At 45.9% G+C, this 71,739-nt stretch overlaps 3 protein-coding genes across 5 annotated transcripts; 1 reads left to right on the forward strand and 2 right to left on the reverse strand.

Annotated features, from left to right (window-relative positions):
- Positions 1-2,002: 2,002 nt before the first annotated feature.
- LOC102946766 (olfactory receptor 1019) lies at positions 2,003-48,721 on the forward strand. 3 transcript variants are annotated; one of them, XM_037898951.1, is made up of 3 exons: positions 2,003-2,593; positions 31,615-31,623; positions 47,792-48,721. In XM_037898951.1, the coding sequence occupies exons 1-3, from the start codon at positions 2,003-2,005 to the stop codon at positions 48,719-48,721; spliced, it is 1,530 nt and encodes a 509-aa protein (XP_037754879.1). The 3 variants fall into 3 exon arrangements, with proteins under 3 accessions (XP_037754879.1, XP_037754880.1, XP_037754881.1); XM_037898952.1 differs by lacking the exons at positions 2,003-2,593; positions 31,615-31,623 and adding an exon at positions 45,325-45,335 and having other exon boundaries at positions 47,794-48,721; XM_037898953.1 differs by lacking the exons at positions 2,003-2,593; positions 31,615-31,623 and adding an exon at positions 46,206-46,216 and having other exon boundaries at positions 47,794-48,721.
- Positions 41,481-42,539, reverse strand: LOC102936644 (olfactory receptor 1052). Its single transcript, XM_027820380.3, has one exon. The coding sequence runs from the start codon at positions 42,426-42,428 to the stop codon at positions 41,481-41,483; it is 948 nt and encodes a 315-aa protein (XP_027676181.2). The 5' UTR covers positions 42,429-42,539.
- Positions 48,722-57,803: 9,082 nt separating the features above from the next.
- Positions 57,804-58,742, reverse strand: LOC119566326 (olfactory receptor 1020-like). The gene has a single exon (XM_037898954.2). The coding sequence runs from the start codon at positions 58,740-58,742 to the stop codon at positions 57,804-57,806; it is 939 nt and encodes a 312-aa protein (XP_037754882.1).
- Between the last annotated feature and the right edge of the window lie 12,997 nt (positions 58,743-71,739).

Raw genomic sequence — 71,739 nt, forward strand, 5'->3', positions numbered from 1 at the left:
GAAATAATCTCCTTTTTGCAGCCTACCCTGACCTTGGCATTTTCAGTTAGGACTGCCCCAAGCAGCTGCGGGTCACAGGAGGCACAGAAGCCAGGAGAAGGAGTTATGAGCATGACTCTTAGAGGAAGTAGGAGCATAGTGTTTCCTGGGCACAGACCGGGTGTGACAGACTTTGGATACACAGATTGCTGGTTGTTTGTTGTTTCTAGTGGTGTTCAGGGAAGCAGGACTTTGTGTACATTCTCTGTAACCCCTCGCCCACAGATTATACCAAAGAATATAGCTGACTTGGATCATCAATTTTTCTTCCTAATACAATCGACCCTGCGATGCCTCGCAGGTTGGCACCACTTAGTAAAAGGGGGCACCGATATGCCATGGAGCACTGATAATACCAGCCAAGCCTGAAGACAAGGAAGGGATAATTTCTGCTACCATAGTGAAGAAGAGAAGAGTCATTACTGGGCCTGCCTTGGATCTCCTTGTGGAGAGGTGATGACCACAATGTCCTTGTGCATCTGCAGCCATGGATCATTGCATGGGCCCATCCCTTGGGGGACCTATACTTTCATGTCAATTGAACACTGCTGTCAGTCAGCACCGCACCTTTGGTGTGACTGGGATATTTTCTAGGTTGGTGGCTGTGACACACCAGGGTCTAACCCAGACTAATCAGAATCTGTGTCACACCTGCCTGCAACATTGCAATGCCTTGCTGAAGTGGCTTCCACCTGGGCCACTCACAAACAACCATCAAGCATGGAAATCGCACCCGAGGCTTGTGTGTGTAACTGCAGCCTGGCCAGGAATAGTTGGGTTACACTCAGGCTCTCACCACCCTTGCTTATACTGCAAGGTGACCCCAACGCATTCCCCACTCTTCGATTTCCCTCCCGAAATGTACATCCTGTCCTGCCCAGTCCTCTCCTGGACAATACAAGCAACGCTATCCATTATTTCTTTAATAGCACTAACATGCCTGCCACTTAGCTTCTCAAACACTTCTATTTAAGCACACTGTATTAGATAAAACAATAAAAATCAAAGTTTACTGACTACAACGATAACAAATAACACAGTAAGTACAAGTAGGTCAAATTAATCCCCAGGGCACCAATTAAGCGAGGGTAGCTTTGGTTTACATACTGCATTAATTAGGTGTTGTGTCTCTCTGAGCTCAGGTATTCTCAGTTGCTTCAGGAATCAGTCCCATAGATCACATATCTCAGTATAAAACTGCCCGAATGCTCCTAATTGGCAGTTTCTTTTGATGAGGAAACACCACAGCATCTCTCTCTCTCTTTTCAGCAGGTACTTGCTATTGTCCTGAATTACAGTCACACACACACACGCATACACGCAGACACCATTGGGATCAGCAGGTATTGAATTTCAGACCTCCAGAACCAAAAGCCTCAGCCCCAACTCCGACCCCTTCAGCGAAAGGAGCGACCTCCTGGGTTGGAAAAAATAGGCAATTACCGAGTCACTGAAGCCAGGGCTTCCCATTCTGTCTCTGGGTTTTCATACAGGCTCCAGTAAAAGCCAAACAGCTTAATTAGCACAGTGAGCAACTTTATCCCGAAAATGACATGTCAAGCCACAGAGCTCCCCTTTCCCAAAGAGGGTGGAAAGATTGACACTCCTTCACTCTCACCCCTTCTTTAGATAAGGAATAATCCCTTCAGACTGTTTCTCTCACAGCAGAGTCACAAGTCATTGTTTTCTGTTTGGAGTAGTGAACAGGAGTGTTTGTGTGGGGGGCATGATTAACCTGCATGTCATTATATTTGCACAGTGTCTGCATTTTATGGAACACCTGGAATGACCAGCTGTGAACATCTGGCTCTGTGAACTAAGCCTTTCCCTGAGCGGGTACTGATGCCCATTAAGAAACTGATCTCCATTTATCTTCACTTACTTCATTACAGAGAAGGGACAGGTTTTCCGCACCATTCACCTGCCTGCATCTCTGTAGCTGCCTGATCTCTGTTCAGAGGAGATGGAAAAGGGAAATCACTCAGAGGCAACTGAGTTCATTCTCTCAGGACTGACAGATCGTCCGGAGCTGCAGGTCCCCCTCTTTGTGGTGTTCCTATTGATTAATGGTATCACCCTGGTGGGGAACGGGGGGATGATCTTGTTAATCTGGATTGATCCCCGACTGCACACCCCCATGTACTTTTTCCTCAGTCATTTGTCTTTCTGTGACCTCTGTGTTTCCTTGATAATTTCCCCTAAGATGCTGCTGAATTTCTTAGCTGAGAGGAAAAACATTTCTTACACTGCCTGCGCTGTGCAAATGTTTCTCGCTATCATTTTTGGAGATCTTGAGGGCCTCTTGCTGGCTGTGATGGCATATGACCGTTATGTGGCCATCTGTAACCCATTGCTCTATACAGTGAGCATGTCCAGGCAGCTTTGTATACTGCTGGTGGCTGGGGTGTACGCTGTGGGGGTGCTGGATTCAGTGTTAAACACGTGTTTTACATTTCGGCTGTCATTCTGCAGCTCCAACATCATCAATCATTTCTTCTGTGACGTCCCCCCACTGTTGGCGCTCTCCTGTTCTGACACCCACATCAATGAGATTGTGATCTTTGCTTTCATCAGCTGCATTCAAGTGATCAGCTTTGTGACTATCCTCCTCTCCTATGTCTGTATCACCTCCACCATCCTGCAGATGCGCTCCGCCGATGGCTGGAGCAAAGCCTTCTCCACCTGCACCTTCCACTTGACCGCTGTGGTCCTGTTTTATGGCCCCCAACTCTTCATGTATTTACGTCCCACCTCCAGCTATTCCATGGATACAGACAAAGTTACCACCGTGTTTTACACGCTGGTAATCCCCATGTTGAACCCCCTCATCTACAGCCTGAGGAACACAGAGGTGAAGGACGCTCTGAGGATAGCAATGAATAAACTCCAAAGCAATCCTTGAATCTGTTTAATTCAGTACTGGTTTAGCTGTGGGGAGTGGAAACAGGTGAATTCAATTCCCAGCCCATTTCAAAATAATTTCAGAGAGCGTGTGGTAATTTTTTTCATTATTATGTAGTTATTATTATTAATTTGTTTGTATTCCAACAGTGTCTGCAGGCCACAATGGAGATCACCGGACAAAACTCGGGAAGCATCACAGGAAATGCAGGAAACCCAAGTCCATAGTGTGCCGGGTTCGTTCACAGAGACCCTCATTGGAAATGTCACCTCATGTGCTGAAATGACCTCTGAGTACATTTTCCCTTCAAGCCTTGGTCTCTAGAACCCTGCCTTGTTGAGCCAGACACACTCGCCAACTGCAACACAGACCTAGGATCTGGGTGATGCCCCCAAAGCTGCAGATCTAGACTGAAACCAGCTCAGCAGGACACCTGTCTCCAGAACACAGATACCCAGCTCCCAATGGGATCTAAACTCCAATAAATCCGTTTTACTCTCTATAAAGCTTGTACAGGATAAAATGATAAATGCTTGCCCTCTATATCAGTGCAAGAGAGATTTGCACAGCTGTCCCCCCACCCCCCCCCCCGGCCCAGGTAACAAGTACTTCCACTGAGTTTATAAATAAACAGAAGTGATTTTATTAAGTATAAAAAGTAGGATTTAAGTGTTTTTAAGTAGTAAGAGACAGAACAAAGCAAAATAAAACAAAACACTAAGCTTAATACACTCAGAAATCAGTTACAAATGTTCCAGTTTTTCTCAGGATAGAGGACTGTTGCCTGCATGCAGTGAGAGGTTTGAATAAGCCAGATGAACACCATTTCCTCCCTCTCATCCTTCTTTATTAATTTATTCCAATCCACCACAAATGGTATATATCACCACACATTTATTTACTGCCATAACTCGTTTCATTTCCTTCTTTCAGCCCTTCCAGGAGCAACAATAACATTTTATAATAAAGTTACAGGTAAATAAACACTCGTCTTTCTCATGTTCTGTCCCACTTTCTGGAAGAATGAAAAAGCTGTGGAAAGAGGTGCAGCCACTCAAAATGGATCTCAGCATCAGCTCTCCTGCTGAGATAATGTTATTGGCTTTCCCTGTGGTGCCGTTTCTGTACACGGAATGTTGGTTCCATTCACTGAACAGGGTGTGGAAAAAAATGATCTGTGAACTAAAGCTGAAAACAATCTGTCATAAATATAAAGGGAAGGTAAACACCTTTAAAATCCCTCCTGGCCAGAGGAAAAATCTTTTCACCTGTAAAGGGTTAAGAAGCCAGGACAACCTCGCTGGCACCTGACCAAAATGAGCAATGAGGAGACAAAATACTTTCAAAAGCTCACAGGAGGGAGAAAAACAAAGGGTCTGTGTCTGTCTGGGTGATGTTTTTGCTGGGGACAGAACAGGAATGGAGTCTTAGAACTGAGAAAGTAATCTATCTAGATATGTGTTAGATTATGATTTTTTTAAATGGCTGAGAAAGTAAGCTGTGCTGAATGCAATGGATATTCCTGTCTGTGTGTCTTTTTGTAACATAAGGTTTTGCCTAGAGGGATTCTCTATGTTTTGAATCTAATTAGCCTCTAAGGTATTTACCATCCTGATTTTACAGAGATGATTTTTTTTTACTTCTATTAAAAGTCTTCTTGTAAGGAAACTGAATGTTTTTTCATTGTTCTAAGATCCAAGGGTTTGGGTCTGTGGTCACCTATGCAAATTGGTGAGGATTTTTACCAAACCTTCCCCAGGAAGTGGGGTGCAAGGGTTGGGAGGATTTTGGGGGGAAAGACTTTTCCAAACTACGCTTTCCTAATAAAATAAGCCCGGATAAACATTTGGTGGTGGCAGTGGAAGTCCAAGGGCAAAGGGTAAAATAGTTTCTACCTTGGGGAAGTTTTAACCTAAGCTGGTAAACGTAAGCTGAGGAGGTTTTCATGCAGGTCCCCACATCTGTACCTTAGAGTTCAGAGTGCGGAAGGAACCTTGACACAATCGTATCCCATTTCAAGACCCATCATCTTTTTGGGCTCACAGATCTTGACCTCCTCCCTGGATTGGAACTGGTGATGCAAAGGGGAAAGGCACCTTGTCTCAGCCTCAAAACCTTCAGCCATTCCCTTTCCCCAAAACTGTCTTTCCTAAAATCCTTACTCTTTAACCCCGCCCTCTTTGCTCAGCTATTATTTCACTGCTTCAATTCTGCACAACAGATCACCGCACATCAGAGTGAGGAGAGAGACTTTTTTTTAACTTGATATCACTGTAAAGGCGGTACTGATCTATGGGGCATTTTAACTGATTTGTCCACTTTGTGGCAGAGAAGAAGATGAACCCATGTCTGTTGAGTCCGAGTCCAGCAGACCATCTGCCCTCCGTGGATCAGGGAGAGATGGATGAAATGATTCCTTTCCTACCCAAAAGAATCTGCTATCCTGTGATGCTAAATCTTTAAATAAATACACATTGGGTCAAATTTAATACCCTAAACCAAAACTCATGCATGTCCCATTATAAGAACATAAGAAGATTAAGAATGGCCATACTGAGTCACACCAAAGGTCCATCCAGCCCAGTATCCTGTCTACCAACAGTGGCCAATGCCAGGTGCCCCAGAGGGAGTCAACCTAACAGGTAATGATCAAGTGATCACTCTCCTGCCATCCATCTCCACCCTCTGACAAACAGATGCTAGGGACACCATTCCTTACCCATCCTGGCTAATAGCCATTAATGGACTTAACCTCCATGAGTTTATTCAGTACTCCTTTAAAACCTGTTTTAGTCCTGGACTTCACAACCTCCTCAGGCAAGGAGTTCCACAGGTTGACTGTGCGCTGTGTGAAGAAGAACTTCCTTTTATTTGTTTTAAACCTGCTGCCCATTAATTTCATTTGGTGGCCCCTAGTTCTTATATTATGGGAACAAGTAAATAATTTTCCCTTATTCACTTTCTCCACACCACTCATGATTGTGTTTACCTCTATCCTATCCCCGCTTAATCTCCTCTTTTCCAAGCTGAAAAGTCCAAGACTCTTTAATCTCTAGTCATATGGGACCCGTTCCAAACACCTTATCATTTTACTTGCTCTTCTCTGAACCTTTTCTCATGCCAGTATATGTTTTTTGAGATGAGAAAACCACATCTGTACACAGTATTCAAGATGTGGGCGTACCATGGACTTATATAAGGGCAATAAGATATTCTCGATCTTATTCTCTATCCCTTTTTTAATGATTCCTAACATCCTGTTTGCTTTTTTGACTGCCGCTGCACACTGTGTGGACGTCTTCAGAGAACTATCTGCAATGACTCTGAGATCTTTTTGCTGATTAGCTGTAGCGAAATTAGCCCCCATCATATTGTGTGTATAGTTGGGGTTATTTTTTCCAATGTGCATTACTTTACATTTCTCCACATTACATTTCATTTGCCAATTTGTTGCCCAAGTTTTGTGAGATCTTTCTGAAGTTCTTCACAGTCTGCTTTGGTCTTATCTATCTTGAGCAGTTTAATATCATCTGCAAAATTTGCCACCTCACTGTTTACCCATTTCTCCAGATCATTTATGTATAAGTTGAATAGGATTGGTCCTCGGAAGGACCCTGGGGGAACACCATCAGTTACCCCTCTCCATTCTGAAAATTTACCATTTATTCCTACCCTTTGTTCCCTGTCTTTTAACCAGTTCTCAATCCAAGAAAGGATCTTCCCTCTTATCCCATGACAACTTAATTATCCCTTCCATCTGTTATGTACCCATGTCTGTTGCTATAGGACATTATAATTCATTGGCTTAGCCAGTCCCCTTGTTGTTCTGCAGTTCCTCACTGGTGATTCTTTACCACGTTAATCAAGAGATTCACAGAGCAAGAACCTCAGGACAGAGATGACGATGAAAATGTAGATGAGGATAATGAGGACGGAGATGATTTCCACGGAGCTGCCATAGTTATAGAGAAGGAGTTGATTTAGGGAAGTGTCAGAGCTCAAGAACTTGAGGAGCTGTCAGGGTTCCCTCCCCACTCTGAACTCTAGGGTACAGATGTGGGGACCTGCATGAAAGACCCCCAAAGCTTATTTTTACCAGCTTAGGTTAAAACTTCCCCAAGGCACAAATTCTCCCTCGTACCTTCGATTAGGTAAATGCTGCCACCACCAAGGGATTCAACAAACATTTAGGGAGGGCCACTTGGAGCCCTCTCTTCCTCCTAATATACCTCCAAGCCCTACACCCCCTTTCCTGGGGTGGCTTGAGAATAAACAGGATGACCACAGACCAACCTTGGGTTTTTTAGGACAGAGAACTTTATTAGAAAGAAAAAAGGTAAAAGAAGCACCTCCGTAAAATTAGAATGGAAGATAATCTCACAGGGCAATCAGATTCAAAACACAGAGGATTTTCCTCTAGGCAAAACCTTAAAGTTACAAAAAGAAAAAAAAACATAACCAGGAATACACCTTCCTCTCAACACAGAGAAAATCACAAGCCAAAACAAAAGATAATCTAATTCATCCCCTTGCTAGTGCTTACTAATTCTATAGGAGTTGAATTGCTTGCTTTCTTGATCTGACTCGGGCAAGAGGCACACGGAACTGACAGAACAAATCCGCACCCCCCCACACACCAGATTTGAAAGTATCTTGTCCCCTTATTGGTCATCATGGGCAGGTTCCAGAAACATTACTTGAGCTTCTTCACCCTTTTACCAGTAAGAGGATTTTGTGCCTCTGACCAAGAGGGATTTTATAGTACTGTATACAGAAAGGTGGTTACCCTTCTGTCATAAATATAAAGGGAAGGGTAAACCCCTTTAAAATCCCTCCTGGCCAGAGGAAAAATCCTCTCACCTGTAAAGGGTTAAGAAGCTAGGATAACCTTGCTGGCACCTGACCAAAATGACCAACGAGAAGACAAGATGCTTTCAGAAGCTGGGGGGAGGGAAAAACAAAGGGCCTGTCTGAGTGATGCTTTTGCCAGTGACAGAACAGGAATGGAGTCTTAGAACTTAGTAAGTAATCTAGCTAGATATGCATTAGATTAGGATTTCTTTAAATGGCTGAGAAATTAAGTTCATAGAATCATAGAATATCAGGGTTGGAAGGGACCTCAGGAGGTCATCTAGTCCAACCCCCTGCTCAGAGCAGGACTGATCCCCAATTAAATCATCTCAGCCAGGGCTCTGTCAAGCCTGACCTTAAAAACTTCTAAGGAAGGAGATTCCACCACCTCCCTAGGTAACACATTCCAGTGTTTCACCACCCTCCAAGTGAAAAAGCCTTTCCTAATATCCAAGCTAAATCTCCCCCACTGCAACTTGAGACCATTACTCCTTGTTCTGTCATCTGCTACCACTGAGAACAGTCTAGAGCTATCCTATTTGGAACTCCCTTTCAGGTAGTTGAAAGCAGCTATCAAATCCCCCCTCATTCTTCTCTTCCATAGACTAAACATCCCCAGTTCCCTCAGCCTCTCCTCATAAGTCATGTGTTCCAGTCCCCTAATCATTTTTGGTGCCTTCTGCTGGACTCTTTCCAATTTTTCCATATCCTTCTTGTAGTGTGGGGCCCAAAACTGGACACAGTACTCCAGAGGAGGCCTTATCAGTGTTGAAGAGAGGAGAATGATCACGTCCCTCAATCTGCTGGCAATGCCCCTACGTATACATCCCAAAATGCCATTGGCCTTCTTTGCAACAAGGGTACACTGTTGACTGAATGGAATGTTCAGTTGTGCTGAATGGAATGGATATTCCTGTCTGTGTGTCTTTTTGTAACTTAAGATTTTGCCGAGGGGGATTCTCTATGTTTTGAATCTAATTATCCTGAAAGGTATTTCCCATCCTGATTTTACAGAGGTGATTCTTTTTATTGTTACTTCTATTAACATTCTCCTTTTCAAGAAGTGAATGCTTTTTTGTATTGTTCTTAAGATCCAAGGGTTTGGGTCTGTGGTCACCTATGCAAATTGGTGAGGATTTTTACCAAACCTTCCCCAGGAAGTGGGGTGCAAGGGTTGGGAGGATTATGGGGGGAAAGACGTTTCCAAACAACGCTTTCCTAATAAAATAAACCCGGATAAACTTTTGGTGGTGGCAGTGGAAGTCCAAGGGCAAAGGGTAAAATAGTTTGTACTTGGGGAAGTTTTCACTAAGCTGGTAAAAGTAAGCTTAGGAGGTTTTCATGCAGGTCCCCACATCTGTACCCTCCAGTTCAGAGTGCGGAAGGAACCTTGACACCTTCCGTTTATATTTATGACAGGAGCTGAGGTGGGTCTTCCCACCCCCTTTCCTCCCTGTGACTGGGGGGTGTTAACAGACCACTTGCACCTTGAATTGTCCCTTGAAATACGTGTGAACTACTTACACTAAACAATCTGTTCCACCTTGTATTTACCTGTGATATTCTGAATTAGTTTCCCAGACCTGAAGAAGAGCTCTGTATCAGCTCAAAACCTTGTCTCTGTCACCAACAAAAGTTGGTCCAAGAAAAGCTATTACCTCCTCCATCTTATCTCTGTACAGTTCTGGTCAATTATTATACCAGTATCCCTTTGCTCTCAATGGCTAAGGTCATGTCTACACTAGAGAGCTTACAGCACCACAGATGTACTAATGCAGCTGCGACACTGTATGATCGCTCATGTAGCTGCTCTGTGCTGATGTGAGAAAGCTCTCCTGTTGGCCTAATAAAACCATCTCCATAAGTGACAGTGGTTATGTCGGTGGGAGAGCTTCTGATACCAACACAGAATCATGAAGATCAGGTTGAAGACTTAGGTCATCTAGTCCAACCCCCTACTCAAAGCAGGACCAATCCCCAATTTTTGCCCCAGATCCCTAAAGGGCCCCCTCAAGGGTTGAACTCACAACCCTGGGTTTAGCAGGCCAATGCTCAAACTACTGAGCTATCCCTCCCCCCATTAAATAAATAAATGAATAAATAAATTTTAAAAAGTGATGTTAGCTCAAAGACTTTCAGATATAAGGCCTCCAATGCCATTTCTGTGTGGGGTGATGCTAGCTTAAGTAGTGTCACTTTTATATGTGTATAATACAGTTATGATGTGGTGCTGGATTCATAGCTGAAGGATGAAATCTGTTCTGTTGTTTTCCTAAAGGTTATTAGGCCAGGGTGCCTGCAGGACAGTACCAGTGTGGCATTGCTGACCCAAAGAGTATCAGGCCTTTTCATTGTTAATAACTATTAGTATTATCTGCAGTGTTGTTGTGCCCATGTTGGTCCCAGGATATGCCCACGTCATTCTGAATAGTTTCTTGCAAGAAGTGTAATGAGCCATGAGGGCATCTTGATTATCCACAAAGACTGACTATGAGGTCTTCGGCACAGTAAAACAGGTCAACATAAGAATGGCCAGACTGGGTCAAACCAAAGGTCCATCTAGCCCAGTCTCCTGTCTTCCAACAGTGGCCAATGCCAGGTGCCCCAGACGAAATGAACAGAACAGGTCATCTCAAGTGATCCATCTCCTGTCACCCATTCCCAGCTTCTGGCAAACAGAAGGTTAGGGACGCCATTCCTACCCATCCTGGCGTCATTTCTGCCCATCCTCAGGACCATACTATCTGAGCAGAATGAGATTCCCTTTAACTTTAATCCATGGCTTGACTGCTACAGCTCCCCAAGCCTGCTGCTGGAAGGTCGTACATTCGTGCATGTGTGTGCATGCACGCACACACACACGAAGCCAGTGTAATACATAGGCATAAGGCCTAGTAATTGTTCAGTTACTAACACCACGTAATTACTGTGTCTCTTATTCACTGAGAGCATTTTGAGAGTCGGCACCTCTGTGAGGTACGTGCACCTAAGGTTAGTAAAGCTTCAATCCTGTAGGGGAGTACCTGTGTGGTATTGCTCACCTAAAAATGATTAGGCCTCAGGATACACAAAAGAAATGGCACGAGTGAAGGAACCAGCAGAGGCTGTCCAGAAGGCTTTAGAGCTGATGGTCTCCAGGCTAGCAACAGTATGGATTCTCCTATACGTTTAAGACCTAGTTTTTTGACGAGTACATGTCGCAAGCACAAAGAACCCTGAAAGCACAATGATCTTTGGCTCAGAAGCATCACACAGGTACAGCCATGTAGGCCTCATTCCTAATATTTCTGGGGCTAGCAACCCCACACAGAACCTGCTGGCCAGACAGACAACCTAACAATTACTGGGCTCGAGACACCTCACAAACCCTGCCCTGCAGTCATTAGCCTTCATCACCTTGGAGTTATTAATACCACAAAGACACCGATGGGCAGGTGTAATGAGGCTTTCCTGTGAAAGAAGGACTCACACGTTCAACAAAGATCAAACCGAAGACATCCAAAGATGCTTTTAGCTAAATGAAAGTAATATGCTTTTATAGTAGTTGGGAACTGTCCCTATCAGATGCACTAATTCAGTGTATTTCACAAGCATCTGTTTTAATCTTCAAGCTACGAACTTCACACAAAGACACTGCCCGGGAAGGAAAAGGTTTAATAATCTTTGAAATAGTGGCACAACAGAGCAAACATCGGGCTTTATAACCTTAAAGTTAGCAACACACCACAAGATGGCCCTGTATACAAAATTCTTATGTCTTTAGGCGAGAAACACCACAAAGGCCTAGTTTCAGAGTAGCAGCCCTGTTAGTCTGTATCTGCAAAAAGAAAAGGAGGACTTGTGGCACCTATGAGACTAACAAATTTATTTGAGCAGAAGCTTTCGTTAGCTACAGCTCACTTCATCTGATGCAAAGGCCTAGTAGGTGTTTGGTTAGTCTCATGACCCAACATATCTTTCCGTGCATAAATTCCTAGAGAGGCTTGAGGCTAACTATGTTGCACAGGCATAAAGTCAAATAATCTTTAGGATTAAATAATAAGGATCGTCGCATGTGATCATCTGCCGTAATAATAATAGGGGCAAGATCGGTGAGATAATATCTTTTCTTGGACCAACTTCTGTTGGTGAAAGAGACAAAGCTCCCAGAGAACTCTGCTTCAGGTCTGGGAAAGGTACACAGAATGTCACAGCTAAATGGAAGGTGGAACAGATTATTAAATATAAAGAATGAACACTTGTTAAGAACTCATTAAGAAACAATTGAAATGAAGTGTTTTGGTGGCATTGGACTTGGAACGTTTGGATTTTCTGTTCCAACATGACTTTTCATTTCCCCCTTAGGACACTAGTCTATGTGTTACCTATGTGGTATGGCTCTCCTAAATATTGTGAGGCCTTGAGCCTAGGTGGGAGTAGCTGTGTGGTATTTCTCCCCTAAATATTACTAGGCCTTAAGTCTAGATGGGAGTATCTCTGTGGTATTGGCAAAAAGAAAAGGAGTACTTGTGGCACCTTAGAGACTAACCAATTTATTTGAGCATAAGCTTTTGTGAGCTACAGCTCACTTCATCGGATGCACACTGTGGAAAGTGTAGAAGATCTTTTCCACAGTATGCATCTGATGAAGTGAGCTGTAGCTCACAAAAGCTTATGCTCAAATAAATTGGTTAGTCTCTAAGGTGCCACAAGTACTCCTTTCTTTTTGCGAATACAGACTAACACGGCTGTTACTCTGAATCCTGTGTGGTATTGCTCTCCTAAATATTATGAGGCCTTTAGCCTAGATGGAAGCACCTGTGAGGTATAACTGACCTAAAGATTACTAGGCCACAAACCTCTATGTCAATTCTTGTATAGCATTCCTCACTTAAAAATGATTAGGCCCCTCATAACTGCCAGGCAGGGCCTGTGACATTTTGCTCTCCTAAAGTGTATGAACTCAGCAGCCTGAAAAGCCGCACCTGTGTGGTATTGCTCACCCAAGTATTATTAGGCTATATGCCTGCATGGCATTATGCGTCTAGATATAATTAGGCTTCAAGTAGTCCTTGTGTGGTTGTGACAGATGTTTTCCAAGGATATTGAATTAAGTTGAAATATCTTTGGAGTCAATTGTATTAACTTCAAAGCTCATGCATTAATGTGGGCCTGGATGATCAAAGCGCCATATTGAATAAGGTGGCAGACAAGAGAGGTCTTTTAGGACAATACATGTGAAGTGGATTTCATGGCAAATATCTAAGGAGAGGTGAAGACAAATTTCTCACCTCCAGTTCTGCAAAAACCCAGCTTACTGAAGCTATGGCCTGAACAGTGGGCCTTTTTCTGCTGACTACCTGTTCCCAGAGGCACAAGATCAGTGGCCCAAGCTGTACAAAGGATAGACTGACCTATTCACAGGGGCTGGAGTTCTCAGCTGAGGCTCTTATGAACTTGTAGTCACAGGGAAAACCCCGAAGTGTGGTTTGAAAGACTGACTCCTACCAGAGCCCCTGCTGGATTTGGGAGGTGATTTGGGGTAAGCTTATTAGCAGGTGTGTAGGTTCTCTTCTTGTTTTTAATATGTTTTCTCTGTAATAATTTCACCTTTAGAATACATGTGCCAGCTTATCAAGGTCTGTGTAGTAATTTATAACTGCTGGCAATTACACTGTTCATAATCCTTCTGATGAGAAAGCAAAGCACAGAAGCTGGCCTGTTTAGGCAGTCTGATTTGCAGGGGATATCACAGTGTAGGCAGGGGACTGGAAAATCCCCAGTTAGGCGGGGGAGAGATACAGATCTCTGTCTAAGAGAGGTGTTGGCTGTGGAGCTGGGGGCCTAGAATGGATGGCCTTGGTGGACCACTAGGGTAATCAGATGTCCCGATTTTATAGGGACAGTCCCGATTTTGGGGTCCTTTTCTTATAGAGGCTCCTATTACCCCCACAGCCCCTGTCCCGGCTTCAAAAACAGACTCCAATGAGAAACTGCAGAACTGGAATTAATTTGCAAACTTGACACCATCAAATTTGGCCTGAATAAAGACCGGGAGTGGATGGGTCACTATAAAAACTAATTTCCCCCTACTGTTACTCACACCTTCTTGTCAATAGTTTGAAATGGACCACTCTGTCTCCATTGGCCCCATTACCACTTCAAAAGTGATTTGTCCTCCCTTGGTATTCTACTGTTGAGATTAGCCCAATTCCACTTCAACTGAATTGTCTCGTTAGCACTGACCCTCCACTTGGTAAGGCAACTCCCATCTATATCCATCTATACCAGCTTACTCTTTTTTTCCACTCTATGCATCTAATGAAATGGGTTTTAGCCCATGAAAGCTTATGCCCAGAGAAATGTGTTCGTCGCTAAGGTGCCACAAGTACTCCTCGCTATTTTTGTATAAATCCTGCTTCTCTTTCGACGGGACTCTTTTGGGTGAAGAAGCCTTTCAGAGTTCCCAGAGTTAGGACAGCAATCATCAAGCTTGTTCATTTGTCTCTGGGAGCTGCTAATTTCAATGAATGTTTGCAATGTCTTTGAAACACATTCCGATTTTAATGATGCACAGTGGACCCACTTTAACCACATTTCCAAACTTGCTTGCCAAGTTAGGCAAACTCAGTTTGGCAGGCACAAACTTTCTCCTCATGCCCACTGACAGCTTATTAAAATGGTCAGAAGCTAATACCGTTTCTGGAGAGATGGGTCAATGGCACTAAATTGACCCATCTCTCCAGCTCTGGCTTGTAGGAATGAAATCAGGAGGGCCAAATCGCACCTGGAGCTGCAGCTAGCAAGAGATGTCAAGAGTAACAAGAAGGGTTTCTTCAGGTATGTTGGCAACAAGAAGACAGCCAAGGAAAGTGTGGGCCCCTTAATGAATGAGGGAGGCAACCTAGTGACAGAGGATGTGGAAAAAGCTAATGTGCTCAACGCTTTTTTTGCCTCTGTCTTCACTAACAAGGACAGCTCCCCGACTGCTGCGCTGGGCATCACAACATGGGGAGTAGATGGCCAGCCCTCTGTGGAGAAAGAGGTGGTTAGGGACTATTTAGAAAAGCTGGAAGTGCACAAGTCCATGGGGCCGGACGAGTTGCATCCGAGAGTGCTAAAGGAATTGGCGAATGTGATTGCAGAGCCATTGGCCATTATCTTTGACAACTCGTGGCGAACGGGGGAAGTCCCAGATGACTGGAAAAAGGCTAATGTAGTGCCAATCTTTAAAAAAGGGAAGAAGGAGGATCCTGGGAACTACAGGCCAGTCAGCCTCACCTCAGTCCCCGGAAAAATCATGGAGCAGGCTCTCAAGGAATCAATCCTGAAGCACTTACACGAGAGGAAAGTGATCAGGAACAGTCAGCATGGATTCACCAAGGGAAGGTCATGCCTGACTAATCTAATCGCCTTCTATGATGAGATTACTGGTTCTGTGGATGAAGGGAAAGCAGTGGATGTATTGTTTCTTGACTTTAGCAAAGCTTTTGACACGGTCTCCCACAGTATTCTTGTCAGCAAGTTAAAGAAGTATGGGCTGGATGAATGCACTATAAGGTGGGTAGGAAGTTGGCTAGATTGTCGGGCTCAATGGGTAGTGATCAATGGCTCCATGACTAGTTGGCAGCTGGTGTCAAGTGGAGTGCCCCAGGGGTTGGTCCTGGGGCCAGTTTTGTTCAATATCTTCATAAATGATCTGGAGGATGGTGTGAATTGCACTCTCAGCAAATTTGCGGATGATACTAAACTGGGAGGAGTGGTAGATACGCTGGAGGGCAGGGATAGGATACAGAAGGACCTAGACAAATTGAAGGATTGGGCCAAAAGAAACCTGATGAGGTTCAACAAGGATAAGTGCAGGGTCCTGCACTTAGGACGGAAGAACCCAATGCACAGCTACAGACTAGGGACCGAATGGCTAGGCAGCAGTTCTGCGGAAAAGGACCTAGGGGTGACAGTGGACGAGAAGCTGGATATGAGTCAGCAGTGTGCCCTTGTTGCCAAGAAGGCCAATGGCATTTTGGGATGTATAAGTAGGGGCATAGCGAGCAGATCGAGGGACGTGATCGTTCCCCTCTATTCGACATTGGTGAGGCCTCATCTGGAGTACTGTGTCCAGTTTTGGGCCCCACACTACAAGAAGGATGTGGATAAATTTGAGAGAGTCCAGCGAAGGGCAACAAAAATGATGAGGGGTCTGGAACACATGACTTATGAGGAGAGGCTGAGGGAACTGGGCTTGTTTAGTCTGCAGAAGAGAAGAATGAGGGGGGATTTGATAGCTGCTTTCAACTACCTGAGAGGTAATTCCAGAGAGGATGGTTCTAGACTATTCTCAGTGGTAGAAGAGGACAGGACAAGGAGTAATGGTCTCAAGTTGCAGTGGGGGAGGTTTAGGTTGGATATTAGGAAAAACTTTTTCACTAGGAGGGTGGTGAAACACTGGAATGCATTACCTAGGGAGGTGGTAGAATCTCCTTCATTGGAAGTTTTTAAGGTCAGGCTTGACCCAGGACAGGCTGGCTGGGATGATTTGATTGGGGATCGGTACTGCTTTGAGCAGGGAGTTGGACTAGATGACCTCCTGAGGTCCCTTCCAACCCTGATATTCTATGATTCTATGATTCTATGAATTGATTGCCTCAGGTCCTGGAAGTGTAACCTCCCTGGAATTTGCATTTTTGTTTTGTTGCCGGAGCCAGGGTGATTATTTTGAACCAGCACACATAATCTCCAAAGTGCATTACCTTGTTCCTCACAGGGGAATTAAAGAAATTACCAGCAGAGAATTCCCTATAAGGGTCTATACAGAGACAGAGACTAATTACTTGATTTGTAACTGTAAAACTGCACAGAAGATACATTTGACATTGAAAACTGTTGTTACAGTGACTTTATTAGTATCAGTCAAATATTACTATTAATTCTACTCAAGTCAGACCTACAAATCCACTTCTCTCTCTGTAGCCCACGTACCCTCTGCCCAGACCTTGGAGACCAGGGCAGAGACATCTTGATTGGATGCACCTCAATACCATGGGGAAACAGCGAAAGAATATGGACAGAATAAACATGTTTTAAACTGAAACTGCTATCACAGCCACAGGTTATGAAACAGGCTCTCCCATAGGATAAAATAATTCCCTGTGCTGCAGGAATGATTGGAATATTCTGACCTGTGGCATGCAGGACATGAGACTATCTGATAATCATGACCTCTTCTGGCCTTAAAATCTATGGACCCATGTACAGACTTAATTTCCTGTTTAAAAATAATGCAAAGAGAAGCCTCTGTGTTCAGAACTGTTTGGGTGAATTCAGAGCAGAATAAACAAAGATTAAAACCAGTTGCTAAAGACAGAAAAGAATATTTTGAAAATCCACCCACTTCATTTTGATCTGTCGCAACCCTCCTGGCATTTCTATTTCTACTCCTGGATCCCCGGCATTCCAGTTCTGTCCATCTCATCTCTAATCTACAGGATTCCCATATATGCCCCCAGCTCTGCATGAAATCCTAATTTGCATCCCCTTGGTTTCCATTACATTAAAGACGTAGCATATGTGCCCCCCCCCCACACACAATCTCTATCAACACACTTGAGTTGAGAGCATAGATAGCCTAGCGTTTAGGGGGCCTGTGGCAGGGCAGGGAGGCTAGCCGTAGTGGGGGCAAAGACACAATTGGAGGCTGCGGACTGGCTAGAGCAACATTTCGGGTGCTAGCCCGTTAGATGAGGTGGGTTCATGTCCCTGTCCCCCGTCAATGAGATTTTGACAGTCAATAGTATTTACATTTCTAAGTGCCCCAAAACCTTTTTGAGAATGATATTGGAGCAACATAACCTACGAAGGGTGTGACACCGGAAGAAGTTGTTGACTGATGTGTGCAGGCAGCAGCAGAGGGCGCCAGAGAGCTACCTCCGCCTGCAGGGCCAACTCCAGATTGCAAGGTGCTCCAACCCTGTGAGAATAGGAGCCACATAAGGAACTCAGATAGTGAGACCTGACCTGTAATAACCCCTCTAATTCTTTTCCTGGAGCCCCTGGAATTGCAGTCATAGCCTGTCCACACAGCTCTGCTGATGCCCCTCAATCCTTTTCTGCTAGAGGCCCCCCCACCCCCACCACACCTCACACAGCTCTGCTAAAGTCTTTTCCATAAAATATTCCATGCGTAAGTGCACTGAATTCGTTTCAGCTGATAAAGCCTTACATGCAATGTAATGGAACTCATGGGCAGAATTGCTGATACACGGTGAGCTTTGTGTACTGAAGGGGGGCTGGTTTTTCCTGCAATCTCCATCCTAAAGAAAATCTAAAGTCCCCAGGCCATTTCCTTCCCGGAAGCACCTTAGTCTGCTCAGTGGTTCCAAGCTCACCGTGGACCAATGCTGAGCAAGGAAGCACCATGTGGACTGAGTGTACTGCCACTCCGTGCACCTGACGAGGTTGGTTATAGCCCACGAAAGCTTATCCCCAAATAAATGTGTTAGTTTTTAAGGTGCCACAGGACTCCTCATTGTTTTTGAGTGTACTGAATTTCTCTGCTCCCACACTACCCTTGTGCATCTGAGAGGCACCACACAGATGAGGGAATGTGTAGCAGAGCGTGTCCGGGGACAGGAGTGGGAGTGTGTGTTATGTCGTTGGGCCCTATAGAGATAGTGTAATGAAGCTGCCGGCTCATGGTCAGGCCCCACCTCCCACCCCACTCCAGAATTAGCTGGAGGAAAAGGATTAGGCCACAACTCATTCTGGGAGGGGATCTGGTTCGTGTATATCCACTAGAGGGCGTTGTCTCTACCCAAGTTCCTCATTGTGACAGTGGAGGAGTCCGTGTGAACAGGCAAGGCGGTGACACCCAGAGGGCAGGAGAGGACGAGGCTCAGCCAGGGAGCTGCTGAGAATGGGCAGGAGCCAGCCAGAGGCAGCAGCCTGGGAGGCGCCTGTGGGCAGACAAGTCGCAGGCAGCCTGAGAGCAGGGCCAGAGGCCAGGGATGGGAAGTTGTAAGCAGAGCATGAAAGCACCTGAGGCTTTCAGAAGGCAAAGTGTTTAATGGGGACCCACCAAGGGACGGAGAACCCCCCACGCGCCTAGTGCTTGGAGGGCCCACCGCGCTGACCTCTGTGCTCATGGTACATGGAGCTCACTAGAAAGGACTGGTAAACTCGCAGCAACAGTAGACAGTGGGGACAGTAGATTCGATCACAGCAAAGGAAGAGCTGGACTGTTCTTACGGGTATTTAGGTGCAAAATTCACATTGAAATCAATGGGGCCCAGACATGAAATCAACAGACCTATTAGCTTCAGTGGGACTTACCAAAGGCCCATAGGGAACAGCACCTCCTCCCATCCAGGTTCAGTCATTTCTGCTGCCTTCTAAGAGGAAGGGTGAACATAAAGCCTACCTCCTCCCTGCTTCTCCCCCTTTTTTGCAGGATAGCTCGCAGCCAAAAGGGGATGAGCAGGGAGCGATGCTTGGACTCAGGAAAGCAAAGAGAATGCAGTCGTGCATGGTATCTGTGCAGGGGCACTACGGTGGACACTTTCCTTGCACTTTCTCCTTAACCCTGCACATTCAAGCAAGGATAATGTGACCATTTGCAGGCAACTACTCCCCTAGAAACTTAGCTGTGCACAATTCACAAGGCCTAGAAAACACATCCTGCACCAAAACTATGTGTAATAATTGCTTATAGGACCCAAGACCTTCAGCACCAAAGGATAGGCCCTTGAGCACACAGTTACTCCGTTTGCTGGTCTCGGTAATAGATTTTTATCTTCTCTACTGACCAGCCACTAGATGGGGGCAGGGCACATTTAGCTCGTATGTTACATTCACTCCAAGTTTTCCCTGTGCAAAACGCTCCCAGAGAACTTTTTATTTGCTGGAATCTTGGTGTTTCCAGGTTTAATGGAATATTTCTTTTAGAACCTCTTCACACAGAGAGTTTCAAAGGCTGGAGTGATGAAGCGTAAATGACCAATGATGGAAAAAGCTATTTGTTTGGCCTAGTCTACCCTAGAAAGGTTTGCCTGTTTAGCTATACTGGTACAGCTACACCGGCAAACCCGTCTAGCTTAGCCTCAGTTTATGCGAGCGAAAGAGCATTTTTGCCTCTATAACTTATATCCATTCCCCAAAAGAAATAACTAAATCAGCAAAAGCACTTTTTTGTTAATTTTTTTTGCCATTATACCTGCATCTCCCTTAGGGGCTGGGTTACATTAGAAACTTAGATCGACCCGGCTTTGTGACTCAGGGGTGTGGAAACATCACACCCTAAGCGACGTAGTTAAGCCAACCTAAGTCCCCAAGTAGGCAGCACTAGCTAGCACCTCTCAAGGAGGTGGATTACCTCTGCCGACAAGAGAACAGCACTGATACCCTCTACACTGAAGCGCTACAGAGGTGCCACTGTAACAGTCCAAGTGTAGACAGGACCCGATGGATTTTGCTGGTACAGAAACGTTGTTTTTTTAAAAAAATCACACGCCTGACCCACATCGCTATACTGACAAAAAGTTTCTTGCGTACACCTGGCCTCAAGCGGCCCAAATACCAAAAGCATAATTTGTGAGAGTTTTAATAAATAAAAGTGCCATTGTCAGCCGGCTCTGATTCCTATGGACATAGTATGGAAGTTACCCAAAGGAGGCTGTGCATTGGTGATCCTTAGGTCAGATCCTCTGCAGGTGCAAATTGGCACAGGAGTCACACCCGCAGTGGCTCTGGCCTGTTGACTTCAAAGGGAACACTCCAATTTACACCACCCAGAAGCTCCAAATGACCAATGTCAGTTACACCAGCAAAGAATCTGGTGTAGAGACTTCGATGGGGCTTCTATGCTTCACACCAGCTAAGGATCTGGCCCACTGACTTCAGTGGATCAAAGCTGATTTATGCCAGCTGGGGATCTGGCCCCTTTGAATTACATAGTGTTTATGGCCAATGTACATTAGCAGGAGATCTGAGCAATTAACTTGAATAGAGCATTTCTTATTTACACCTGGTCCATTGGCATCAATTGGCAAAGCAGGTGTGTCCAAAAAGTTTAAAGGATTTACCACTGACATTAGCTCCTTTGTCTTGACCCACAGATGAAGTAGCAAAAGACACAAGATTAACAGGAAATCTTCAGCGAACAGGCTTTGTTCACACAATTTAGCTTGTTGAGTGTCTGTTGCATTTCCGAATTCCTTTGCGTATCCTGGTAGGGGCTCTGATGCAGATTCTTCTGCCTCTTTGGAGAAGGCTTTAAGTTCAGGCCTGTGTTTGAGGCTTTGGCAAGGAAAGGGGCACTGCAACCATGGCTGCCCTCGGCCGCTCCCTCTTGTGAAGCTTCCCAAGAGCAGAGTTTTTCTCCTACCAGCCTTGAAGAGAGAGTGTTATTTTTTATAAGGGTCACAGGAATAACATTCTTTAATGGAGTGCTTTAGATCAGAAATATTCCCTCAGTTATCCCACTTTCTGCTCCCAACAGGTCAGCTGGGTGGGTGCTCCCCTCCAGGAGATCTGACCCCCAGTCTTCCCTTAAAACTGGATTCACAGGAGAGGGGTTTGGCATTTTAAATGCAGATTTTTCGCCCTCCTCCTGGGAAAAAGCCCCTCTACAAAATGTGGGCAGAACCTCCAGTTTCCTCTCACCTTCCTCTCTCCCAAAAGGGAAGGGGACCCTGGTCCAGCTGTGGTCTCACAGCTACCAGTTATGACAGACCCTTCCCTGGCCAGCACAATCCCCCTCTTTCCCTCAGGTTGGGCTTGCTTTCAGCTCCAGAGTCTCTGGGGTCTGTTCCCACCACAGCTGTCACCACAACCCCAACTTCCACCTTTGGGGTACATGATTCTGTGCACCCCAGAGCAGGGTCTCTCCCCTGCCGACCTGCAACTTCCTGGCAGGCTCTATCTTTCTCGTCAAAAAACTTTGTTTTATCTAATCCAGTGTGTTTTAATAGAAGTGTCTGAGAAACTAAGTTGCAGGCATATTCTTGCTATTAAAGAAATAATGGACAATGTAGATTGTATTGTCCAGGAGAGGACTGGGCAGCACAGGATGTACACTTCTGGAGAGAAATTGAAGAGTGGGGAGTGTGTTGGGGTCATCCTCCAGTATAAGCAAGGGCTTTGAGAGCCTGAGTATAACCCAACTATTCCTGGCCAGCTGCAGTTACACAAACATGCTCAGGGTATGATTTGCTTGCTTGACGGTTGTATGTGAGTAGCACAGGTGGAAGCCACTTCAGCAAGGCATTGCAAGGTTGCGAGCAGGTGTGACAGAGCTGCTGATTAGTCTGGGTTGGACCCTGGTATGTCACAGCCACCAAACTAGAAAATATCCCAATAACACCAAAGGTGTAATGCTGATGACAGTTGGGTTCAATTGACATGAAAGCGTGAGGTCACCACAGGGATGGGCCCATGCACTGATCCATGGCTGCAGATGCACAAGGACATTGTGGTCAACACCTCCCCACAGGAGATCCCTGGCAGTCCCAGAGATGACTCTTCCCTTCTTTACTATTAGGAGAAATGATCCCCAGTGGGTGTGCAGGCTTGGCTGGTGTTATCAGGGCTCCAGGGAATGTTGGTGCCCCCTTCTCCTAGGTGGTGCCAATCTATGAGACATTGCAGGGTTGACTGTATTAGGAGGAAAAATTGATGATCCAAGTGAGCTATAGTCTTTGGAATAATCCATGGGGGAGGGGTTTCAAAGAATGGAGGCAAAGTCCTGCTTCCTTGACCACCAGTAGAAACAACCAACAGCCAGCAATCTCTGCATTCAGAAACTCCCAAGTCTGTGACTCCAGGTCTGTGCACAGGAAACACTATGCCCTACTTCCTTTCGAGGTTATGCTCATAACTCCTCCTCCTGGTTTCTCTGCCTACTGTGACCTAGAGCTGCCTGGACAGTCCTCACTGAAAATGCCAAGGTCAGGGCAGGCTGCAAAAATGAGAAATTTCCCCAAACTGGTCATTAACACTGAAGACCTCGGCATTGTCTCTGCAGATGCTTCTACAGAATATCTTCGAGTAAGACAGCTCCCTCCCGATTCTATTGTTCATTTTATTTATTTCATATAATATATAGTCCGTGAAACAGAGTGTGACATTGCACCCCATAATGCTTTGTAGAAATATGCTTATGAATGTAAATATGACGTAACTGGAATGTGGTTTATGCGAGATATGCCACGTAACATATCTCTTCAAAGGTTACCATCTACTGGATATAGTCATCCCATTTCCATGCATGCATCATTTTTGTATGAATATTGGCTTTGTACTTGTTTGATTTTAAGTAGCCTCAGTGAAGCGGTTGGTCAGCTTCTTGAGAAAAGACTATTCTCTGGAAGTGCCCAATCCAGAAACACTTCAGCTAACAATGAACTTTGAGAGACACAAATCCACATGTGAGATTTCCTGGGAATGTGGCTTCGGCCTGTAAGGAACTGAGTCCTGCATGCACATGTGACTTGCCCATGTGAATCCAAAACTCGATCTTGGAGCTGAATTCTGCAGAGGAGAAGGGAATGGGTTTCCACCCGTGAGAGAGAGTATATAAGCCTCTGGTGAAACCCCTCCATTTTGTCTTCAGCTGGCACAAAAGATACCCTCTCCACCACAAGGAGATGCCTGAAAGAAACTGGAACAAAGGACAGTAACTACAGGGGTGTGAGTGATTACTTGACCCAGACTAGGAGGAAGTCTAGTCTGTAAAAGAGGCTTATTGGAATGTCTCTAAGGGTGAGATTTACCTGCATTTGGTATTTACTGTATTAGGCTTAGACTTACATGTTTTATTTTATTTTGTTTGGTAATTCACTTTGTTCTGTTTGTTATTACTTGGAACCACTTAAATCCTACATTTTGTAATTAATAATATCACTTTTTACTTTTTAAATGTAACCCTTCTGCCTGTCAGAGTTGGCAGCAACAAGGGCCGGTTCAGTATCTAGGGGATCCATTCCAATAACACAATGGAAAACGTCTCGAGCCCCCACCCAGTGACCTGGGACAAATATACACCACCCCCGCTGGGCGCCTCCAAGAGGCAATACTTCCCCTCTTGCAAGCACATAGTCTGAGTGTAGCAAAAAAGCCTTTTAATAACAGGGAGAAACAATGTGGCATTATGTTGGGGAAACACCACCAACAGGATTCATAATACAACCCATGAGCAAAAAACCCACCCCAAGCAAATTGGGGCATGTCCTTTCCCTTTGGTTCTTGAGTCCAGCAACCCAAAATCACCCAAGTCCCAAAAGTCCAATAACACAAAAGTCTCTGTCCCTGGTCAGGGCAGCCCTAGAGCTCAAAACTTTATCTGCTGAGTTTTACCTCCCAACCTGGGTGGATATTGGGGAGGGTGTTAAGGGGCACCTTATGTTGTCCAAAGCTGATGGCCCCACCTCTCCATGAGGCTCCGCTCTGCCAGCTGCCCCATGAGCTGCTCTAGGCATCCAGCAAACTGCTCTGCTCCACCAGCCGCTCTGCTGGCCGTCCCGCAAACTGCTCCACCATATACAGGCTCCCCTACTACTTAACACAACACCCAGTGATTTCAGCTCTTCCTAAGTTTAGCTCTTTTGTGATTTCAGCTTGTAGTAGTGGAGCCCCAGGGCTGGTGCACCATTAGCCCAAAGTGAATTCAGTTCAGCAGCCTGTAACTAGACTCCTAATGGAATCAAAATTAGCTCTGATATTCCACAGTGGAGAGAGGAGGAAGTGAAATTAGCAGCTAAAGCCCTCACCAAGAGGCCCATGCCACTAAGTATTAATACCTATCCCCAGCCTCTCTCAATTCACAGAGTTCTGGAACCTATGTCCCTTGCCTAGTGAGTGCTACATAGGTGATGGCGAGTCCCTCCATCATAACAAAAGGCCAAGTGCAGTTCCACTGTCCTTGATTCCCATAATCAGGGTAATAATTTATTTTTCCTGCCCAACAACAGAGACGCTGGGGATGCCACAGCAGCCAAAGTGACCATTTGGGCAGCTATGGTCTCATTCTAGGTGGGGTGGGTGTGCCTATGCAAATGAGATCAGCCCCTGAAGTTCTTTTCCACAACTTGCCACACCTCACCACCAGATGTCAGGGTGGAGCTCATCATGACTCTGCATACATAAGTAATGCCTGGCCAGAGGGCAAACAGTGTTATAGAGGGCAAACAATCCATGAGTTTACCCTGTATAAACGTTATACAGGGTTAAATAGATTTATTGGGGTTTGGACCCCATTGGGACGTGGACATCTGAGTGCTGGAGACAGGAGCTCTTCCTAAGCTGTTTTCAGTTAAGCGTGCAGCTTGTGCGGGACATGGTTCAGACTTCATTCTGGGTTTTCAGCAGGCAATCGTGCCTGGCTCATACAAGTAAAGGTATTAAGTCCCAAGCTGGCAGGGAAAACAGGCTCAGGGGTAGTCTAGGCACATCAGGTGGCAGTTCCAAAGGGGTTTCTGACACACAACCCGTCACACAGAGTTTAAGAATAAAATTGCAAAACAATGTTGGAGTAGGGGAAGGATAGGACAAGGACCGATGGACTTCAATTCCAGCATGGGCAGTTTAGATTGGACAATAGGAAAAACATCCCAACAGTGAGGGTGGCTAAGCACTGGCATAACTTGCCCAGGAAGGTTGTGGAATCTCCACCACTGGAAATTTTTTAAGAGGAGGTTTGACAAACACCTGGCAATGAGATAGGTCTAGATTTGACAACTGGTCTTTTCCATGGGCAGCTTCTCTGAGGCCTGGTTTATGCTTAAAAATTAGATCAACAGAGCTCTGTAGCACAGGGCGGGGAAACTTTTCACAGCCTGTACGAGGCAGTTAGCTTGTACAGACCCTCAGTGTAATTCTTCCATTGACCGAGCTACTACCTCTCAGGGACATGGATTAACCACATTGAAGGAAAAACCCTTCCATCAACGTGGAAAGCATCTACACTACGGCGCTGCTGCACACCATAGCTGAGTCAATGCAATGGCCTTAAGATAGACATTATCTGACTCGATGGGGGAGTTTTCCCCCTTCCCATTAAAGCGATTTTTCTCTCCTTTTCCATCATTCTTCTCCTTCCCTTGTAAACCTCTTTCCTTCTTTTGACAGGTAAATAAGTTCAGAAATTTTTCCTCTCAGCATAATTCCTTCCTTCGCCTCCCATGAATGTCATTTCAATTAAAGGCTGAAATGATCTGAAACAGACTTGTTTGCCCATGACTTGGTGGTACCTCTTTCTTTTTCCTCCCTTCACTTACAATGAGTTGAAAGGACAGAAGCAGTACCTGATCAGAAACCTAAAATCAGACATAGAGTCGAGTCTTTCCCTGTTTGCTAACCACACCAATGTTACCCTTTATACCTCTGGAACTGCTTCCTTGGCAGGGGAGGTTAAATTTGGCTTTGATGACTTTGAGATTTGCTCCCTGGAGCATCTTTCCTCCCAGGACAACAGGTGTGCCCAGCACATGCAATGAATGTTCTTGCCGTGTCTTTCCTTGTGGAAATGGAACATAAACGGCCAGATCCTCAGCTGGCCTGGATCGCTGTCTCTCCAGGAGGTCATTTTAATATGATACAAAACTGAGGTGACTGTATTCCACTTTATTTGTTGGTCACCTCTCCAAATGTCTCTTTAAGTAATTTACCAGCATTGGGACACAAAGGTGTCTATAAATCAGTGAATTACTTCGGGACTAATCATTTATTGTCAAAAACAATACCGTTTGGATTCACCTGAAACTATTCACAAATGTGTTACAGATACAGCAAATAGCTTTGTCCCAAAACAATGAGTGTGTGCGGGGGGAGGATTTTTATACCGTTCGCAACACAGCCATTGTAGGAGGTGGTGGTGGGCCTTCCCTTTGTAATTTTTAACCCAATATTTGGGGTGTTCACTTGTGAGGTGGGAGATTTGGGTTCAATTCCCCCTTCTGTCCAGTGCTGGGCAAAACTCTCTGTGACATTGCACTCCATATGCTTTATGAAAATATGCTTCTGAATATGACATCACTGGAATATGCTTTATGCTCAGTGCCCCTTGCAACATCTCATTATAAAGCCTATAATCTACTAAGTGTGTTCATCCTATTTGATTACATGGATTATTTTTATGTCTGGAATTAGGAGAATAAGATATTAACTTGTATTACTGATTTAGACATATTAAATGAAAGACTTTAAAGATGCTTCTGAATCAATGAACTGTGAATGGCTCTGTTTACCCTCAAGCCTTCCTGTGTATGTGTGGGACAAATGAGGAAGAATGGAGATTGGGGTCTTACAACAAAGGGTAGGAATAAATGGTAAATTTTCAAAATGGAGAGGGGTAACTGGTGGTGTTCCCCCAGGGTCAGTCGGAGGACCAATCGTATTCAACTGATTCATAAATGATCTGGAGAAAAGCGTAAACAGTGAGGTGGCAAAGTTTGCAAAGTCTGCTCAAGGTAGTTAAGACCAAAGCAGACTGTGAAGAACTTCAAAAAGATCTCACAAAACTTGGGCAACAAAATGGCAAATGAAATGTTATGTGGATAAATGGAAAGTAATGCACATTGGAAAAAATAACCCCAACTATACATACAATATGATGGGGGCTAATTTAGCTACAGCTAATCAGGAAAAAGATCTTGGAGTCATCGTGGATAGTTCTCTGAAGAAGTCCGCACAGTGTGCAGAGGCAGTCAAAAAAGCAAACAGTATGTTAGGAATCATTAAAAGAGGGATAGAGAATAAGATGGAGAATATCTTATTGCCCTTATATAAATCCGTGGTACGCCCACATCTTGAGTACTGTACAGATGTGGTCTCCTTATCTCAAAAAAGATACACCGGCATTAGAAAAAGTTCAGAGAAGGGCAACTAAAATGATAAGGGGTTTGGAACAGGTCCCATATGAGGAGAGATTAAAGGGGCTAGGAATTTTCAGCTCGGAAAAGAGGAGACTAAGGGGGGATATGACAGAGGTATATAAATTCATGAGTGGTGTGGAGAAAGTGAATAAGGAAAAGTTATTTACTTGTTCCCATAGCATAAGAACGAGGGCCACCACATGAAATTAATGGGCAGCAGGTTTAAAACAAATAAAAGGAAGTTCTTCACACAGCGCACAGTCAACCTGTGGAACTCCTTGCCTGAGGAGGTGGTGAAGGGTAGGACTATAACAGGGTTTAAAAGAGAATTGGATAAATTCATGGAGGTTAAGTCCATTAATGGCTATTAGCCAGGATGGGGAATACCTGGCGGGGGGGCATACAGTGTTCCCTTAAAACCTGATTCACAGGAGAGGGATCTGGCATTTTAAATGCAGATTTGTCACCCTCCTCCTGGGAAAAAGCCTCCCTACAAAATGTGGGCAGACCCTCCGGTCTCCCCTCACCTTCCTCTCTGGGCTCCCCACTGGGGCAGACACTCCTGTGTCCCCCAAAAGGGAAGGGGACCCTGGTCGAGCTGTGGGCTCACAGCTACCAGCTAGGACAGACCGTTCGCTGGCCAGCACAATCCCCCTCTTTCCCTCAGGTTGGGCTTGATTCCAGCGACAGAGTCCCTGGGGTCTGTTCCCACCTCAGCTGTTACCACAACCCCAACTTCCACCTTTGGGGTACATGTTTCTGTGCATCCCAGGGAGGGCCTCTCCCCTGCCGAGCTGCAACTTCCTGGCAGGCTCTATCTTTCTTGTCAAAACACTTTGTTTTATTGTTTTATCTAATCCAGTCTGTTTTAATAGAAGTGTCTGAGAAACTAAGTTGCATGCATATTGGTGCTATTAAAGAAATAATGGACAATGTAGCTTGTATTGTCCAGGAGAGGACTGGGCAGCACAGGACATACATTTCTGGAGAGAAATTGAAGAGTGGGGAGTGTGTTGGGGTCACCCTCCAGTATAACCGAGGGCGGTGAGAGCCTGAGTGTAACCCAACTATTCCTGGCCAGGCTGCAGTTAGGGAGCAAAGATAATCCAGGGAGCAAATCTCAAAGTCATCCCAGGAATCAGCTCCAGAGGTATTGAGGGTAACGTTGGTGTGGTTAGCAAACAGCGAAAGATTCAACTTTTGATTTTACGGTTCTGATTTTAGGGTTCTGAGTTGGGTAATGAGACTAACCAAACAGCTACTAGGCCTTTGCATCCGATGAAGTGAGCTGTAGCTCACGAAAGCTTCTGCTCAAATAAATTTTTAGTCTCATAGGTGCCACAAGTCCTCCTTTTCTTTTTGCAGATACAGACTAAAATGGCTGCTACTCTGAAACTAGGCCTTTGTGGTGTTTCTAGCCTAAAGACATAAGAATTTTGTAGACAGGGCCATCTTGTGGTGTGTTGCTAACAGTAAGGTTATAAAGCCTGATGTTTGCTCTGTTGTGCCACTATTTCAAAGATTATTAAACCTTTTCCTTCCCAGGCAGTGTCTTTGTGTGATGTTGGTAGCCTGAAGATTAAAACGGATGCTTGTGAACTACACTGAATTAGTGCACCTGATAGTGACAGTTCCCAACCACTATAAAAGCATATGACTTTCACTTAGCTAAAAGCATCTTTGGATGTCTTCGGTTTGATCTTTGTTGAACGTGTGAGTCCTTCTTTCACAGGAAAGCCTCATTACACCTGCCAATCGGTGTCTTTGTGGTATTAGTATCTCCAAGGTGACGAAGGCTAATGACTGCAGGGCAGAGTTTGTGAGGTGTCTCGAGCCCAGTAATTGTTAGGTTGTCTGTCTGGCCAGCAGGTTCTGTGTGGGGTTGCTAGCCGCAGAAATATTAGGAATGAGGCCTACATGGCTGTCCCTGTGTGATGCTTCTGGGCCAAAGATCAGTCTGCTTTCAGGGTTCTTTGTGCCTGCGACATGTACTTGTCAAAAAACTAGGTCTTAAACGTACAGGAGAATCCATACTGTTGCTAGCCTGGAGACCATCAGGTCTAAAGCCTTCTGGACAGCCTCTGCTGGTTCCTTCACTCGTGCCATTTCTTTTGTGTATCCTGAGGCCTAATCATTTTTAGGTGAACAATACCACACAGGTACTCCCCTACAGGCTTGAAGCTTTACTAACCTTAGGTGCACGTACCTCACTGTGGTGCCGACTCTCAAAATGCTATCAGTTAATAAGAGACGCAGTAATTACGTGGTGTTAGTAACTGAACAATTACTAGTCCTTATGCCTATGTATTACACTGGCTTCATGTGTGTGTGTGCGTGCATGCACACACATGCACGAATGTACGACCTTCCAGCAGCAGGCTTGGGGAGCAGTAGCAGTCAAGCCATGGATTAAAGTTAAAGGGAATCTCATTCAGCTCAGATAGTATGAACCTGAGGATGGGCAGGAATGATGCCAGAATAGGCAGGATATATGCCAGGATAGGCATATAAAAATGACACTACTTAAGCTAGCATCACCCCAAACAGAAATGGCATTGGAGGCCTTATATCTTTGAGTTAACATCACTTTTTAATTTTATTTATTTATTTATTTATTTATTTATTTATTTATTTAATGGGGGGGAGGGATAGCTCTGTAGTTTGAGCATTGGCCTGCTAAACCCAGGGTTGTGAGTTCAACCCTTGAGGGGGCCATTTAGGGATCTGGGGCAAAAATTGGGGATTGGTCCTGCTTTGAGCAGGGGGTTGGACTAGATGATCTCCTGAGGTCTCTTCCAACCCTAATCTTCTATGATTCTATGTTGATAGCAGAAGCTCTCCCACCGACATAACGACTGTCACTTATGGAGGTGGTTTTATTCGGCCAACAGGAGAGCTTTCTCACATTAGCACAGAGCAGCTACATGAGCGATCATACAGCGTCGCAGCTGCATTAGTACATCTGTGCTGCTGTAAGCTCTCTAGTGTAGACATGACCTTAGCCATTGAGAGCAAAGGGATGCTGGTACAATAACTGACCAGAACTGTACAGAGATAAGGTGGAGGAGGTAATAGCTTTTCTTGGACCAACTTTTGTTGTTGACAGAGACAAGTGTTTGAGCTGAGACAGAGCTCTTCTTCAGGTCTGGGAAACTAACTCAGAATATCACAGGTAAAAACAAGGTGGAACAGATTGTTTAGTGTAAGTAGTTAACACGTATTTCATGGGACAATTCAAGGTACAAGTGGCCTGTTAACACCCCCCAGTCACAGGGAGGAAAGGGGGTAGGAAGACCCACCTCGGCTCCTGTCATAAATATAAACGGAAGGTGTCAAGGTTCCTTCTCCACTCTGAACTGGAGGGTACAGATGTGGGGACCTGCATGAAAACCTCCTAAGCTTACTTTTACCAGCTTCGGTGAAAACTTCCCCAAAGTACAAACTATTTTACCCTTTGCCCTTGGACTTCCACTGCCACCACCAAACGTTTATCTGGGTTTATTTTTATTAGGAAAGCGTTGTTTGGAAATGTCTTTCCCCCAAAATCCTCCCAACCCTTGCACTCCACTTCCTGGGGAAGGTTTGGTAAAAATCCTCACTAATTTGCATAGGTGACCACAGACCCAAACCCTTGGATCTTAGAACAATGAAAAAGCATTCAGTTTTCTTACAAGAAGACTTTTAATAGAAGTAAAAAGGAATCACCTCTGTAAAATCAGGATGGTAGATACCTTACAGGGCAATTAGATTCAAAACACAGAGAATCCCTCTAGGCAAAACCTTAAGTTACAAAAAAGACACACAGACATGAATATTCATTCTATTCAGCACAGCTATTTTCTGAGCCATTTAAATAAATCATAATCTAACACATACCTAGCTAGATTATTTACTAAGTTCTAAGGCTCCATTCCTGTTCTGTCTCCGACAAAAGCATCACACAGACAGACACAGACCCTTTGTTTTTCTCCCTCCTCCCAGCTTTTGAAAGTATCTTGTCTCCTCTTTGGTCATTTTGGTCAGGTGCCAGAGAGGTTACCTTTAGCTTCTTAACCCTTTACAGGTGAGAGGATTTTTCTTCTGGCCAGGAGGGATTTTAAAGGGGTTTACCCTTCCCTTTATATTTATGACACGCCCCCGCAAATTACAGCTAGGGTGAAACACTGGCTGGGATTTCTTCCTGGAGGTCTAGGAAAAAACAGAGTTAATAAGACACATGCACCCCTAAATATACTACCAAGTACATAAAGACTAACAATATTTTCCACATCTGAAGGACGATTTTAACCAGTTGATTCTGGGAAACTTTCATGGGAGAGTGCATCAGCCACTTTGTTAGAAGCTCCTGAGATGTGTTGGATGTTGAAATCAAAATCTTGGAGAGCTAAACTCCACCAAATAAGTTTTTTGTTATTTCCCGTGGCGGTATGAAGCATGGTCGGTTTGCAGGTGGAAACGCCGTCCCCAAACATAGGTGTAGCTTATCCAGAGTGTAGACAATGGCGTAACGTTCTTTTTCACTGACTGACCAGTTGCTTTCCCTCTCAGACAGTTTTTTGCTAAGAAACACTACAGAGTGGAATTCTTGATCTGGTCCTTCCTGCATTAAAACTGCTCCCACACAGCGCTCGGACGCATTTGTGGTTACTAGGCCCGGTCTGTCAAAGTCTGGGGCCCTTAGTACAGGGTCAGACATGAGTGTCGATTTAAGCTGGTTAAAGGCCTTCTGACACTTTTCGGTCCACTGAACGGGATTTGGCTGTTTCTTTTTGGTTAGGTCTGTCAGTGGGGCGGCGATTTGGCTGTATTGCGGTACAAATCGTCTGTAATAACCGGCCAAGCCTAAGAAGGATTGCACCTGTTTCTTTGACTTTGGGACAGGCCACTTTTGGATAGCATCCACTTTGGCCTGTAGGGGGCTGATAGTTCCTTGACCCACCTGGTGTCCAAGGGAAGTCACTCTGTTTAGGCCTATTTGACACTTCTTACCCTTAACAGTTAGTCCTGCCTCTCTTATGCACTCAAAGAGTTTTTTTAGATGTTCCAGGTGTTCTGCCCAGGAATCCGAAAATATGGCCACATCATCAAGGTAGGCGACTGCATATTCTTCTAATCCCGCTAGGAGACCATCTACAAGTCTTTGGAAGGTGGCGGGTGCATTTCGCCACCTGAAAAGGAGTACATTAAATTCATACAGCCCAACATGTGTGGTGAAGGCTGACCTTTCCTTGGCGGATTCATCTAGAGGTACCTGCCAGTACCCCTTGGTTAAGTCCAAGGTAGAGATGAACTGGGCCCGTCCCAGTTTCTCTAATAGTTCATCTGTGTGTGGCATTGGATAGTTGTCTGGGAGAGTTACAGCTTTTAGCTTACGGTAGTCCAGGCAAAAACGTCTCTCCCCATCTGGTTTGGGAACTAGAACCACTGGAGATGCCCATGCACTTCCAGAGGGGCTGATTACCCCCATCTGTAACATATCCCGGATCTCCCGTTCTATAGCAGTTTTAGCTTGAGGAGACACCCGGTAAGGTTGGACTTTAATTGGGTGAGCATTACCTGTGTCAATGGAGTGGTATGCCCATTCAGTCAGTCCTGGGGTGGCTGAGAACGTCGGTGCGTAGCTAGTGCACAGCTCCTTGATCTGCTGTCACTGCATATGCCCAAGGGTCATGGAGAGGTTCACCTCTTCCACACCACCAGCACTTTTCCCTTCGTAGTAGACACCTTCAGGCCACTCAGTGTCGTCTCCTCCCTGGGCTGTAAACTGACAAACTTTTAACTCTCTGGAATAAAAGGGCTTTAGAGAATTAATTTGGTACACTTTAGGCTTTCGGTTGGAGGTGGGGAATGCTATGAAATAATTAAGAGCTCCCAGGAGCTCCTGGACCGTGAATGGCCCTTCCCACGAGTCTTCCATTTTTTGGGCCTGGAGCACCTTTAAGACCATGACCTGTTCCCCTACTCTGAAGGAACACTCTCTGACATTGTCAAGGTTCCTCCCCCACTCTGAACTCTAGGGTACAGATGTGGGGACCTGCATGAAAAACCTCCTAAGCTTATCTTTACCAGCTTAGGTCAAAACTTCCCCAAGGTACAAAATATTCCACCCTTTGTCCTTGGATTGGCCGCTACCACCACCAAACAAATACTGGTTACTGGGGAAGAGCTGTTTGGACACGTCTTTCCCCCCAAAATACTTCCCAAAACCTTGCACCCCACTTCCTGGACAAGGTTTGGTAAAAAAGCCTCACCAATTTGCCTAGGTGACTACAGACCCAGATCCTTGGATCTTAAAAACAATGAACAATCCTCCCAACACTTGCACCCCCCCCCCTTTCCAGGGAAATGTTGGATAAAAAGCCTCACCAATTTGCATAGGTGACCACAGACCCAAACCCTTGGATCTGAGAACAATGAAAAAGCATTCAGTTTTCTTACAAGAAGACTTTTAATAGAAATAGAAGTAAATAGAAATAAAAAAAAAATCCCCCCTGTAAAATCAGGATGGTAAATACTTTACAGGGTAATTAGATTCAAAACATAGAGAACCCCTCTAGGCAAAAACCTTAAGTTACAAAAAAGATACACAGACAGAAATAGTTATTCTATTCAGCACAATTCTTTTCTCAGCCATTTAAAGAAATCATAATCTAACACGTACCTAGCTAGATTACTTACTAAAAGTTCTAAGGCTTCATTCCTGGTCTATCCCCGGCAAAGACAAAATATAGACAGACACACATACCCTTTGTTTCTCTCCCTCCTCCCAGCTTTTGAAAGTATCTTGTCTCCTCATTGGTCATTTTGGTCAGGTGCCAGCGAGGTTACCTTTAGCTTCTTAACCCTTTACAGGTGAGAGGAGATTTCCTCTGGCCAGGAGGGATTTTAAAGGGGTTTACCCTTCCCTTTATATTTATGACAGACATGTTTATCATACCAGGCTTTTTGCTCTTTTTGAGCATCCTGTAAGTTTTCCTTAGCAAGGGCTAAAGAGGTTCGGAGGGTGTTTTGTAGGTTGGTTACAAAGTCCAGAATGTTAGTTCCTTATGAAGGTATAAATCCCTCCCATTGCTGCTTCACCAACTGTAATGGCTCCTTAACCTCGCAGCCATATACAAGTTCAAATGGTGAAAACACTAAACTGGGATGTGGTACAACTCTGTAGGGAAAGAGCAACTGCTGCAACATGAGGTCCCAATCACTGGAGTGCTCATTTAAAAATTTACGTATCATGGCCCCCAAAGTTCCATTAAACTTCTCCACCATGCCATTTGTTTGATGGTGGTAAGGAGTGGCAACCAAGTGATTTACCCCATGAGCATCCCAAAGGTTTTCCATAGTTCCTTCCAGGAAATTAGTCCCTGCATCTGTGAGGATGTCGGAGGGACAACCTACCCTGGCAAAAATGTCTGCTAGTGCCTGGCGCACACTTCTAGCCCTGGTGTTGCTTAGAGCTACTGCTTCTGGCCATCGGGTGGCAAAATCCATTAAAGTCAGTATGTACTGCTTTCCTCTGGGTGTCTTTTTCAGAAAAAAGACCGAGAATATCCACAGCTACTCAGTGAAATGGAACTTCAATGATGGGGAGTGGCTGGAGAGGGGCTTTGATCTGGTCTTGGGGTTTTCCCACTCTTCGTCATACTTCACAAGACCGGACATAGGTAGAAATATCCTTGCCCATTCCCTCCCAGTGGAATGACCCCCACAAACGGTCTTTGGTCCTGTTCACCCCAGCATGGCCACTAGGATGATCGTGGGCTAAGCTCAAGAGCTTGGCCCGGTACTTAGTTGGAACTACCAACTGTCTCTGAGAATGCCAGTCTTCCTGGTGTCCACCAGAAAGAGTTTCCTTGTATAAAAGTCCTCTTTTTACAACAAACCTGGATCGATTAAGAGCTGAGAGGTGGTGGGTTGCTCCATGCAGCCGTCGAAGCTTTCTGGAGGCTTTCATCTGCTTCCTGTTCGATCTGGAACTGTTCCCTTGATGCTGGAGACATCAGTTCCTCATTGGATTGTGGACCTATGCTTGGTCCCTCTGGAAGCGATGTAGGGGATGGGGTTGTTTCCGTTGACTGTGAACTGCTGTCCACTGGGACACTATGTTGGGGTGAGCCTCTCGTGTAGGGTTATGGGCTGCTGCCGGTTCAGGTTCGGTGGGGCCCTCTGGTGTTGGGGTTGAAAGAGTTGGACTTGAGGGGTTGAATCGTCACTTGGATCTCTGGGTTGATTAAATTGGGGTCCACTAAGGAAGCATGGATAGCTGACACTTGTGCTCCGGTGTCCCTCCATGCGGTGACCTTCTTCCCACCCACACTCACAGTTTTCCTCTGCTCCAAGGGTACCTGGGAGGTATCTGGGCCTGAGGACCTCTGGTGTGATTCCAGTGCAATGAACTGTAATCTGTTGGGGTTCTTGGGGCAGTTGGCCTTTACATGCCCCATCTCATTGCATTTAAAACATCGTCCAGCTGACGGGTCCCTGGGGCGAGGTGGGTTGCTGGAGAAAGGTGTGGCGGGACGATAAGGTGGCTGGATGGTTCCTTGGGGGGTAGGTGGGGCCTTGGGCGGACCCCAGTAATAGGGCGTGGTCTGAGGTTGTCCCTTCTGGTATCTGCTCCAACTGCAACCAGCTTTTTCTTCTCTGTCACCTCCACCCGTTTGGCTCCAATCTGCCCTGCCTCGATTACAGTTTTGGGTTTCCCAACTAGGATGTACCTTTCTATTTCCTCAGGAACACCCTCTAAGAACTGTTCCGTTTCCATTAGGAAGGGCAAAGCTACTGGAGATTCAACACTTGTGCCTGATATCCAGGCATCCCAATGTTTCACAATGTAGTAGGCATGCCGGGTAAATGACACATCTGGTTTCCACCTTAAGGCTCTGAATTGCTGACGGGAATGCTTGGGTTTTAGCATTATGACTCTCGCCTTGGTTTTAAACATCTCATGCTGGTTCATTTGTGCCATTTGTGGGCATTTCCGCCGCCACCTCAGCTGAGGGTCCACTGAGCTGCGGCCTCAGGTCTACCATATATTGGTCTGTAGAGATGCTGTACCAAGGCAGGCCCGATCAAAGTTTTCTAAGAAGGCCTCGGTATCATCACCTGCCTTCTAGGTGGGGAACTTTCTGGGATGGGAAGTGGTACCTGGAGAAGGATTGCTAGGGTTTGTTGGTATATTCTGCTGAGCCCTTACCTTCTCCATCTCCAGTTCATGCTTCCTCTCTTTTTCCTTCGCCTCCAGTTCTTTGGCCCTTGCCTCCACTTCTTTTTCCTTTGCCTCCATAGCTCTCCTGTGAGCAGCCGCTTGGTGTTGTTCTGTCTCTTTCACTACCTCCCTTTCTTTGTCCTTTGCCTCATTGCTCTCTGGTGAGCAGCTTCTAGGGCTTTTTCGGCTTCTTTCACTGCCTCTAGTTTGGCTAACTCCAATTTGTGTAGTACCTTGGTGTCTGTCATCTTTACCTCTCTGTTTTTAACTAACTTTACACCCGAGGGTTAGAAATAAAACAAACAAAACTTGGCTTGTAAAATTTTGCTGTGCTGTAATAGGATACCTATATTCTCTGATAGTGATTGTCAGCCTACTGAACCCCCCCCCACCCCCGCTTTGATCCTAAGAACAATGAAAAAGCATTCAGTTTCTGAAAACAAGGATTTTAATAGAAGTAAAAAGTAAAAATGAATCACCTCTGTAAAATCAGGATGGTAAATACCTTACAGGGTAATAAGATTCAAAACATAGAGAATCCCTCTAGGCAAAACCTTAAGTTCCAAAAAGACACACAGACAGGAATATCCATTCTATTCAGCACAGCTTATTTTCTCAGCCATTTAAAGAAATCATAATCTAACGCATATCTAGCTGGATTACTTACTAAGTTCTAAGACTCCATTCCTGTTCTGTCCCCAGCAAAAGCATCACCCAGACAGACACAGCCCCTTTGTTTTTGTCCCTCCTCCCAGCTTTTGAAAGTATCTTGTCTCCTCATTGGTCATTTTGGTCAGGTGTCAGCGAGGTTATCCTAGCTTCTTAACCCTTTACAGGTGAAAGGATTTTTCCTCTGGCCAGGGAGGATTTTAAAGGGGTTTACCCTTCCCTTTATATTTATTACAGAGGCGGATTACCTCTGCCGACAAGAGAACACCTCCCGTCAGCACTGATGCCCTCTACACTGAAGAGCTACAGCAGTGCCACGGTAGCATTCCAAGTCTAGACAAGCCCGACGGCTTTTGCTGGTACAGAAATGTTGTATATAAAAAAAAAAAAATCACACGCCTGACCCACATTGTTATACTGGCAAAAAGTTTCCAGTATACACCTGGCCTCAAGATGGCCAAATACCAAAACCATAATTTGTGAGAGTTTTAATAAATAAAAGTGCCATTGTCGGCCGGCTCTGATTCCTATGGACATAGTATAGAAGTTCCCCAAAGGAGACTGTGCATTGGTGATCCTTAGCTCAGATCCTCTGCGGGTGCAAATTGACTCAGGAGTCACACCTGCAGTGGCTCCGGCCTGTTGACTTCAATGGGACCACTCCAATTTACACCATCCAGAAGTTCCAAATGACCGTTGTCAGTTACACGAGCAAAGAATCTGGTGTAGAGACTTCGATGGGGCTTCTTTGCTTCACACCACCTAAGGATCTGGCCCACTGACTTCAGTGGATCTAAGCTGATTTATGCCAGCTGGGGATCTGGGCCCTTTGAATTACATAGTGTTTATGGCCAATGTACATTAGCAGGAGATCTGAGCAATTAACTTGAATAGAGCATTTCTTATTTACACCTGGTCCATTGGCATGAATAGGGTTATGCTGACCCAGACCAGCTAGGGATCCAGCTTTCACATGGCTGAGTGGGGAAAAACAGTGAGGTTTAAAGAATGATAATATGAGTTTGATTCCCATTAGCACTCTCTTCCTTCATGGGTTTGGGTCTGAGGTGGGGGACGAAGGCTAGAAGAGTGAAGCTGCGAGAGGCAAGCCTTTCAAAAGTGAATAGTGATTTTGGGTGCCTAGCTTGAAGCACCTCAAAAGGACTGGATTTTCAGAGAGCGCTGAGCACCCACCTTCTGAAAAATTAGGCCCCTTTAAGTTGTCTCATTTTTGTCAACACAAAATGGCTGACCACTTGCTCAGCTTTGTCTTTAGTATGTTTCTCTCACTCAGTATATAAAGGCCTCCTGACTGGATTACTTTGATAGTATAATGCTGGCACTCATTCCTAGGCTGGGCAAAGGCCTGAAATGAGAATCTGGACTAGCCTCACAACATAAGGCTGAGAAGAGGGAGGAGATCAGGCTTGGTTTAAAGTTTGGTGTCTTTGCTTAGCATCCAAATCCAGCTTCATCTACTCTTCCCCAGCTGTACAAATATGACGAATTACACCCGTGGGCCTCTCTGCTCTCCTGGAACCACATGGAAATCACAATAACTCAGTTCACACTTAGGTTATTTTTTTTATTTCAGGGACCAAAACAAATCCAGACCTAGACATCTGCTTCTCTCTGATTAATCCCATTTGAGTCTCAGAAGGCTTTGGAATCCCTCACACTTATCAGACTTTCAGCCACCAGGTTGTGGGCAGTCTGACCTAATGGTCAGAGTGGAATCAGGTGCCAGGCCTGGTCAGAAGGAGAGGTTTCAGATCACAGGATTGGGCGATTTCAAGTGATTCCTTGTCATCCAGTCCCTGCTTCTAGCAGTTGGAGGTTTAGGGACAACCAGAGCATGGGGTTGCATCCCTGACCATCTTGACTAATAGTCATCGATGGACCCATCCTCCATGAATTTATCTACTTCTTTTTTTCTCCACAAATCCACTTTAAATTCATGCCTTTAGTTAATCCAGATTAACTGTTCTGGATGTCCCTATGTAGACGGGCCTTTAGTCTCTCTGTACTTCGATTCCCCAACTGTAAAATGAAAAGGAGAACTTGTGGCACCTTAGAGACTAACAAATTTATTTGAGCATATGCTTTCGTGAGCTACAGCTCACTTCATCAGACACATTCAGTGAAAAATACAGTGGGGAGATTTATATACACAGAGAACATGAAACAGTGGGTGTTACCATACACACTGTAAGGAGCGTGATCACTTAAGATGAGCTAATACCAGCAGAAGAGCTGGGGGGAGCGGGGGGAAGAAAGCTTTTTGTAGTGATAATCAAGCTGGGCCATTTCCAGCAGTTGACAAGAACTTCTGAGAAACAATGGGGGAGGGGGGAAATAAACATGGGGAAATAGTTTTACTTTGTGTAATGACCCATCCATTCCCAGTCTCTATTCAAGCCTAAGTTAATTGTATCCAGTTTGCAAATTAATTCCCATTCAGCAGTCTCTCGTTGGAGTCTGTTTTTGAAGTCTTTTTGCTGTAATATTGTGACTTTTAGGTCTGTAATCAAGTGACCAGAGAGATTGAAGTGTTCTCCGACTGGTTTATGAATGTTATAATTCTTGACATCTGATTTGTGTCCATTTATTCTTTTACGTAGAGACTGTCCAGTTTGACCAATGTACATGACAGAGGGGCACTGCTGGCACATGATAGCATAGATCACATTGGTAGATGTGCAGGTGAACGAGCCTCTTATAGCGTGGCTGATGTGATTAGGCCCTATGATGGTGCATCCCACAATATTCTGCACAAACCTTACTGAATTCTGTGAAATCTTATTGAATTAAATGTATGTATCATGGTGTGCTAGGGACTGTATTTGATTACATGGGACAGGAGGACCACAGCCCTCCAAAAATTAAGAACAGGTTGGAGAGGCAAATTTACTCTAGTTGTAACACCTCCAGAGAGCTACCACCACCTGGAGAGAGGCTTACATATGCTTGTTCAAACTGGATTCTTTAAGGTTCAATGGACAAAGAAGGGAGTCTGAGTTAAATAGCCTTAGTTAAAACTGATTCAGAGCCTTATTTCTAGTGCTCCAAATAGACAGGACCTTCTGTCCAAGGGCTGCCTCAGTCCTTCCTGGGAAGGTTTGGAAGGACATGGCCCAGTCTGTGTGTTTGTTCTGAGCAAAAGGTGGTGTGAGCTTTTAACCACAGAAAAAAACCCTTGGTGGTAAGGTTTGAATTACTGTTCCGCATCTAGAGCCCTTGTTGGAGCTGGGGTGATCTCTGGTGAGGTTGTTAGCATGTATGTAGGATCTTTTATTGCTTTTAAAGTTTTCTCTATAATGCTTTCCCCTTGAGAGTAAATTTGTTTGCTTAGAAAGAGTAGTGTGGTAACTTATAACACCATTGTCTATGTAAGGAGAAAAGTATAGCAGGTTGGCTTAGGCACTCTGGCTTACTGGGGAATTCACAGCGTAGGTAGGGAACTGTGGAGCCTCAAAACACCCCAATCAAGATGGTGAGAGGTGTACATCTCCGCCTAAGAGAAGTGACAGCTGAGGAACTGGAAAACCTAAAAGCAGGTGTCCTTGCTGGGGGGTTACAGGTTCAAGGGTCCTGAATGAGACAGACTCCACTCCCCTTGGAATTTCTCTGGAGTTTAGTCTCAGGGACTTGCCTTAATCACCCCCCACCCACCCCCACAGGTTTTAGTTCTGGAAGGAGCTGCAGGAACCCTCCCCGGTGCAGTAGAACACAGTCATACATAAATCATTCATACAATGCAAATTAATATAATGGTCCCAAAGATACTGCATGGGGTTTCAATATCTGTCACACCAGATCTTCTGAGTGTCTTATCTGTTGGACAATGCCACCTCTAAAACATTATTCTTAAAACTTGAACACATTAGAGTTTTTATTTTCATTATAAAATTACATAGCGTGGAAGGGAATGGAAAGAACATTGTCACTTTAGTTCAAAACATGATTAAATTATTCATCTAAGCTGCTGAGAGAACTTTCTTCTCTCTAACATTCTCCCCACAGCGTCCTTCACCTCCTTGTTCCTCAGGCTGTAGATCAGGGGGTTCAGCATGGGAATCACCACTGTGTAGAACACAGAGATCACCTGGTCCCGCTCCAGTGAGGAGGTGGAACTGGGTTTTAAGTAGATAAAACACGTCGTCCCATAGCATATAGCTACGGCTGTCAGGTGGGAGGTGCAGGTGGAGAAGGCTTTGTGCCTGCCCTCGGAGGAGCAGATCCTCAGTATGGCAGCAGTAATATACAGATACGAGAAGAGGATGATCAGCATGGTTGTCAGTTGTATGGAACCAGTAAAGATAGAAAGCAGCATTTCATTGGTGTGAGTGTCGGTGCAGGAGAGCCGCATGAGCGGAATGACATCACAAACATAATGATCAATTACATTGGGGCCACAGAAGGACAGCTGAAAGGTGCAGCTGGTAAACACTGTTGCATTTGCAACCCCAGCCATGTAGGAGCTAGCCAAGAGCCAGACGCAGGACCTCTTGGATATGGTGACCGTATAGAGCAGTGGATTACAGATGGCCACATAACGGTCATAGGCCATCACCGCAAGGAGGAAGGACTCAGTGGTGGCAAAGGTAGCAAAAAAGTACAGCTGTGCAGCACATCCAGCGTAGGAAATGGCCTTACTCTCCCTTGAGAGGCTCACCAGCACCCTGGGGGCGATGGATGAGGAGTAGCCAAGGTCAACGAGTGACAGGTTGCTGAGCAAGAGATACATGGGGGTGTGAAATCGGGAGTCCGTCCAGATTAGGGCAATCATCCCAAAATTCCCCAGCAAGGTGAGAACATAGATCACCAGAAATATGAGGAAGAGGGCAACCTGCAGTTCTGGATGGTCAGTGAATCCTGCAAGGATGAATTCAGTCACGGTAGTGTCATTTCCCTGGGCCATTGCTTCACATGGGCTTTGAGGAGAGACATGCACAGAGGGAATTTCTGTAGAAATAAAAAACAGTGTGAGGACCTGGAATTCCGTACGACCAATGACAGCATTTTAGTCCATTTGAGACTCTTGTTTGCTGAAAGTAAGAATATTTTTACCCATGCGTGTGTATCTCATTCTTTCTCTTTTGATGTGGACAATCTTGAAAGAGCAACTATTGGCAAAAAAGTGTAGCATAGTGCCGACTTGATTGCCAGAGGGTGAAGTTCACTGTTGGCTCAGTTGGAAAACCTTTCCCCCCCCCACGGCAGAAATCTAGAGAGTTTGCATTAGAGCTGGGTGGTTGTTTTTTTTGGGGGGGGAGAGGCGGGGTTGTTTTGTTTTTTGGTTCAGTGGCTGACCTGAAAAATCCCAAAATAACAGCAACTTGTTCCCTTCTCTCCCAAAATAAATCATTTCATTGTCAGGTTTTTACCCTCTTCTCCCTTTTTTTTCAAGTTAAATCTAACAGATTTTTGGAAACAAAACATCATTTCAAAACAAAACCTTGAAACACATTATTTCAAATATGTCAAAACTGAAATAGTTCACCTTTTTATTTCAGAATAACTCCTTTGGAAGATTATTTCTGTGACCCTTACACTCCTAGTATTGTGTTGCCAGGGCTAACACTGTTGCTTTGGTGTGAATGATCCTTGGGGTCAATTCTGGTGCCTCCTCCTGGAATTCTCATAGGCATTATTAACCTCTACCCAGTGCAGGGCAGTTGCCGAACCTGTAAAGCTCAGACGATGAACTGGGATGTATACACTACCCATTGGGATCCTACAAGGTGGCCTCGTACAAGGGGGTGAGAGGAGAAAAGACTCAGAGTTTGGGCGGACAGTTAATAACTACAGCACAGGAAATGAATCAAAAACATTCTGCTGTTATCTGCAGCACCATCCCTCTCCCCAGACACAGCCCAAGCCCAGGCTACAGCCGAGCGACACAAGGATTCACCTGCTGTGTACTGCTGGTGGGTCTGCACCCAGGGCTGCTCCTTAGATTCTGGATGTAGCAGCTTCAGCTGAAGGGGTCGTTTCCTACATAAGTAGCTCTCAGATCAGTTAGGAAGTTTTAGGTCAAAATTATACCTTCAAACCGATTTTCCAGTGGATTGTGAGATTGTTCTTGCTGCTCGCAATAGGTTTTTACTCTTCCCCCCCCCCCCCGCAGTGCTACACCCAGACAAAGCAAACCTACCTGTGTAAGGATGAATCATTTACGTGATGGGTCCAAGAGATTCCCATCTGGAGGAAGGCAGGGGGCTGATTTATATTTCCTTACAGTCTGTTGGGACCTTAAGTCTCTCCAGGCTTGGACCGTCAGATAGATGAAGGAGCTTCAGCTATCTTCTTGTTGCTGGGGCCAAGTCTATTTGTGGAGAAGTGATTTGTATAACACCGTGCCAGGCCGTTGTGATGCGTGTCGGTAATTGGTCCCAGTGTGTCCTTAGATCGCTGAGACTGAGTGATTCAAAGCACTGGGAATGGAATATGGAGACTTTTCAATGCTAGGTGTTGTGCAGGTTGGGCAGATTGGATGGCTCAAGAGATTGGGAATTATCTAGAGGTTCAGGGCTACATTGTGCTTTGATCACCTGCTCTGTGTAAGGGGCAGTGCTTAACTACACCACCCCAGGAGGAGATCAGGGATTGAATTGTGACTCAGGTGCTGGAGCCGATCGCTACCCTCACCTATGTGGGCTCATTGAGACAGAGGGGAAGAGGCAATGCTCTGCCAACTTTCCACCCACCTGTGTGTCTGCTGTGCAGCCCCCACTTTCCCCATCGTGTCCCCTGCGTAGGGTCAAGTCTGTGGGGTCCTGCTCCTCCTTGTGTGTGAATGACCCCCCTAGAGCTAGGCCAGGCTCTGGCTCTCAGAATGTATGTCTGTTTTGTTTAAGCATCCAAACTTTTCTGTGCACAGCAAACATCTGGAGTCTATAACACTGGGCTGGCAATGAGCAAAAAGTGCGTGGCAAACACCCACTTTCTCATGAGAGTCCCAGCACCTCTACTCCTGGTCTCAGTTGGACACTGAAAATACTAAGTCCATGTCTACACTGGTAATTGAAAGACAAAACTTTTGTCGTTCACAGGTACTTAACCTCCCCCCACCCCTCGAAAGACAAAAGTTTGCCGTGAGAAGTGCCTGTGTGAACGATCCCTTTGTCGGCGGGAGCACTGATTGGGGGTAGAAGTATTTTGTTGGCAAAAGTGCCGACCAACAGTGTTCACGCTGCCCAACTTTTAGCAAGCCAGCCATGTCACTAAAAGCTGTGTAGCGTAGACATAGTCTAAGGCATAAAAATATATGTGAGTGTTTCAGAATCTTAAACCAACTCATGTCTGAACATGAAGAAGAGGTGGGGGTCTATGTGGGGGGTCGATGGTTTGTTCTGGGTGGGGGGGTTGGAACAAGTTCATTCATATTCATAGGGAATATATATTTACCATACACACAGAGAGGAACCAAATGCTGGAATGACTTTCATGCTGGATGAAGGAAAACAGAACAAGAAAGAACAAATGTAAGTCCTCAGGCGACAGCACAGTGGGTGTATGTCTTTGTCCTCAGTCACGTGATGCATCACCTCTGCCTTACAAAAGAGCCACTGCCTCTGTGGACAGCAGATTTCTTGATAGCAGAATCGTCAGGAGAGGGAGCAAGGGGGAGTTCATTCTCTCATTCTTCGGCAACTGTGCCCAGGCTGCCTACCAGGGTCCCAGTCAGAGCCAGTTATCACTCTATGGTTTCTTGGGTGGGTAGGGTGGGGATATAAATACCTGAACATTAGGAATTTCTGGGATTATCAAAGAAACTTGAGGGATTTCGGAGCCCAAATCTCCATTGGAATTCAATGGAAGTTGGGTTCCTAAGTCTCTTTGCTGAGCACAACTGAGACCAGCAACTCAACTTTCAAGATAACATCTTCCTCGGGGGAGAGGGGGAGGAATTAACCCATCATAGATTTTGCAGAGGGTTTTTTTTGAGGTCTAGCAGGCCTAGTGGTCAGGCTGCTGCCAAACTATCTCTCTGAGTTTTGGGATGGGTTTTCTGGGCAGCCTGGTGGGCCCAGCAGCCAAGTCACAGTTCATCACCTCCCCACTACCCCTAGGTCCCTCTGAGGTCTCTGGGGGTGGATGGAGGAGAAGAAAAGGGTAGGGGGATCCAGGCTCTCCCTCTCCACCAGGTCCTGAAGTCTAGCAGGAGCTTCTGCTCTCCCTCCCCCCAGAAAAACCTCCTCACAGCCAAGCTCTCTAATTGTGTCCCCTCTTCAAACAATTGCCTCCACTGACTCCATGTTAATCCTTGTGCTGGTCCTGCATCCCCGACCTGCAGGAGGCCACGTGATTGGAGGACTGGTCTGCTCTGTACAGACAGAGAAACAGGAGACAAGGAGATGATGTAAAGATAGTGAAGGGACGGACATTCAGCTCCTGCTTTCTGTGGCCATGGGAATCCTTGCCAAAGGGGCAGTGGCTGAGGAGAGCTGGGCTGTGGAACATGAGGATGCCAAAAAATTATTGGACCAGAGAGCGCGAGTGGTTCGGGCACACACCTCATGGGCAGGAGACCCTGCGGCCAGTCCCCCTGTGCCAATCACTCTTTCTTTATCCACAGTGGAACAGCTTCAACAGAAGAGACACGATATCCCAGAGGCCAGAGGTAAGAGCGCTCTCCTGAGAAGTGGGAGATACCTGTTTAAATCCTTTCTTCCTTCTCTTTCAGGGAAGGGGAATGGAACCTGGGTCTCCCATATCCCGGGTGGGTTCTCTAACCACTGGGCCAAAAGTTATCATGGGGGCAGGAGCACCACAGCTGCCTCCTTCTGCCATTTTGTGTAGAACGAGGCCCGTGTCCAATTCATTCCCTCAAGAAACAGCTACGAAGCCAGGAGAGGGGTACCTGTGTGGGGGTTGCTAGTAGAGAGAGTCACATAAATCCAGGTGGAAGGGAGGTGCCGATCTGTGAGGAAGGGGCAGTGCTTCGCAAATCGGTGGGTCCCACTGACAAGCTTAGGGGATTTCCCACCTGGCATCCTGTGGGCTGTTGTGGAATGCATTTTAAGGTGCCTATCTGTCCCCATTCGTTGTACAGGGAGATTGTGGAAGCTCCTTCGCTGGAGGTTTTCAAAAGGAGGCTAGAGAGCCATCTGCCTTGGATGGTTTGGGCACAACAAATCCTGCCTCTTGGCAGGGGGTGAGACTGGATGACCCTTGCGGTCCCTGTGACCGCTACGGTTCTATGATTCTACAGGGAGGTACCTAACTCGGCTTTCTGGATTGCACTGCTGTGCTTGTTTTTGTTTAGGCACCTAAATATGAGGTGCCAGGATACTCGGAGCTGCAATGCCTCAGTCCCTTCATGGATTCCAGCCTATGAGACTTAAACATTGAGGGCCAGACGATCACCCCATGGACATGCCAAATAGCATCAGAACCCACCATTGCTCCCGTCGAAGTGAATAGCACCACCGCCCAGCTGGGGTAAGTTTGCTGCTCACATGAGAAAAGGTATTGGCTCTGGTGCTCTGAGTGAAGGAACTTTTTTTTTTCTTCAGAAAGGCAGGGCTGTAAAACTGGGCTTGCGATAAACACGGCTGTGCAGCTTTAAGAGCTGAGTCACAGTGGTAATTTGAGGAGTGGAACTGGTGAAAGAGGGTCAGTTTTCTGGAGAGACCTAGTTTATTGTGACATCAGGAGCTCAGGAGTGCGAACAGGGGTCAGGCTACTTGTGCACAAATGCTAGAGGCTTTGCATAGAACGCTGGGTAGCCCCAGGCTGCTGAATAAAGTTCTCTTTCCTGCAACTCCCTGCCTGCCCATATCCCTTATTGCTAATGAAACAACTCGCCTGGCTCCATAACAGACAGTGCATAAGCACCCATGCCTCATATACGTTCGCACCCCAAGTAGTACTTTGCCCTGCAAAAAGTCTCATTGCCCAGTGGTCTCACTAATTGATGTGGGTGATTGTATCAGAATCTGACAGTGGAAACGACATTGTGCAGGTGGGTGGGTTGTTAGCCGCACAGATTGATCTCAAGAGCATGAGCCACCACTCCCTGAGCTAGAAAACCTAGCTTGAAGCCAGTGCTGGACTCCGAACACTACATGTAGTTCAGACAGTAGAGGGAAACAGAGATCTTCATGGTGGGTGTGAGGCTTATGGAATCCTGAGATGGATCCACTGCCTAGAGTTTATGCTTTGTTGAAAGTACCAGAGTTTGAGGTGTTTGCATTCAGCCCTCATTTGTCTCCTTTTTCAGTGTAGGCTTCACTTTCTCACCTGCAGCGGAGAGTGCGTCTGGGATAAATGACGGAGAGGAATCACACTGCAGTGAGTGAGTTTGTCTTGTTGGGATTCACACAAGACCCAAAGCTGCAGGTCATCCTCCTTGTGATGTTTCTGTTGATCTACCTGCTGATCCTAGTGGGAAACCTCACCTTGGTCACCTTAATCAGGACTGACTACCAGCTTCACAACCCCATGTACTTTTTCATCAGCAACCTGGCCCTCTTAGATGTTGGTTACACCACCATTATCACTTCCAGCATACTGATTACTTTAGTATCAGCGAGAAAAGTCATTTTGTTCCCTGGGTGTGCTCTGCAATTCTTCTTCTTATGCATCGCATTGTCCTGTGAATGTTACCTCTTGGGTGTCATGGCATACGATCGCTTCATGGCCATCTGCAACCCATTGCGCTACACTGTCATCATGTCCAAGCGGTTTTGCATGCTGCTGGTGCTGGGGTCGTACCTAGTGGGCTGTGCGAATGCAGTTGTTCAAACTATGTTTATATTCCTTTTGTCCTTCTGCGACTCGAATGTCATCAACTATTTCTTCTGTGACGTACCCCCCATCCTGAAACTGTCCTGCTCTGACACCCACATCACAGACATTGTTCATTTCACCTGTACTGCTGTGATGGGAACACCTACTATCTTGATCATCCTTATCTCCTACATATACATTGTGGTCGCCATCCTAAGGATCAACTCTGCCAAGGGCCAACTCAAAGCTTTCTCCACCTGCGCCTCCCACCTGACGGCCATCACCATCTTCTACGGAACAGGCTCTTTCATGTATTTACAGCCCAGTTCAAAGTACCCCATAGATCAGGACAAAATCATTTCTTTGTTTTATACCCTTGTGATCCCCATGTTGAACCCCCTGATCTACAGCCTGAGGAACAAGGAAGTGAAAGAGGCCTTTATGAGGATGTTACACAGGAAGATTTATTCTCAGTGAATTTAAATGTTGGGAATGGGTTTTTTAATGGTAAACAGGAGTGAAAGTGGGGAGTGAGTTCTTTACATCATTATCTTGCTTTTTGTAGATAACCAACCCTGTTCATCTTGCACCAAAAAGAACTAAGGGGCAGGTTTTCCAAGGAGATCTGCACCAAACAGCTATGATTTGGCAACTCATCAAGTAGCCAGCTTCTCAGAGCCGCTCAACTCCCAGTTAGGAACCATTTTGTGCTAAGGCCACGTTGCCATCCTCAAGGGAAGGGCAGGCTGGTCCCGTGGTTCAGGCACTGGCTGAGGACATAGAAAACCTGGGTTCAATTTCTGGGTCCACAATGGACTTCCCTTTTGACCTTGGGCAAGTCACTTAGCCTCTCTGTGCCTCTGTTCTCCATCCTTACAACGGGGATGGTGGCACTGCCCGGTCTCCCGGAGTGCTGAGAGGGGAGAAACGTTAAAGAAAAAGACAGTAAAATGCTCAGAGAGCTACTGATGTAAGCAATAGGCATTATTTTTATTATTATTTATTGATTTATTAAGTGTTTTAAAAGCATGAGCTGGGTCCTCTAATAATGAGAGTGGCTGAAAAATCATTTATATTTCATAATAATAATGAGGTGTGTGTGCTCATTATTTGCCTTCTAGTTTTTGAATATTTGAGTTATTCGAACCAGTGAATATTTGGGTGAACTCTGGTCATGTTTGGAAGATTTCATTACAGGGTCTTTCCTAGAGTTACGAGCATGCACCAGTGAGCCACTTAGGGGCATTTCATCACTGCCTTATACAGTACTAGTCCACTTATTTTGTACAACCTTCTACTTACTCACCAACAGCCCTTTCTGTTTCATGGATGTCCACATCTAATTTACATCTGATAGTTGCCTGGTTGTCAATGCTAAAAGTTTTGTATGGGTTTGTTCTTCTCAGGTTTCTAAGGATCACCTGACAAAATTACATACAAACAAAGCATTAGAAGTAAGTTATGCCTACTGAGAATTTGGTCCCATACATACATCAGTGACAGAAATGGCAAACACAGGCATGGTGCTGAGACTATCGCATTAACTTTTAAAATGGTATCTGTAAGTCGGTGAGCAAAAACTCAGGAAACATGACAACATCGTAGACTGTCATATTAAGAGGTGCCCAGAAAATATTCATAGCCCTTTGTATTCAATAAGTGTTATATGTATTTGTGTGTTCTGGTTTTGCTGGGTGGGTGTGATTTGTTGGATCACAGAACCCCCGCTGGGAGCTGCCAACTGATGTGCCAAGACTACTTCTGCCCCTGCTTCCTTGCCCTTTCCAGCTTAGGACTCCAGAGTCCTACCTGGTTGGAGCCAGATCTGCTAGCCTGCTGCAAACCCAGACCCGGTCTGAACCACATCCCCTAACAGCTGTAGGCTTACCTGGAAACAGCTTAGGAAGTGTTCCTGTCTTTAGCACTCAGATGCTCAACTCCCAATGGGGTCCAAACCCTAAATAAATCTGTTTTACCCTGTATGAAGCTTATACAGGGTAAACTCAGAGATTGTTCGCCCTCTCTAGCACTGATAGAGAGATATGCACAGCTGTTTGCACCCCCATCCAGGTACTAATACGTACTCCAGGTTAATTAATAAGTAAAAAGTGATTTTAAGTACAGAAAGTAGGATTTAAGTGGTTCCAAGTAGTAACAGACAGAACAAAGTGAATTCCCAAGAAAATAAAATAAAACACGCTGATCTATCTCTAATACAGTAATAAAACTGAATACAGGTAAAAGCCTCACCCTCAGCAAAGTTTCCATGAGCTTCCTTTTACAGACTAGACTCCCCCTACTCTGGGTCCAGAAATCACTCTCACCCCCCTGTAGTCACTGTCCTCTGTTCCAGTTTCTTTCAGGTATTCTTGGGCATGGAGAGGCTATCCCTTGAGCCAGCTGAAGACAAAATGGAGGGGTCTCCCAGAGATTTTTATAGACTTTCTCCTCTGGGTGGACACCCCTCCCTCTCCCTGTGTAGAATCCAGTTACAAGATGGAGTTTTGGAGTCACATGGGCAAGTCACATGTCCCTGCAAGACTGAGGTCCTTAACAGTCAAGCCACATTCCTGGGAAAGCTCAGATGTGGATTGGCGTCTCCAAATTCATTGTTGGCTTAAGCGGTTCTTGACTGGGTACTCACTGAGAATAGTCTTCTCTCAGAAATCTGATGAAATACTTTTACCAAGGCTACCCAGAAATCAAGCAAGTACACAGCCAATATTCATAACCTCGAACACAAAAATGATACATGCGTACAAATAGGAAGAATAGATTCAGTAGATCACAACCTCTACAGAGACATGTTACATGGCATATGTCGCACAAAACATGTTCCAGTCATATCATATATACATTTATAAGCATTTCCCCATAAAGCACTATGGGGTGCACCATCACAGTGGGTTTCCCATGGAATCTGGAATCACTCGGGGTGAGTTATACAAAACCTAGCCTATAAAGCTTTGTCCTTTGGGATAAGTAGCAGTGATTGGTTTTACCTGTTTCAGGAGGCCTGAAAAACAAAGAAAGCCTTTTGGGTACAAAGGCTGAATTTAAATTAAGAGGGGCCCTTGTTTTGATCCAGCAAACTGGCACGAGCCATTAATCAAGGGCACAAAACCTACCTGGAGGGATTTTAAGACTGGAACCTGCCAGATCTCCATGTGGATGGTGGTTGGCCCTTGGTAAGCCAAATGAGCATTTTTTAGACCCTTTTATTGTTATGTTTTCTCTGTAATGCACCATTGCCAGTTGTTGTTGCCAGCTAAAGTGAGAAAAGATAACATTGCGTTTCAGGCATGGAAAATACCTCAACTTTTCATTTCTTTCTGCATACCTGAATGGCACAAGACACCAATGGGTAAACTTAACTCTGCATTAACAAATGTTTGGGAATTGAATTTAGGCCAAATTTGCACCTAAATATTGAGTGTGGAATTTTGGAACTACCGAAATAAAAAGCACCCACTCCCCATTGTTTTTAGTTAGATATTTAACTCCTAAAACCATAATGCTCTTCAATGCGACTTTCTTTTGGAAGTTGTTTGATCTAGTTTCAGAGTAACAACCGTGTTAGTCTGTATTCGCAAAAAGAAAAGGAGTACTTGTGGCACCTTAGAGACTAACCAATTTATTTGAGCATAAGCTTTTGTGAGCTACAGCTTATGCTCAAATAAATTGGTTCGTCTCTAAGGTGACACAAGTACTCCTTTTCTGTTTGATCTTGATTTCAGAGGGGTCGCCATGTTAGTCTGTGTCAGCAAAAACAATGAGGAGTCCTGATGTCACCTTAGAGACTAACAAATTTATTTGGGCATAAACTGACAAAGTGGATTCCAGCCCACGAAAGCTTATGCCCAAATAAATGTGTTAGTCTTTAAGGTGCCACAAGACTCCCTGTTGTTTTTGCTGAAACCGACTACCGACTACTGTCTAACAAAGAGAATCATGAACCATCAATGCAAATCCAAATTGCCTTTTACTAACCAATAGAAAATAGATGCATTCAACTCACACAGGCAAAATATATTAATGAAATCATGGGATGTGTTTGTTGTTGCAGCTATAAGTGCAATTAAAAAGGAGAAGTTGTGTAACCACAATAAGAAAGTAGTGAATAGGTAAAGTACATTGTATTTAGAATGCGCTATATTCATGCTGAAACTATACTGTTAGATGATGTAACCTTTGCATGACCCTTGCTCTGTATACAGTAGGAGAATTCAACATGGCTAGAGAAACACATTCATCCTGACAGCCTTTAGGTATTCTCCTATGCTTGGCTTCTGCAACCTTCTGTCTTGCATATCTACCTACCTATCTATCTACCCACCTATGTAAAAGTTTTATAGTGTTTGCCAATATCATATACAATATTATACATAATAGTAGGTATGTTTATACAAGTATGAATTGTATTCATCTTAAGATCTTCCAAAACAATTTTTACTCACGTTATGCTATTTAGCCAAGGGGAGATGTGAACTGTGGTAATCTCAGAGAACAAGGACAAGAGAAATAATTTTGCTAACGCCTCACTAACGTGGGCTTTATAACAAGGTTTTACTGGTAGAGGATGCTTCTAAGGTTTTGCCAACTTCTCAAATATAGTGGTCGGAACATAGATATTAAGCTAGTTATACGTGTTGTCCTGTTTACTTTCGAGTCTGTGCCAGCCTAACAAAAACATTCAAAAACATGTCAAAGATAAGAGATAAAAAAAACCCTCAACTATATATATATATACACACAGTGAAGCTCAGATTTTAAGGCAGTGTGACCTCTGCACTGTTACCATCCAGATGGGTTGGTAATATATGTAGTCCTCCTTTCTCTGTTATGCTGTATTTATCTGTTACTAATAATCTTTTCTTCATAAAAGTTGATTAAGCCTAGCCATTTGGTATTATTGAATTCAGTCGAACCTGTAACACGTGGTAATGATTTAGGGCTGGATCCAGTGTGCCTTAAAAGCCAATTGCACAACTGATTTCACTGATGCGAATCAAGCCCTTAAAGAGGGTGGGGACAGGGAATTCTCTGAGCTTCTCCATTTTCTAAATTATTTTTATTTACTCATCTTGCACAAATATCTGAAGAGCTAAATTCAGCTTGGGCCAGTAAATGCAGCAAAATGAAATTTCCTCTCTCGGTAACATGACATTACTTGTCCCATTTTTGGATGGTATCTGTGCCATTAATAGTTCCTCTGTTTATACCTTGGAAACTATTCAAAGTGATGCTTTAAAATGTCATGTGATGGGAAGATGGATCTACTTAAATGCTGATCTGTCCCTTAGGAAGGTCCATTTTGGCAGTGATAGCTATGGTTTCCATGTATTTGTCTGGCACATTTCATCCACTGAAGGATCTCCGAGGATGTCACAGGAGTCATATGCACAATATTTTCCCCACTGCGATATCACAGTTGCCACTGTGGTGAGGCCATTCTGGGCTAATGCAATGTAGCCAACGTGAAACGCGTCAAGAGTTAATCGTCTAGCTGCCCCTTTGAATCCTCTTTGGCCAAATCCATGGAGGACTGGTGCAAAGACCCCTCCACCTGCATCTTCCGCCTGGTGGCCATCACAGTGTTCTTTGGAACTGGCTCTTCCATGTATTCACAATATTTTGTGCACTCCCTCACATATTTGGGCTCTTGCCTTCACCTGTCCTGGGATGGAATCCCTGGACTCTCCCGCTCTTAGGTTATTGCCTCCTGTGTATCTACAGTGACTTCTCATCTGGTCCATCTGGGCATGGAGCCCGCAAGTCTTTCCTTTGGGAGCTGTGATGAATAATTAACACAGTGACCAGCTTTCTTAAAAAAAACAACAACAAACATCTGTGTTTCATCTTAACAACAAAAATACAATGCAGCATGGGAGCAAAAGGATTTTCAGACAGTAAACCAGTCTGTGTGCATGAGTGTCTCACCTAGGGCTTCAGAACCCCGGGTAGATTAGGAAGGCCCTTCTGCAGGGCCCTTGGCTATGTCAGCCTGAGCCTCACAAACAGCACCTGACAACTGCTCCCACCCTCTCTAGAGATTTGATTTTTAGCTGTTTCATATCCTTTCACTCTATTTCCACCTGTATAAGGGCTGATCTACACTGAATACTAACATCAGTGTAGCTACGTCTCTCCGGAGCGTGAACAATCCACACACACCCTCCGAGAGATGTATCCATGCCAACATAACCCCTGGCATACACAGTGCTAGGTCCATGGAAAAATCCTTCTGTCAACCTAGCTACCGCCTCTCGGGAAGGGGGATTAACGACACAGATGGGCGTACCTCCTATCCCTGTCGTGAGCGTCTCCACTGAAGTGCTACGGGTGCAGCACTGACCCTGTGCTGCGGTAGTATTTTAAGTAAAGACGCACCATAATTTAGGGCTGGAGGCAAGGATCTGGGCACCATTTCTTAGTCCTGTTGCAATGTGAAGTTTGGGAGGGTTCGTCCGTAATCATTTATAGCTACTGTATATGACATGGATAGTGAGATTAAATCGGACTAGTTACACTGGGTTCTTGGATGATGTAATACATACATTGATTAAGCTGGACTGTTCGGAAACTATCATGAAAGCAACAAAATATCTCTAGTAGAAGTAACCTGCCCGTAAACACAGCAGGAGTCATTAGCTGCTTCCTATTAATTTATTTGGCTGATCTCTGATTCTTGTCCTTTGTGAAGGGGGAAATAGCATTTCCTGGGGTAAATAACCTGCCTTATTCATTTTCTCCATATCGTTAATGATTTTATTGACCTTGATCATATCCCCCCGTAGTTGTCTCTTTTCTGAACTGAACTGTCCCAGTCCTTTTAATCTTTCCTCATATGGAAGCTGTTCCATAAGCTTGGTCATTTTTGTTACCCTTCCCTGTATCTTTTCCACTGCTAATATCTATTTTTGAGATGGGCTGACCAAAACTGCATGCAGTATTTAAGATGTGAGTGTACCATGGATGTATATAGTGGCCTTATGATATTTACTGTCTTATTATCTCTCCCTTACCTTATGGTTCTTATCATTCTGTTAGCTTTTTGACTGCTACTGCAGCTAGACTGGATGTTTTCAGAGAACTGTCCACAATGACTCCAAGATCTTTCTCTTGAGTGGTAACCGCTAATCTAGACCCCATCATTTTGTGGCTCCTCAGTCTGGGATGCTTCCTCAGATCCATCACCTAAAAAGAATGGCTCAGGTGTGGGGATCTCCCTCATATACTCTACAGTGAAGACCAATGCAAAGAATTCATTTAGCTTCTCTGCAATGACCTTGTCTTCCTTGAGGGCTCCTTTAGCACCTCAAATATCTAGTGCCCCCCAACCCCCATTCTTTGTCAGGCTTCCTGCTTCTGATGTACCTAAAACAAATGCTGTTAGTTTTTGAGTCTTTTGCTAGTTGCTCTTCAAATTATTTTTTCACCTGCCTAATTAGACTTTCACACTTGACTTGCCAGGTTTTATGCTCTAGGTGTATAATATATTATATTTAATATTTTAATATAATATAAACATTTTTAAAAAAGGAAATGATAAGGTTGAACCAAAACATTTTTCCTTATTGAAATGATACATTTTTACCTTCTTGAAACAAAAAGTTTCAAGATTATTAAAATGACGTGTTTAGACATTATCAGAATAAACTTCTTCATGGTCCCAAACTGAAATTGCTCTGAATTGTGGTTTTTGTGGGAAATGTCAAAATATTGGCTCTCTGTTACAATTCGGAATGAAATGTGGGAATTTTCTGAGGAAGAGGGATCGCAGTTTCTGACCAGTTCTATTTCTAACACAGCTCTACCAATGTTTATGGAGTGCTCGGCTGACTGGATGTTGAACGGGGGAATGCCATTGCCTGCAATGGCTATATTCCTTCCCTACTGCTCAGCCAGTGTGGGGGGGAAGGTGCCGTTATTGACTCTGATTCTCTCCTGCCTCGCTTCTTGTGCTACCGTTTATACCTGATCACAGTGACTACTGAAGAGAGGATCAACTATTATATTTCACTCAAATACCTAATTCTGTGTGAAAATCACACTGACTCAGACTGATTTCAGCCTGTCTGCACCTCATGAAGAAGAGCTTCAAATATATAAAGCCCTTCAGAGAGAAACTATTAAAAAAAAACAACTAATTAAAGTGGGTTAAAGATGGAAAAAACAACGATTAGGGAAGTTGACAATCTGGGCATCCTGGAATTCAGGGAAGTCTCAGATTCTGGGGACGCAGGAAATTCTCCAGTCCACCAGCACATCAAGCAGGCAGCCTGGGCACCTGGCCGCCCAGGAAAATGGGGCACCAGGTAGGCTGGGGAGCCTGAGAGCTTGGAAGAGCAGGGCGGCTTGCCCACCCACCCATCAGCCAGCAAGCATGCACGTGGCCTGGTAGGAGACCAGGCAAGAAGACCAGGCTTCCTGTGGTACATTTTAATTCAGTCTGTAAATGTGTGGCCTCCTCCAAAATGTCTCTTTGTGGCTTTGAGGCAACCCTGCAAGTGGCCCCCCATCTCAGTTTCCCTTTTGGGTAACTCCAAGCTCTTCATTTAACGCTCTTACTCAAACAGTAGTCATCCTGGGGGCCAGTTACACAGGCTGCCTGTCTGGTGTGCTGTGGGGGTAGGGGGAGGGGTGACTGCCTGCATACCCAGGATCTGGGATCTCCCTGACTTCCAGGGAAGTACTCCATACCATCCCAATGCATACAGTCCTTGTTCTCCCCATACCCCAGTGTCCTCCACCACAGCTCAGCTCCTTAGCTGTCCTCTTCCAACCCTGTGCCAGAACAGCCCCCCCAGCCTCCCTTCCCCCACCGTCCAGCCCTTCCTTCTCCGGTGCAACCTCCCACTTCCCAGTGGGCACTCCCACATCCTTGCCAGGGAGCATCCCTGGCTCCCCTGGCCCTTCTCACTGTCCATTAGGATCCAGCTGTTCTGCAAGGAGACATCAGCATATAAGCCTCTCTGCTGATCCCCCTCCCTTCAGCCCTCTCCGGCCATTGGATCCACTTCTCTGGGTTGGAGACAAAAGGCATCTCCCTCTTACGTTGCTCCTGCCTTCTTTCTCACCATGCAAGGCCCAGTGACAGGGGTAACAACGGTAAGATCTCACTTTTGCCACATCGCTAGAGCCAGTTGGGAATTTTCCATTGGGATGATGTTCTGGTAGAACAAACCTTTCTCACAAAATTTTAGGGAGGAAAACTTTATTTGCCATTGGAGAAGTCAAAAGGACAGCTCCCTGGCTATCCTCTTGGGAAGCTCGTGCCAATCTCGTGTTCTACCGACAGATAGAAAGTGAAATTGGGAAGAGCCTTCTTGGCGGGTGGCCAGCCAGCCAAAAAAATCCATTTTGGTTTTCCCAAAATAAAATGTTTCAGAATTTCTGTCCCACAAAGTATTTTGAGATGTTAACTTTTTGTCCTGAGTTAAGATGGTTCTTTTTTTGAAATCTCAACATTTTCCATAGGAGAGAAATTCCATTTTCAGGCCAGCTCCTCTCACTTCTATTTATTATTAAATCATGAAACTTATCCTCTCAGTTAGATTCAGTGAGGAATAATTTTCTGGGATATTGTCTTCCTCAGGGCGTCCTTCACCTCCTTGTTCCTCAGGCTGTAGATCAGGGGGTTCAACATGGGGATCACAAGGGTATAGAACACGGACACCACTTTGTCGTACTCTGATGAGTTGCTGGATGTGGGTCGTAAGTACATAAAGAACAGAGCCCCATACAGTATGGACACGGCCGTTAGGTGGGAGGCGCAGGTGGAGAAGGCTTTGCGTCTGCCCTCGTTGGAGCGAATCCGCAAGATGGCCACCATGATAGAAACATAGGAAACGAGGATGACCAGGATAGTACTTAATGCAGCTACAGCGGCAAAGAGGAAATGCACTGTCTCACCCATGCGAGTGTCAGAGCAGGAGAGTTTCTGGAGTGGGGGGAGGTCACAGAAAAAGTGATCAATGATATTGGGACCACAGAAGGACAGGCTGAACAAAGAGCCTGTATGCACAGTGGCATTAATGGAGGCATAAAAGTATGATGCAGCTACCAGCTGTACACAGACTTTCCTGGACATAATGAGTGTGTACATCAGCGGCTTGCATATAGCTATGAATCGATCATACGCCATCACAGCCAGAAGTAAAGCCTCAGAGTTCACAGAGAAGGAGTGAAAGAAAAATTGCGTAGCACACCCAGCAAAGGAAATGACTTTACTCTCTGCTAAGAAGTTCACCAGTGCCTTAGGGACAATAATGGAGGAGTAAGTGATGTCTACAAGGGACAAGTTGCTGAGGAAAAAATACATGGGGGTGTGTAGCCGCGTCTCGATCCTGATTAAAGAGATCATGCTGAGATTCCCCGCAAGGCTCATGGTGTAGATAAGCAAAAACATCCCAAAGAGGACAGCTTGCACTGATCGGCTGCCTTTGAATCCTAGAAGGATGAATGCCGACACTCCAGTGTGATTGCCATGCGCCATGTATTCCAGATGCCATCGACGCTGTTGGGGTAGAAGAAAGAAACACAGCCAAGATAAAGCTTATGATTGAAAATTAACCGTATGGGGCTGGGAGGTGGACACCACCATTGTGAAATACAGTAGAAAGCCAAGATACAAAAAATAAGTTATGCTGTTCTGGCTGTGTAACATTTGCAAACTTAAAATAATTTCATGTGCGTCCGTATAATTGCCAAGATTTTACTCCTTTTAAAGAAAAGAGATGATAAAATAAAATAAAATTGAAAATTCTGAAGTGATCTTTCTAAGTCTGCATCCCAAGCAGGCATTGGCATTTGCTAATATCTCTTCATGGTATTATATGGCTAGGCATGATTTGAAAGGATGTAGAGAAACTAGAAAGGATCCAGAGAGGAGTGACAAAGGTGATCAAAGTGATGGAATGCAAGCCATGTGAGCAAAGGCTGAAGGAACTGGGTATGTTTAGTTTGAAGATGGCTATCATGTCCCTCCTTAATCTCCTCTTTTCCAAATACTTGAAAGGCTGCCATAAAAAAGTTTGAGAAAAGTTGCTCTGTCTTGCCACAGAGGGCAGGACAAGAGGCAATGGGTTCAAACTACAGCACAGATGATTTCTATTAAACCTCAGGAAAAGCTTCCTAAGGATCAGAACAGTAGGGCAATGGAACAGATCTGCCAAGGGAGGTTGTGGAAGCTCCTTCACTGGAGGTTTTCGAAAGGAGGCTGGATCGCCATCAGTCTTGGGTTGGTCAGAAACAACAAATCCTGCATCTTGGCTGGGGGTTCGACTAGAACACGGCCCATGTGGTCCCTTCTAACCCTATGGTTCTATGATTCTCTGAACTCTGCAACAACCGAATATAGAGCAGAAAGGTGGATGAGGTGTTTGAAAACCAGCCTTATATTGCAGCTTCAGTATCCTTCCATAATTAAATCATCAGTTAGGAACCAGTATATATCTATGACAAGGCAGCCAAAACCTCACATTTGGAATAAAGTCCCAGAGTAAATTCAACAAAGACAATTATTTTGGAGATAACTAAGTTAATATTCACAAAGGGGGGTGTTCACATAACTAAAGGAGGTATGAATGAAGAGCAGAGTTCAACAAAGGGAGGCTGTAGTTAAAGCATGGTTGAAAGAAGCTCTCACACCCATTCTGGCCCCTGGCACTAGATGGAACTGGTATAAGTCAGCGGGGCAACACGAGTGGATTTAGTAAAGATCACCATTCAAGAGAAAAACAATCTACTGAACAGTGATACAAATACCCCCCCCCCCCCCCCATGCTCACAATGGCAATATCTGATCACCCTCCCTCCTCACCTGGTGTCAGAGGCCATGCTCCAGTGTGGGCCTGAATGTCTACACAGCTATTTTTTGCCCTGTAGTGCAAGCCACACAAGGCAGAATCAATTGACCTGGCCTCGAAGACTCTCTGCCATGGGTTACTTTTCCGTTCTGCAGTGTAGACATACTTTGAAGCTCTGTTAATCTCTCTCATGTACCCAGCATGCATGGAGACGGCGGGAGGACCGTCCTTTCTTTCTCAGGAGATATTTTGAAAGCAGAGACATTAAGCAGCTTCATAGTGAATACACACCCCATAGCCGCCGAGAACTCCACAATGAGATGCCCCAGTAGCAGGGAGTGTCAGTCAGACAGCGTCCAGGGAGACGTTTCCTTGGAGTCCAAGTGGGTCCAAATGTGTTTGTTCTTCCACTTCAAGCTAATGAGAAAATCTGAAATATACATGAGCTTTTTATTTTCATTCCATTATCTCTGTGTATCCGCCCTGAACCCGCGAGACCTTCCATCAGCTCAGAGACTGCTGTGTTGGGGGAAGCCAGTGCTGCCCATTCTGTACAGGACCTTCTTTCTACAGAGAGAGACTATCTCTCTCTCGAGGGCTGCCAATCTAGAAAATTTCACCAGCAGAAAACCTGCTCTAAGACGTTTAAAATGAAAGCATTTGTTGTTCAAAAGCATGAACTGCATTTACAGGAAAAAAAGCCCTTGCAACTTGATTCCTGGCAAACAAGGGCTATTTTTATCTTACCTTTTCCTTTTTTTCCTTTGGGGAGCATATACAATAACTTAGCTCATTAGAGCACATTGGGCCAGATCCGTAGTTGGTGTAACTCATCAGAGCTCTATTGCGACAACAGCTGAGGGTCTCTAGCCCCATATATGACACCCCCCAAAAAATCACTTCCCGCATTCAGGGTATTTTAGGCTTTTTATCCCATTTTATTGCAAATTGTACAATGAGGGATCATCAAGACAACATTTTGGTGGTAAAAGTGTCTCCATTTTGAGAACAGAAAAAAACAACAACGCTGTTTCTCAGTAAAAAGAATTGATCAGAGTGTCTTTACCAGGTAGTTGAAGAAAAGAAAACATTTCTTTCACTCACGTTAGTCTTTGTCCTGTAATATTAAAGCGGCCTGTTGCAAGGGAGACCTCTCTCTTTCCTGGATTCAAACGGTGTAATTAGCGGCAGGGCGTATTTATCTGGTCTGCTGGCATTTGGAGACAAAATCCCTCAGAGCCGTTAATCTCAGGTCTGGCACTAAAGGCATCATTAAAATGCCCCTTAGGTCACATGGGAGCAGTAGATAGTGGGATGCCAATCTGTTGGCTTCTAACTTTGTTCAAGTTCTTTGAAGTGTTGATGCTGCTCTCCATCCCTTTCCCCTGTTTTATGCATTCTATAAATCTGAACCTCCCCCTGCAAGAATTACTTCCAGTCGGGAGTTAATGTGGGAATGTTTATTGAAAATGCATTTTCCATTACATTTATTTAATTATTTTGTAATTGCAGAGAAAATAAGAATGGAGTCATTCATAACACTGTTTTTTTGAGAGCCCAGAGATAGAAACTTTTTAAGCAGTTACCACGTAGAATGCAATGGATCAGGATTAAGATGCTTCTTTTCCCCCCAAGAGATGTCTAAAAGCCTAGGATTGGAGTGGGAAAAATGGCTGGAGATCAGGACTGAGGGGCACTGGCAGACTCAGGGATTCAGAAAGGGCTGCAGTAGCCTAGAGTGATGCCAAGAGTAATGGGATGAAGGGCATGGCCTGGGACATATCTCACCCTATATCAGCAATAATGTGTGTGTGTCTCTAGTAGTGATGATGAAATGGAATTAAAAAATACCAGGATGAGCATGTCATGATAGAGACCAACAACTTGTGATTCTACTATGGAAAATCATTCCTCATCGATCTGCTATAATTCTTTTATTTTGTCGACAAAAGAGTGAATATGTGGGGAACCATCTGACATAATATACTTGGACTTTCTTTGACAAAGTCCCTCACAGGAGGCTATTAAGGAAGTTAGGTAGGCATGGAATAAGAGGCAAAATGCTGTCATGAATGAGAAACTGGTTACGCAACAGGAAACAAGTGCACAGGTCGTCAGAGACATCTAGACACCTAACGTCCTTTGATTTCAGTGGAAGTTAGGAGCCTACCTACCTTTGAGCATCTGGGCCAAAGAGTAGAATAAAAGGTCAATTTCAACACAGCAACAGGGAAAAATATGGGTCGACACAATGTTCTGCATTAGGACTGGTGGTGTTTCAAATATTTATTATGATCTGGTACAAGGAGCGAGCAGTAAGGTGGCAAAATTTGCAGACGACATGGAATTGTTTTGGTGAGTCCAGGCTGGGGAATGAGAGTGAAAACTTCAGAGGGACCGAGCTGGAAGTTGTGTGAATGGGCAGCTCAGTGGCAGGTGACATTAACTGTTGACAAAGGATTTGAACAGCTCACGCACGGTTCTGTGTTCTAAGTTCAGTAACTGCCAGTGAAACATTCTCTGGGGTTCCCATGAAGAGCTGAATGACAACTACTCCCCAGTGAAATGGAAACTTGGCAAATTCAGAACTGAACAATGGAAATATTCATGCTTGTCACAAAACAGGGGAGTTTTTAAACAGGAAATTTGCTGTTGTTGTTGTTGTTTTTACAGAAAATATTAAACCCCAGAAATGTTCAGCCTGAAACTTTTGGCTGAAAACCAAAAATGTCTCTTTGGAAAAGTTTCCCTGTTGCCTTAGGGGAATTATTGTTTGGGTGTCTTGTGTGGCAGTTGTCCTCAAACAGCTGGGGTGTCTAGCAGGATTATATCTCCCATTCTTCTGATACCGGGGTGCCCATCCTATGGCCTGCAGTCCATATATGGACCACCAGAGCATTTTGTAAAGTCTGCAGGCCACTTGAACACAATCTACTGATGGCCAATTCAGGGGCCCTGGAACAATTTTTATAGTGGGGCTGCTTAAAGCCATTGAACCAAACTTTAAACCCTGTACATGATGGAAACAACTTAAAGCCAGGGGGTGCAGAAGCCCCCCTAGGTCCAGCACCCATGGGCCAATTCATTAGTGTTTTGGTGCGATGTTTACATCATTTTAGTTTATACATGTGTGCAAATAGATAATCCTGTGCGTAGAAACAACCCAAAGACACAGGAAACAAGCTGATCTTAAAATATAAATCAATATCGGCGACTTTAAAGCTTATTAAAATGTGTAGAAATTGTTTGCCCCCACTGTTTGGTTTACATGGCCCTCCTGTGTAATAAGGTTGGGCACCACTGTAATCTGATCCATTAAGATAATTTCTTATGGCCCAAATCCTTGGGAGTTAGGTGCCTAAATACCGTTGAGGATCGGGGACTGTGCTCCTATATACAGCAGAAGCCAGGAAAGCAAAACCAAAACGTCAGACTGCATAAGGGATAAGATAGATTTTCAGTTTTTAAGGCCAGAAGGGACCATTTTTATAATTATATATTACAATTAATATTGAGCAGCACTTTTTGGTTAAAGGTCCTCTCTTCTATATGCTTAAACATCTGATTGCTTCTTTGGATTCTATTTTCTATGCTAGGTCTCTGTTGAACCAAGAGAAATTCCAAGCAGCCCGTTGTTACAGCAACTGTGGGTGTGTCTGTACTGCACCTCAGAGAGTGCACGCAAGCTAGCATGCTACAAATAGTAATGTGGACATTGCAGCACCTGTGGCAGCTGAAACCAGCTGGCCGTCTCCAAGCCTGCGCGACCCCTGAGTCCAAACTCATGCGGCTACCCAGAGTCACTGTCTGTGCCGCAATGTCTAAATGGCAAGTTTTAGCACACTAGCTCTGGAGGAGCTAAAGTGAGTCTGTCTAACTGGGCTGGGGGGTGGCAACATTTGCGGATGACAAGGAATTGTTTTGGTGAGTCCAGGCTGGGGAATGAGCATGAAAAGTTCAGAGGGACCTAGCTGGAAGTTGTGTGAATGGGCAGCTCAGTGGCAGGTGACATTAAAGGATTTGAACAGCTCACGCACAGCTCTGTGTTCTAAGTTCAGTAACTGCCAGTGAAACATTCTCTGGGATTCCCATGAAGAGCTGAACGACAACTTCTCCCCAGTGAAATGGAAAGCTGGCAAATTCAGAACTGAACAATGGAAATACTGGTGCTTGTCACAAAACAGGGGAGTTTTTACACAGCAAATTGTGTTTTTTCTTTTTGGGGGTGTTTTTTCTTAAAGAAAATATTAAACCCCAGAAATGTTCAGCCTGAAACTTTTGACTGAAAACTAAAAAATGTCTCTTTGGAAAAGTTTCCCTGTGGCCCTAGGGGAGTTATTGTTTGGGTGGCTCACGTGGCAATTCTCCTCAAAGAGCTGGGGTGCCTGACCGGACTATATCTCCCATTGTTCTGATACTGGGGTGCACAGATTATGGCCTGCACTCCATATATGGACCACCAGAGCATTTTGTAAGGTCCGCAGCCCGCTTCAACACAGTCTATTGACGGCCAATTCAGGAGCGCTGGAACAGTTTTTATAGTGGGGCTGCTTAAAGCCATTGAACCAAACTGTAAACCCTGTACATGATGGAAACCACTTCAAGCCAGGGGGGTGCGGCAGCAGCACCCCTAGGTCCAGCACCTATGGGCCAATTCATTAGTGTTTTAGCGCCATGTTTACATCATTTTAGTTTACACATGTGTGCAAATAGACAATCCTGTACATAGAAACAACCCAAAGACATACAAAACAGAAAGATCTTAAAATATAAATCAATATCGGCAACTTAAAACTTATTAAAATGGGTAGAATCTGCTTGCCCCCACTGTTTGGTTCATGTGACTCTCCTGTGTAATAAGGTTGGGCACCACTGTAATCTGATGCATTAGGATAATTTCTTATGGCCCAAATCTTTGGGAGTTAGGTGCCTAAATACCGCTGGGGATCGGCGCCTATGTTCCTATATGCAACACAAGCCAGGAAGGCAAAATCAGAACATCAGATTGTGAAAGGGATAAGATAGATTTGCAGATTTTAAAGCCAGAAGGGACCATTATTATCATTATATATTACAATTAATTTTGAGCAGCACTTTTTGGTTAAAGGTCCTCTCTCCTATATGCTTAAACATCTGATTGCTTCTTTGGATTCTATTTTCTATGCTAGGTCTCTGTTGAACCAAGAGAAATTCCAAGCAGCCCGTTGTTACAGCAACTGTGGGTGTGTCTGTACTGCACCTCAGAGAGTGCACGCAAGCTAGCATGCTACAAATAGTAATGTGGACATTGCAGGACCTGTGGCAGCTGAAACTAGCTGGCCGTCTCCAAGCCTGCGCGACCCCTGAGTCCAAACTGATGCCGCTAACCAGAGTCACTGTCTGTGCCGCAATAGCTAAATGGCAAGTTGTAGCACACTAGATATACAGGAGCTAAAGTGAGTCTGCCTACCCGAGCTCCCAGCAGCAGTATAGAAATAGCCTGTGTGGCTTAAGGCTAGGTCCACTTAATGTAAGGGCAGGTTTACCCTTAAAACACTACAGCGTAAACGCCACCTGCACTGATGGGAGGGAGTCTCCTGTTGGCGTAGGCAATCCCCCTCCCCGACAGGCAGGAGCTAGGTTGATGGAAGAATTCTTCCTTTGACTTAGCACTGCCTACATAGGCACTTAGGTTGGCTTAACTACATCACTCAGGGATGTGGATTTATGACAACCTAATTTTCTGGTGTAGGCCACGCCTAAGGTACACCCACACACCTCTCTTCCTAGGGAGAAGTCATTGCATTAAGCATTAGGGAAGAGGAATGGTAGAAAGTTTTGGCTGTGGTGCGCGTGCTGCTCTGGGTTCTCCAAAAAGAGAAGTATGTCACCTGAATAGATGACACTCTGTGGATCCACAATGTCCCCAGATACATCACCGATGAAGTGTTGCAAGGGCAGGGGACTGTTAGTAAGCCCAAATAGCATGCCAGAGAGTTACAATGTCCATAGTGTGTTTTGAAATCTGTCTTCCATTTGTCCACTGCCCAAATGAGTGTTAGATTGCAAATCCTCGCAGATGTAGTTTGATAAAAACCTTTGCAAATTTCCTGTGAGCCAACAATTGTGGGATTCACAGCAGGGGTTTATGGTTCCAAACGATCACTTTCTTCAGGGGCCAATTGTCTAAACAGAAGCATAGTAGAGTCCTACATTTCTTCTTCCCCAAAAGGCCCTGGACACCTGTGGGAAACACTGAGTAGCTAATAAACCCTTTGGACCGGTTTTCATGACTGTACGCTGGGAGAGCCAAAAATTCTGGTTCCAACAATGTGTAAATACAGCCAAAGGTAACTTTCAACCAAGGCTGTAGGTCAAGAGGGCAGTCATAGTCCTGGTGCAGAGGCAATGAGTCCACATTTCTTTCAAAGGTATCCATGTAATCCGGGTATTTATCAGGAATGCCGGGTGTCTGAGTCAAGAATGGTGGAGTAGGTCCAGGGGTGGAGGCTGGTTCAAGGAACCCCGACATTTTCAGTCATTTCCATTCAACAACTCCAGTAGGGGTATCCCCGGGCCAGGCTCATGTACTGACGTCATAGTTCACACCTGGTGTGGTGTGTCCCTCTTGCATATGGGCCACTTACTTGCAGAGACCTTGCTTTTCTGCAAAAAGTTGCACTCCCTGATGTCACGTGCTGCATCTGATAATCAGGCCCAGTGATTGGAGCGCAGGTCGCAGTGAGGTGCAGGATTGTGCCTAGGCTAAGAGTGGTGCTAGAATCAAGGACCAGGGACACACCAGGGTCAAAACCGAGATCAGAGTCCAACAACAAAACAGAAGCAGAACCAGAGCCAGACTCCAAGTCCAGGCCAGAGGTCGAAGCTGGGTGGCCAGAGACCAAAGATCAGCCAAGTCCTTGTCAAGCCAGAGTCCAGATACAGGCCGAAGGTCAAAGCCGGGTAGTCAAAATCTGAGGGCTTGAGGAATATCAGGAGGAGAAGGCAATGCGGGTGCGGGTGGGTGGAGGGCCTAGAGCGAGGCTAGAGAAGGGCAAGGAGAATACTGAGCCAGGGTTGGTAACCAACACCTGGAGCCAAGGGTCATGCCAAAGTCATAGCCAGAGACCGGAGCCAAGAGTCAAGCAAGATTCAATAACGAGGAACCGGAGGGCAGGGCAGGACAGGGTGGTGCATGCAGGTGGGAACCAGGATGACTTACAGGTTCTCCTAGGCACTGCCCAGCTTGATCCCTAGAGACCCTAATCGGGGGACTCCCTTCCTAGGAATAAAAGAAGGAGAGCAAGCTGACAAAGATGTCTCTGACCCTGGGGTCCAAGCCAAGGGGAGCTCCCATCCTGGCTATGAGCCAGGACCCCATCACCATCCATGTTCATTTCGCACTCAGAGACCCCCCAAGCAGGAGGGGAGAATAAAGGGTAGAAAGTGAAGGTGCCCCTCGGGGAAAGGGACAGAAAACAAAGATGCCCCTGCAGGAAAGGGACTAGCCTGGGACCCAGTCCAGTTCCCAGATCTACCCCCAGGAGTGTGTGACCAGGAGCACAGCTCTTCCTCTGTGTCTCAGACCCCACCTGCCAGATGGGGAGGATCCTTCCTTGCCCCAGGGTGATAAGGGGGGGTTTCATTTGTGGATGGGAAGGGTTCAGATACCATGTGTGTGTCTTGGGCCCCAGGTGGGGGATGGTCAGACATTCACTGCGACGGGATGACATGGGCCATGGGGAGGTCTGAGCAGTGGTGACAGGGGAGGGGCTCCACATCGGGCCACCCCTCCCAGACTGCAATGGTTACTGAGGATAACCCCTGGCTCTGAGGATGCTCTCATTTCTGGGCCAGCCCCATGGCCCTGACAGCTTGATGCTTCCAAAACTGGCCTCTGGGCATGGGGGAAGGGACCTTATCTGGCCTGGCCCCAGCTCCAGGGGTCGGGGTGGGACATGGTGGTGGGAGCCAGGTGCTCGGCCTGGGTTTCTCTCAGTGCTGTGGGGTTTATGTCCACTCCCCCCAGCCCTTCTGCCCCAGGCCCAATGAGAAATAGCAGTACCTGCGGCAGGGAGTGGGAGCTTCTGGACATGGGAAGCGGGGGCCCTTCAAGGCTGTCCCACTCAGCACAGCCCCTGCAGCACTTTGGGAACCTGGCGCAAGCACCGGATATAGAAGAGGTTGGCCATTATCCTCGCTGTAAAGTCGTCCTGCTGCAAGGGAACAAGAATCAGTCAGAGACTCCGACAACCATGGCAACGAAGGGCATTAACGGCAACGGGAACCACCAAAATTTCCACCCCAAAACTCCCCACGTCTGAGGGATGGATTCCCCCACCCAACTCCTGCGATGAAATCTTGTCTCCTCTCTAGTGACCTCCAACCCCACTCCCACTATTGTTGAATGAACTCCTGCCCCCTTCCTCTCAGTCCCCCTGGGAGAGCTGTTCTACCTCCCAACCCAGCCGGGGATTAAACTCCGCTCCCCAGAATCCCCTCATCCACCCTCTTCCACTCCAGCTGAGGGGCTGGAAGGCTCTGGGCAGTAGTGCTGTGGGGTGAGAGGATGTGGACACCTTTCCCAAGGGACCCCCTGTTGTTAAGGTGATGCCATGGACAGTAGCTCTGGAGAATGGGGAACTTCAGCAGCCTCTGCTGACTGACTCCTCCAGTTCTCCCAGAGGAGGTGGTGGCTGGGACAACATGATACTAGGGCCCTAGGAACCAGCCTGAGGCCCGGAGGGGTATGAAACTCTCACAGGGGGAGTTGGCAGCCCCTAGCATGAGCAATAGCAGCATGTCATGTTGATGTGATGCCTGTTAGGAAATACCCAAGCTGGGTCTGCTCTGCTTTGAGCTGCTCAGGGGACAAGCTGGCTCCTATCAATGGCACCTGCCTGGGTTCATCCTCTCCTGGCTCCCAGGTCAGCGCATGGGGATGGGATGGGAGTGACTGTCAACGGCCTGGAGGTCCCTCCCCAATTGATCCTTCTTTGGTTACCTCGTTCCCTATCAGCTGGCCGACTTCCCCCAGTATGGAATATGTCAGCACAAGCCCAGCCTGGCTGACACAGAGCTGGGGGTCGTGGATGGCCAGAAGCACCACCTGGAGGAAAGATCTTTTCTGGCCTTCCGTGAAGATCTCTCCAAAGACCTAAAACCAACAGTACCAGAGCCCTTGTCAATTGCCCAGAACCAGGCTCCAAATCCCTCTAGCATCTCACAAGGTGGATAAGAGTCCCGGGGCAGCCAACCTTTGGGGTCCCATGGACCATGGAGCCCCCCCCCTTCAGTAAGAGGTTGCAGGCACTGAGGAATAGCTCTTTCTGGAGCAGGATTCACCACAGGTGCCATGACAGGCTGGGAACGTGTCTGCGCGCTCTGGATCCCAGCTCACAAAGACAACAAAGGCCCCCTACTGCTCCCAGCAGCGCTATCTCCTGCAGCTCACTCGCTAGATGTTAGGGGCCTTTTCGATCTGCTTCCGTTCCTGCTCCCCACCCCACCGACAATCCCACGAGCGTCACATATGCTGCAGTGACTCAGCCCAGGAAAGGAGCTCAGTGTACCTCACCCAACGCCCAGGGCAGGGGCAGGTCAGGTTCTGCTCTCTGACTGGCCACGGTGCTGGAAAAATCCCACACTCTGTCTGTGCTTCCACAGGTGCAGGGAAACCAGTGAGGATCTGGTCCAGCAATCGCTGGTGTGAGCTTCCCAACTCACTGAGCCAAGGGCTCCCCTCTCAGACACCAGGGCATCAGCCAGGGAGACAGTGAGCAGAGGCAGACCCCTGGGGATACAATCCTCCATTAACTCAACCCCTGATGGGATCCTTTTTCTGCCACGATCCATGCAACACAGCAGCGCTGCCCTGCTCCAATTCGCCACCTCCCTCTCCGGATTTGACGCAAGTGACCATTGACCCCAGCATCTTGCAGAGCCAGGGCTTGAGTCAAATTCCTCATCCCCTGGTTAAGTGGTCCCCCCTGACTCCGTAAAGGACTGCGATGTTCCATAGGCCACTGGCTGGCAGGGTCGTGCCTGGCCTCAGTGCCCTTGTTACTCTGGAGAAGCCTGGCAGCTAGTGCTCATAGAGGGCCGAGGCCCTGGTCCCAACACTACTCCCCAACCCAACACTACTCCCCAACGCCCCTGTCCTCCCCCATGTCCCCTGGGTCTCCCCTCACCTGCAAAGAGGAAGCCTTGAGCCTCAGGGCTGTCAGACCCCATGGAGGGGCTGCTGGCCCCTCGGGAGTAGGTGGAGCTGCTGGTCCCCATGCCAGAGTCGCCCAGCTCCTGCTCTGGGCTGGCTGGGGGCTCCTCAGTGGCCAGGCTGGTGGATGGCTCTGGTGGGCAGTGGGGGGCAGCTCCTGACTCCTCTGCTTCCTGTGAAGGAAGCCGCAGAGCTGCCTTGCCCAGATCCCGCCCGCTCCTGTGTCCTTCCCACAGAGCATCACCCTGGGCCACCTCCATTTGGGACCAGAAAGGACCTCAGGGCCTGCTACGGGAGCTGGTGCCTTCCTCCTCCTCCACAAGGCCAGGGAGCTCCTCCTCCTCGCCTGGCCACTGACCTCTTCCCCGCCCGCAGGGACAGAGGGGCCGCTCTCCTCCTGGGCAAGCCGGCCGCTGCTTACCACTAGCTCCGGAGCCACCTGCCCGGCCTTCCTCCTCAGCATCTGCTTCAGCCGCTGCATCCTGGGACTGAGTGGGGAGCAGCCATGAGTCTGGGCTCAAGCAATGAGTCTGGGCTCATTGACGTGCCTGCCTGCACCCCTGCCAACCTCCGATTGCTGAGGCGCTTTCTCCTCAACACACACCCCACCCCAGGGCATGGGGGCTGCCGTCCACACCCACTGGCAGCAGCTCACAGCACAGGCTGCTCCCAATGTTCCCCCTCACCACTGGGGCCCTGTGACACCAGGAGAGTCTCGTCCTTTCAGAGCAGTGCGGCTCTCTGTTAGTTTGGACAAGAAGCTCCCTGCACCCCTCCAGGCCCAACTCCCTCCCAGGCCAGAGAAAGAGCAGCACCCGGATTGTCCCCAGCGACAGTTTACAAGGTGCCAATCCTATGAGGCAGGAATCGCCCTCAATTCCCACTGATTTCACTGATTCGGGGTGGGGGTGTTCAGCACCTGGCAGGTTCTGCCCTCCCCAAATACTTTTGACACAGGGAACAGTCTCCTGCAAGGGAAGGGCTGGGAGCCCTCTTGCTGGGCCATTCCCACCACACTGGGGATGGCTCTGGAGAACTCCACTCCCTTACTCTAGAAGGGAAAGCACTGGGTGGCAGATACTCACTGATGCTTAGTCTCTAGCCCTCCTCCTCGATCTCCCATCTCCAGGTCTCCTCGTACCTCAAGCACATTCCTGAAGCGTGATGACCCAAGGGCTGTAGGGGAGTGTCCCCGGCCCCAGTGAGGGAAACAGAGGCCTGGGCAGGAGAAGCCACTGCCTCAGGGTGGTGAAGGGAGTCAGGGATGGAGCCGGGGATGGAGCCTTTGTCCAGGCTCCCACACTAACCACTAGAGGAACACTCCCTTCTAGAGCTGGGAAGTGCCAGCAGGACTCGATTCCCAGTCTCCCTGGCTCTGAGTGTGACCTATGGAGGTGGTGGAATCTTCATCCTTAGAGATTTGTAAGGCCCAGCTTGACAAAAAAAAATCATCTATTTTAAATTAAGGGAGAAATTTATGAGAATCTCTT

The sequence above is a fragment of the Chelonia mydas genome, chromosome 6 (genome assembly GCF_015237465.2).
Source record: "Chelonia mydas isolate rCheMyd1 chromosome 6, rCheMyd1.pri.v2, whole genome shotgun sequence".
Taxonomy (NCBI): domain Eukaryota; kingdom Metazoa; phylum Chordata; order Testudines; family Cheloniidae; genus Chelonia; species Chelonia mydas.

Bases quoted from the DNA above. Each gene is read 5' to 3' on its own strand.
- LOC102946766 (XM_037898951.1), top strand. From the start codon at position 2,003: ATGGAAAAGGGAAATCACTCAGAGGCAACTGAGTTCATTCTCTCAGGA.
- LOC102936644 (XM_027820380.3), bottom strand. From the start codon at position 42,428: ATGGCCCAGGGAAATGACACTACCGTGACTGAATTCATCCTTGCAGGA.
- LOC119566326 (XM_037898954.2), bottom strand. From the start codon at position 58,742: ATGGCGCATGGCAATCACACTGGAGTGTCGGCATTCATCCTTCTAGGA.